The sequence below is a fragment of the Miscanthus floridulus genome, chromosome 16 (genome assembly GCF_019320115.1).
Source record: "Miscanthus floridulus cultivar M001 chromosome 16, ASM1932011v1, whole genome shotgun sequence".
In the NCBI taxonomy this organism is placed as follows: Eukaryota; Viridiplantae; Streptophyta; class Magnoliopsida; order Poales; family Poaceae; genus Miscanthus; species Miscanthus floridulus.
The window spans coordinates 120518654-120590742 of NC_089595.1; the positions used below are offsets into that span (position 1 = coordinate 120518654).

At 45.7% G+C, this 72089-nt stretch overlaps 1 protein-coding gene and 1 pseudogene across 3 annotated transcripts; one reads left to right on the forward strand and one right to left on the reverse strand.

Moving 5' to 3' along the window:
* The first annotated feature begins 2525 nt into the window (after positions 1 to 2525).
* LOC136514432 (cleavage stimulation factor subunit 77) lies at positions 2526 to 25974 on the forward strand. Of its 3 annotated transcripts, XM_066508391.1 has the most exons (23): positions 2526 to 2880; positions 2984 to 3067; positions 3144 to 3206; positions 3286 to 3395; positions 3534 to 3634; positions 3724 to 3785; positions 3888 to 4028; positions 5086 to 5214; positions 6066 to 6112; positions 6673 to 6736; positions 7581 to 7701; positions 20599 to 20657; positions 20743 to 20811; positions 20894 to 21034; positions 21935 to 21999; positions 22532 to 22628; positions 22941 to 23000; positions 23570 to 23716; positions 24609 to 24675; positions 24759 to 24848; positions 25092 to 25202; positions 25326 to 25502; positions 25596 to 25974. In XM_066508391.1, the coding sequence occupies exons 1-23, from the start codon at positions 2869 to 2871 to the stop codon at positions 25802 to 25804; spliced, it is 2226 nt and encodes a 741-aa protein (XP_066364488.1). In that variant the 5' UTR covers positions 2526 to 2868; the 3' UTR covers positions 25805 to 25974. The 3 variants fall into 3 exon arrangements, with proteins under 3 accessions (XP_066364488.1, XP_066364489.1, XP_066364490.1); XM_066508392.1 differs by lacking the exon at positions 5086 to 5214; XM_066508393.1 differs by lacking the exon at positions 2526 to 2880 and having other exon boundaries at positions 3009 to 3067; positions 3129 to 3206.
* Positions 25975 to 27001: 1027 nt separating this feature from the next.
* LOC136514462 (histone deacetylase HDT2-like) lies at positions 27002 to 28446 on the reverse strand (annotated as a pseudogene).
* Between the last annotated feature and the right edge of the window lie 43643 nt (positions 28447 to 72089).

The following is a 72089-nucleotide window of genomic DNA, read 5'->3' on the forward strand; positions in this document are numbered from 1 at the left end:
GGCCGTCTCCGTCTCGCAGGAGGCACGCGGTGGCGGTGGCCTGGCCACGTCATCATCGGCTGCGGTCGAGAGGTTACAGGACGTCAAGCCATTCGCTCGGTTCGTTTGGGTTTGTTTGGCTTATAAATCGTATTTTTTCAGTCAACAAATAGTACTTTTCGCTCACACTAAATTATTCGTTCGGTTTGTTTGGGCTTATTTGGCTTATAAATCGTATTTTTTCAGTCAACAAATAGTACTTTTCGCTCACACTAAATTAGCCAACAGTACTTTCAGTCATGGCTTATCAGCCAAATAAGCCCAAACGAACAGAGCGATTGTTGCCCGGGGTCAGCGACGTGCAGCATCCAGATCGAGAAGAGGGATATGCAGATCAAGAGGGCGATCGTCCAGATCAAGAGGGCATCTCCGGAGCATCGGATACCGTTACATTTCCCAACCGTGATGATGGATCCCATTTCTGAATGCGCAGCGTAGGCTTATAAGCTGTACTTTTTTAACCAACGAATAATATTTTTCTCTCACAACAAATCAGCTAACAGTATTTTCAGCCATGTCTTATCAGCCAAGCGAACATAACAGTAATTCATTTACTGATATCATTACCACTGGTTGAACCAAACACTATCCTAATTCTACCTTATTTATATCTAAGCAACTATAGTAGGGGATATTAATTAGGAAAATTTTGCTGGAGGACACCGCAAAACATGTAATTGGCCGGCACACACCGCAACGACGAGAATTTGCTCAGTACCATTATAAATTTGTGGTTATTTGCCGTAACACACCGCGTCTATTATTTTATTCATTTCTCAGGTTCCAAGAGAGAGAAGATGAGCGAAATGACTTCTTTGCTCTTGTCTTCAATCTTTGGCTTGCTGTTCACTGAGTTGCGATTCCGGCGAGAGGAGGCCATGTCGGCGGACCTTTGGCTTGCTGTTCACTGAGTTGCGATTCTGGCGAGAGGAGGCCATGCCGGCGGACGGGGTGTTGCGGTGGAGCATCCCCATCACCGGGCGCACCCTCTTGTGCCCGCGGCCTGCGCTGGTGTGGTCGGAGGTGGTGGGGCCACGAGCGCCGGTGGTGTGGAGTCGAGCGGCCCGACGACAGCGGCGTTCCGGCGGCTGTTTTGGCCGGGAAAGGGGCGGCGGAGGCACAACATGAGCCGAGGGAGGAGGTGGCGCGGTCAGCTTGGGCGGAGGAGGCACGGCGCAAGGCACGAAAGGAGCTAGGGCGACGGTGCTCGGCCTGCTGGCGGCCATGGCGAGCAGAGAGGAAGGAGCTGGGGGTGTCGCAGCCACCCAAGCCGGCACGACTTCTCTGGCCAGCGTGGCTGGGGGCGGTGGGCGGTGGCCACCCAGGCCGGCGCAGCCAGCCAGTGCACCAGCGTGGGTGAGCCAGCCACTTTTGCACAGTGGTGTGTTACGACCAAACGAACGGCGAGGTTGAAGACAAGGGTAAAGAAGTCATTTCCCCTACCTTCTCTCTCTTCAAACCTGAGAAATGAATAAAATAATAGGCACGGTGTGTTACAGCAAACAACCACAAATTTGTAATGGTACTGGACAAATTCTCGTCGTTGCAGTGTGTGCCGGACAATTACATGTTTTTACGTTGTCCTCCAGCAAAATTCCCCTATTAATTAACATCAAACGTCACATCGTGGTTCTCCTCTCAATGCATGCTGAAAAGGCCACCAGAGATAAAGAGAGCAGACCCAGTGCAGGAGGCTCCCACATGAGTAGGATCTAATAAAGGGATAAACCGAGACAAGCCTTTTCCTTGTAAAATCTACGGCGGACCCATGACATGGTGACTCAGTAAGACAGCTCTCACCACTGCACCGGACCTACCCTTCCCACCAGAGATAGAGAGGAGCCGACAAAATTGGTGCTAGGATTCATCTGGTGCTAACCGTAGAAAGGAGAAGAAAGAACCGTCACAATTTGCGTAGCTATTTAGGTTTATGCTTGTTAAATATAAATAATCTATAACTAAGTTATATATGATGGAATGAGTATGAATTTTTTACTACAGTTCAATCATATAATAATTAGCCCACCATAAAAATTTCATCACAATTGGACCATAGAAATTGCAGCTATAAATTATTCTAATTAATTACATAAAAGCATATATCTAAAGCCACAGCAAAAATTTTGTATTAAAGCATACCATATTATATGTTCACTGTGTAGATCTACTCATGTGGAGTCCAATAAAATTGTATTTTCTATTTTATGATTTTTCTGTGATTTATTATGATTTTTCAAAGATTCAGCCGGAATAAATAAAAAAAAAAGACAAAACCGACTTCAAAACTGTTTATAATAGGGACAGGGAAGTAAGATGAATGATTTTAAAAATTGAGGGAGGTATATTTTGCCCGATATTAGAGTTTATGGAGGAAAAATGACCTTTCGTTAAAAATTGAGGAGGCCGTGCATTTTTTCCTCGTTAAATAGTCACTCCTCCTTTTTCCGAGCCAGCACTGCAGGCCCTATCTCATGAACCGCCCCAGCAACAGCTGTGATCGGGCCGGCCCATATGGCCTCTTCGTTGTCCCTCGTCTCGTTCATCTATCTATGTCGTCTTCAACCTCCGGACTCCTCCCTCTCTCTTTCTCCGACCGCGGTTAACTGGTCTGTGGTCTCCGTCTACTGCTACTGCTAGGTGAGGGACGGAAGCAGGCGACTGAGCAGGTTAGATTTGGTTTGTGGCCGCTCGCTACCCCTTCAATCCGCCAGACCGGCGCTTCAGCATTAGCAGCCCTATTCGCTATTCCCTCCCCTCCATTCCTCTCCCTCACTCAAGCGGGAGCAGTCAAGTCAATCCCCACCGGTTCGACAGTTGCCCAATAGCGAGATGCTCGAAGAGGCAAGTACCTCAGCTTATTCCTCCCTCCCTCCCTCCCTCCTTACAGTTAGGGCCTGGCCTTCTAATCGTTCTACTGAATCTCTTTCGTGGTGGTTGGGTGCAGAATTCCGGAGGAGACGCCGGCCATGGCGATGGCGGCGACATCTACAACGTCCGGGCCGCCGAGATCCTCGCCAACGAGGCCCTCGTCAGTCCTCTGCTCTCAACTCTGCCCTACTCACGTCAACTAAATACCCAACCCAATCCAGTTCTATTGATTTCAGCTGCTCCCCATCAATGAAGCCGCCCCAATCTACGAGAAGCTGCTCGCCACTTTCCCCACGGCTGTCAGTATACTTTCCCTTGACCCCTTTCACTGTTCCTCATTGTTTATGCCAAAGTACTGACACATAATTCCATGCCCAGGCCAAATACTGGAAGCAGTATGTCGAAGCCTACATGGCCACTAACAACGACGAAGCCACCAAGCAGATTTTCAGCAGATGCCTGCTCAACTGCCTTCACATTAGTCTATGGTCCATCCTGAACTCACTCGCACCATATCGACCTTGCACACGCACGCACACGCTTTAGCTGAGTTGGCGTGCACGAATTTCCGCTCTTCTACATGCACATTGAATCATTGATTCGGGTTGGGTGCTTGTAACTTGCAGGCGCTGTTACATAAACTTTATCAGGAGAATAAACGATAAAAGAGGCTCTGAGGGTCTTGATGAGACAAAAAAGGCTTTTGATTTCATGCTCAACTATGTTGGTAAGCAGAGGATTCTCATTCCAAGCATTGTCTGATGATGAAGCCACTTTCGGTGTAGAGTGTACTAATAATAAGCTTTAAATCTCGAGGGAATGATGCTGCTTCTGGCCCTGTTTGGATGGAGTATATTAATCTCCTCAAGTCCATGCCGGTCTGTTGTGCTCCTTATTTCCTGTTCTGTTCCCCATTTTAACATTATGGCCTTACATGTGTGGTTGCATTCTGGGTCATTGCTGACTTGCAAACTCTTTAGGCTGTGACGCCCCATGAAGAGTCGCATCGCATGACTACTGTTCGTAAAGTGTACCAGAAGGCAATTTTAATCCCAACTAATCATGTAGAGCAGCTTTGGAAGGATTATGAGAACTTCGAGAATTCTGTTAGCCGCACCTTGGTAATTGGAATTTCTCTTTGGATTTTTATTTTTTCTGCAAAGAAGCATGCGAATAAGTCTATAAGTTGTGTTGGAAAAAATGGTTCTTATATGCTTTCTGGTTGTTTTACATACAAGGGGATATCCCTTGGTGTATGTTGTTCGCTGATGATGTAGTGTTAGTGGACGAAAGCCAGGCGGGAGTAAATAGGAAACTAGAGTTATGGCGGCAGACCCTTGAATCTAAAAGTTTTAGATTGAGTAGAACTAAATCGAATACATGAGATGCGACTTTGACGGAACTGCACAGGAGGAGGGAGATGTGAGTTTGGATGGTCAAGTAGTGCGTAATAAGGATACCTTTCGGTATCTGGGATCAATGCTACAGAGGGATGGAGATATTGATGCGGACGTTAGCCATAGAATTAAAGCAGGGTGGATCAAGTGGCGACAAGCTTCTGGCATTCTCAGTGATAAGAGGGTACCACAAAAGCTAAAAGGCAAGTTTTATAGAACGATGATTAGACCGGCTATGTTGTATGGAGCAGAATGTTGGCCTACAAAGATTCGACATGTTCAACAACTGAATGTTGCAGAAATACATATGTTGCGATGGATTTGTGGTCACACAAGAATGGACTGAGTTCGGAACGATGATATACGTGATCGCCTAGAGGTAGCACCAATTGAAGAAAAACTTGTTCAACATCGGTTGAGGTGGTTTGGCCATGTCCAAAGAAGACCTCCAGAGGCACCAGTGCATTGTGGAGTCCTAAGCCAAGCTAATAATATGAGGAGAGGTAGAGGAAGACCGAAATTGATATGGGGGGAGGCAATAAAAAGAGATTTGAAAGCTTGGGATATACCTAGAGATCTATGTTTGAATAGGAGTGCTTGGAAAGCAGCTATTGAAGTGCCTGAATCGTGACTTGGTGCTCTTGGTGGGTTTCAACTCTAGCCTACCCTAATTTGCTTGGGACTGAAAGGCTATGTTGTTGTTGTTGTTAAATTTGACCTGCCTTTGTTTCATAGTTCGTACAATCATACTCAAGCTGATGATTAACTATGCACGTTCTAGGCGAAAGGTTTGTTATCTGAATATCAACCAAAGTTTAACAGTGCTAAAGCTGTATATAGAGAGCGAAAAAAGTTCATTGATGATATCGATTGGAATGTGCTGGCCACTCCCCCTACAGGCTCTTACAAGGTAAACCATTTCTTAGGTCCTAATGTTGCCCCCCTACAGTCTCTTACAAGGTAAGCCATTTCTTAGGTCCTAATGTTGATTCATACGACTTGACTAGGTATGGTGCAAATCCATAAATATTGTCTTCAAGAATGGCTTTTTTATGGATAATTATTTGTAGCCTACCCTACTTGGGACTAAGGGCTTTGTTTTTGTTGTATGGATGATTTATTGCCATGTCTCAGTTTGAAATATGTTTTACCATATTCCTAATATATATTTTTTACTTTTATATGCTCCCATGTTGGTGGCTCTTGTTGTGTTTAATCTCTAGCGGTCTAGCCTACCCCAATCTACTTCATTGTATTGTGCTGCTGTTTCTATTGTTTCATCTCGAAGGTTTTCGCCCCTAAAAAGATAACTTAAATTGTATGCATTCCAGAATTTGGTAACTGCTTAGAAGTTGCAACCTGTATAGCTACCTAGTTGAAGTCCATTCAGAATCCATCTGTTTAATCTGGAAGCAGAGGTTTTTTTTTTTGGGCCAGTTTGATATGCATCTAATGGATTGCTTTTTGTGTTTTTTCTTGCCTTGAGTTTTGGCTAATACCTCTCATTAAGTTTAGGCATTTGTGTTTTGCCTGCATTAGGTTTAGGCCATTGCTGTCATATTGAACTTAATAGGGATACAAATGCGCTTCCTTATAAAGTGCAATTTCTTATTCATTTACTGATCTTGCTTTGGATTATTAACTTTTCCTGACTTTTTTTCAATATTGGAAAAATATGTTCATTTTCTTTTCAGTGTGTTAGGTCAAACGTCAAAGTGACTAGTATTTGACTGGCTGGTAACTTGTTAATTTATTTCACAGGAAGAGCAACAGTGTATGGCATGGAAAAGACTCTTGGTATTTGAAAAGTAAGTAAACATCTGTGCTACACATGCTATGTTGCCATGAGTGAAAAAGCACACATGATTTTTTTTTCTGCACTTAATTTCATTTTATAAAGGGCCATAACAGCTTAATTCTTCATATTCTTTGTTTTGTGTTTTGAGTCTTCTTAGACTCCTTTTCTTCTTAATATAATGATACGCAACTCTCCTGTGTGTTCGAGAAAAAAAATTCTTCATATTCTTTTACCTTCGCTTGACACAAATAATTCCCTAGTTTATTTTTTTATGTGGATCTTTTGGGAGCTGTTTTATGTGGAATTTAAATAGTATGACTTCAAGTACAATTGATGATCCCTTCTGAACTTAGGCGTAGAATTTCTGTTTTTTATGTTTTACTGTAAGTGGTAACTTGTCTTTATGCTTTGCGATCTGTATATACCTTTTTTCTGTTTATGGTCATTATGTGAGGGCAAATTATGTATTAAACCGTTAATTTAAACTTGCCCAGTTTTCACTTGTCGTCACCTCCATATAAGATTAGTCCTTACATTTCTGATAACTGCAAGAGTTCTGTTTCTCTATAGGGGGAACCCTCAAAGGATTGATGCTACAACAGCTAATAGGCGTGTCACCTTTACTTACGAGCAAGTAAGCCCATTTCTATCTGTATACTTAGATGCTAGAGGCGCCTGAATGAGATGACGTTCCTTATCATTCTTTTATTTATCTCTAGTCAGACAGTCTTATACATAGTGATCTTATTTTGAGATGTGTAAATACCATGTGTTCATATTCTGCTCATATACTGTTATGACTAAATATTATAGGTGAGAGTTTGTATTTTCATCCCAACTCGTCTCTTTCTTTTCTTGTACAAACGCTCAGTACTCCTTTGTTTTATTTAACGAAACAGCTTACACTGTGAGTCTGAGAGGAACTCCTAGACGATTTATGGTCAAAAAGGGGAAAAAACATCTTGTATGTGCTATTACTTTATGGAATTCAGATTTGCTATGCTGTTCGTGCTTTTATTGTTGTTTATCCAAGACAATGAAAAACACTGAAATTGCTATCTGGGCTATTTTACCTTGTACATTTCTCTTACCTTAAATGTTTGGGAAAATGGTGTTCTTGCCCCTTACACAGATGTGCAATTGTGATTTTGCCCTCGTTTTTCTGACTTTGTGATTTTGCCCTTAACTGTTCACAAGTCAACGTGATTTTGCCCCTGGTTTTTCTGTTGACCAGGGGCAAAATCGCGTTGACTTGTGAACAGTTAAGGGCAAAATCACAAAGTTAGAAAAACGAGGGCAAAATCACAATTGCACATCAAAGTAGGGGCAAGAACCCCCTTTGCCCCTAAATGTTTTAACCCCGAGTCCTGAATTGACCAGTTTTTTTTTTTTCCATTGCACAGTGAAACATATAGAGTTTGTAAATGATCAATGGACCATATGCATTTGCTGTAATTTTCACATTTCTTGTTTTCCAGTGCCTGATGTATCTATATCATCATCCTGATATATGGTACGATTATGCTATGTGGCATGCGAAGAATGGTTCTATGGATTCTGCATCAAAAATATTTCAGCGAGCTCTAAAAGCAATCCCTGGTAATCTTTTAGAATTCTTTTGATCAATTCATTTATGGATATTTGTTCCACTAGTCAATGTACTAGTTTGGAAGTGTATATAGTATTCTGATTGGTCTACCAAAAAAACTCAGAACATGCTCTGAGGATGTGGATATATGTTGTTGGAATAAAAAGCAAAAACATACTTTTAATAAGGTTTCTCTGCTCTCAAGAGGGTTGTTTTGCACCTTTACCTGGTATAATTAAATGACTGCTTTAAGTAAATTTCGTAGACAAATTGGAATCCCTGAGATACATGTCCAGAGGTAGATGTGTGTATGTAGGGGGGGGGGGGGGGGGGGCTGCCACTGGGATATGATATCTTTGGGAAGGTTATTTAAGTGCTGCATATTTTCTAGGAGGTTATTTAACTCCACTAGTCTATGTACCAAAGATGTGAGGGTCATGCCCTGAGGATACATGTTCCAAGGCAGCTACCATTTCATTCTCTACCCTAAAGAGCAGTGAGCCAGTGATTGTGGGTCCTCCAGATCAAATGTGGTTGCGACTTGAGAGGTCTACATGTAAGAACTTGGTCACAGGTCAAGTTACATTCTTGAATCCTTGATCAAGATGATACATGAACATTGTTTTACATTCGACTAATTGACCATATGGATGAACTCAAAAGCCGGTGCAGTCGATGTGACTATTTGACCTGTTTACTCCGAATTTTGAGTCAAAGAGTCTTTGCTCTCACAGGATTTTGGGTTCCCGATCCCCTACAAATCCCCATATGAATCCTGCAGTCTGAATAGTTCACCTTTGTCTAGCCTTTATGCATTCAACAAAGAACACTGGCATATGAGTTCTTTGCATGAGTGCCAGTATATTGAAATATAATATATTTCTATTTCTATTATTTTGATAGGAAATTGGGAATCCATGTGTACTGGACCATGATCTTATATTAAACGTTGCTACTGGTTTACTCTCTTTTTTCATCTCTAGCTACGACAACTTGGCTTGGAACAAAAGGCTTTGTTATTTTTGTAGCAAATGTATTTTTGCATGAGAGGTTTATTAATCCATTTCATGGTTAAAGTTGTTAAGACTTGAGTAAGAATTTGCTCAGATTGCTATGCATTTCTTGACAACTACTAAGTAATAACCTGTTGAAGTAGTTGTCTTGTTCACTCTCAACTTGTGGGGGGTATAACCCCAGGTACCCACGGCAATGGACATGGGCCGCACCGCCAGGGGAGGCTCAGCCCATAAGATCAAGGCCTACGGTGCCCAGTTCTAGTCGGCGTGCACCGCAAGACAATCAGAAGACATATTGGCGATGAAAGAAGATCTTTTCGGATATGATAGATATCGTATTCCTTGTAAATACTTACCATATAACCGAATAGATCTAGGCCTAGACCGATTTGTAACCCTACCCCCAGACTATATAAGGTGGGTAGGGACCCCCTCGAATTCATCTCATATTCAATACAATCCAACAAAGACACAAGACGTAGGGTATTACGTCGATCAGACGGCCCGAACCTATCTAAATCGCTGTCCCTGCGCCTTGTGTCACCATCCGGTTCCTATTACGCGCACCTCCACTGATCATCTACTACCGTGGGTATACCTCTCGGTAGACTGTCGACCAGATTTCGTCGACAGTGGCGCGCCAGGTAGGGGGTATGCTTGTTGATTCTATGGCCAACCGAATGGTTACTTTCCCGAGCTCCATGGCCTTTCCCGAGCCGGGCCAGATCTTCACGGTCGGATCCATGACTTGGGTCATCGGCCCTGACGGCTGCGGGGAAATCATGGAGGCGGTGCAGGATCACCCTGCGCCGATCGTGCCAACATCTACTACGACATCTCTGATCCCGACGTCTCGCCGTTGGGTTAGGAGATCCATCAACAATAACGATCTGATCGAAGCTATCGATCGGGTCACGGACCGCTTAGCGGAATGTAAGCTCCTCGTGGATTCGGTCTTTAGATCGATCTAGAGCGAGCGACGAACCTCTTGCACTCCAAGGTCACCATGCCACTAACGCCGAGCGCCCCGCTCGTGCACGCCGTCCGAAATGGCAAGATGAAGATTTGATGATCACAGCAACTCCGGAAGGGCGTACCGTTCAACGCCGACCACTCCCCGCTCCAACAGAGAGCATGCCGAGGCCCTATACTTTTGGGCTAGTGGGTGCAGATCCGATCTGTCAGGACGCCGTGCACCATCTTTTCGCCGACCATGTTGAGTGGAGCCACGTCAACAACCTCTATCAGATCGACTTCCTTGAGGCCGACCAACCTGCGCCAATGATAAACATGGTGTAAATCCGAACAGATCTTTCGGATGACACGCTCCATACAATCCTGGAGGAAAAGCCCCGAGCCATACTCCGAGGTCTCTACCAGCGCCTACCCACCTTTCCCTCCAGGCTTTGGGAGAGAGCTCTTCCTGGTTAGCCACGATAGCGTCGCTATCGATGGAGAGACCAGTGTCCAGCGCCGTGAACGTGAAACCAGGAACGCCGATCGCCAGCGGCGTCGCAATGAAGAAGACGCCGTCCAAGCTACCGGAGGTGACCCGTCGCATCTCGCTCGTGATCTCCAACAGGAGTTCCTCATGGTGGACAACCAGCAAGTGGAGCAGACGCCGAGCGCCAATCTGGCTGTGGCCACCCACGAGTTGGCTCGACTCCCGCCAATGCCGGAGGTACTCAAGATTCAAGCACTGCTTAAAGCAGCTCAGGTCCAAGTCAACGACATCCGGAACCCAGCTCCGTCTTATTCGACAGCAACCGCACGTAGTCGTAACCCCCGTAGTTTTCGCCGTGATGGGGGGAGTCGTTACCATAGCGGCCAGATCGTCCAAGGGGGGGCCAGGGGCAATGTCGCCATTAATCCCGGATCACAAGGACCACGAAATCAGCGACCAGCTTGTAACGCCAACCAGGAGGTTAATCAACCTGTGCGCGGTGACGCCCGCGACCGCATCAACGCCAATCTCGATGCCCGCTATCGCATCGAGAACAGTCGTGCCCAGCGACATCGGGCAGAACTCCAACGCCGACAGGAGTACGACGACCAACACGGCGACCCCATCGGCCTCCGACCACTCCCCGCTATCGAGCCGACGGGACCTCGCCCCTTCACAGCAAAGCTGCGAGCTGTACAGTGGCCCGCAGGCTTCAAGATCTTCGGGTCGATCTCTACGACGGCAAGGCTAATCCCGAGCAGTGGATGCAGCTCTACGAGATCGCTGTACGTGCCGCCGGGGGAAACAACGACGTAATGGCAAATTATTTGCCTGTCATGCTCTCCCAGACAGCCAACAATTGGCTTATAGGCCTAAGGGAGGATTCCATCGAATCTTGGGATGATCTCAAGAAAGTCTTCGTCGAGAATTACATGGCAACGTGCCAGCAGCCTGGCACGAAATATGATATGGAGAAACTCCATCAGACCTCTGGGGAACCTCTGCGAAGCTACATTAGGCGCTTCTCCGAAACAAGGAACACCATCCCCAACATTGGGGACAGCAAGGCCATCTCTGCTTTCACCAGAGGACTCCATCACCATCAGGAGCTGCGCTCCAAACTTTACCGCAAGAGGCCCCAGACCATCGGCGAACTCCTCAAGGTTGCAAACTCATACGCAGATCCGAGGAAGTTGATCGGCAGTTCAAGGACGACGTTGCTCATGCTTACCGCTCGCATCGCCACCCACATCGTGATGATGATCGCCGCGAAGAACGACGTTATGAAGATCGCAACAGGTGTTACGACGATCGCGAACGCCAGCATAATGATCGGCCAGAGGGATCGAGGACTGCACAACCACGTCGCCGCCGACCGGAAAACTTCATCAACAACGTAGAGCAGCCACGCGTTAAGCGCAATTTTAATGCTGCCTACGAAAAGCTCCTTGACGGTCTGTGCCCAATTCACAAGAACAGCAAGCACACCATGCGGCAATGCTATGGCATGGCCAAAGCTTTCCGCGATGAACAGCAGAAACGGCAGACGCGCAAGGACGACGAGTCCGATGACGGCAAGGAGGAGGAGCGTCCTAAGGATGCACGACTTGCTTTCCAAGATGCCAACAAGACGGTCGCCACAATCTTCAGAGGATGCGCCGCCTCCAAGAGCAAACGCCAGCAGAAGCTCACCGCTCGGCAGGTCATGTCGATCACCAAGTACGACATGGTCAACAACAACAACAACAAAGCCTTTAAGTCCCAAACAAGTTGGGGCGATCCCAAATATTTGGACTGGTCGGAGCATCCTATCACATTCAGTAGGGCCGACCAGTGGGCAGATATCCCATACCCTGGGCGTTTTCCACTCGTGCTGGATCCAACCATCCGCAACGTGCGGTTCAAGAAGGTCCTCATTGACGGTGGGAGTGCCCTCAATATCCTCTTCGCTGGAGCCCTAACTGAGTTAGGCCTCACAAAGGACGATCTCGTCCATGTTGATTCTCCATTTTTGGGTATTGTACCTGGCAAAGCGTCCCAACCTTTGGGGCAGATCACCTTGCCAGTCCAGTTTGGCAGCGCCAACCACTTCCGTACTGAGTACGTGAATTTCTTTGTGGCAGATTTCGACACCACCACGTCATCCTTGGCCGACCAGCTGTTGCTAAGTTCATGGCCGTGCCCCATTATGTATATCTGGTGTTGAAGATTCCAACGGAGCAGGGCGTCCTCACCCTGCGCGCCAACGTCTCCACCGCCTACGAATGCGAAAGAGGACTCGCCATTGCCGAAGCGATGGACTTCTCGGCCAGAATGGAGGCTTGCATCGCCGATTCTAAGGTCCATACATATAAAAGCTATGACCCGACCAGTGTCATATAGGCTCTGCGATCAAGATGGCGTCGACACCCCTAAATCATGGCGCATTGAACACCTTAGGCGTTTCTATTCTTGAGACATTCTACTAAAGATATGTACCTTTTTTTACGTATTTCAATAGTAATTATATCTGTGACGTTTTCTCCATTTGTTTTCCATAATTTTTCTCAAGTTACTTATTTCTCCATACTAAACATTTTTAAGATGACATATACTATCACCCTTCGATTCGCCGACCAGCCACGTTCTCCTTAGCGTTATCCAGAAGAAGTCCTGTTCTCGGTCTAGCACCTAAACGTGCAAGGGCAATAGTGCTCTGCGTCATTGGCAGTCGGTAGTGGCTCCTCGGCGATAGCTATATTCCTAAGCGCGCACAGGAGCTAAGCTCTTAACGCCATGGGGTGTGGAATAGCTGGGCAGATAACAAGATAAAGGACTAACAATGTGTCGGTGTTTTCGGACCACCGACGAGTAAATTTGTATTTGTGCGTCTGGTTCGGATGGTGTGCTCGGAGGACACAAGGGTTTATACTGGTTCGGGCGGAACGTCTCTACGTCCAGTTTGTTGCTGCTCGTGTTACTGACACTTGGTTTGCAGTAGGGGTTACAAACAGGCGAGAGAGAGAAATGATCCCAAGTCTCTGGTGAAAGGAATGAACGGGTGCTGAGAGCTCAATCGCTGCTCAGCCGTGTGCTGGTGTCGTGCTCTTGTGTTTTTATCTCGTGGTTCGGTCTTGTGCCGATCTGAATCCCCCTTTTCATGGGGTGCCAAGCTTTCCCTTTTATAGGCGAAGGGAGAGCACGGGTTACAACGGAGGAAAAGGAGAAGAACCAGAGAGAGAAGAAGGCTTCCAGGATCGCCGGGTCCTTCCTCTTCATGCGGGTCCTGATGACCCTGTAGACGTCAACAGGGATGGCTCCACGTCGCGGCCCTATTTGTCACTGACGCCATGCGCAGGCGTCGTCTGACGGTCATGACGTTCCATCTCATCCCGGCGGACGTCGTGGTGAACTGATGCGCCTGTCAGCGTTCGTACGAGTGTTAGGCAGCGGTACGCCAGACGCTGTTCTTGATGTGAATCCTCAGGTATGGCCCGTCATGGCCTCGGGTTACATCGAGTCGTGCCCGTCTCTTCCCTGGTGTCAGAGTTTTGACCCAGGCCCATACGCCTGGACCTGGAGTGGTTGGCGGCGATATGGGTCCCCGTCAGGCGAGACGGAGCCCGCGACCCTTCGAGGTCGGGCGAGATGGAGCCTGCGACCTTTGGGGGGCGGACGAGACGGAGCCCGCGGCCTCGGGGTCGGGCGAGACGGAAAGTGCGTCCTGGGGGTTGGGCGAGACAGAGCCCGCGGCCTCGGGGTCGGGCGAGACAGAGCCCGTGGCCTTGGACGAGACCCCCGCGGCCTCGGGGTCGGGCGAGACGGAGCCCGCGACCCTTGGGGGTCGGACGAGATGGAGCACGCACCCAAGGGTCGGGCGAGACGGAGCCCGCGGCCTTGGGCGAGACCCTCGCAGCCTCAGGGTCGGGCGAGACAGAAACTGCGTCCTTGGGGTCAGGCGAGACATGTTAATACGTCTTGCTCTGTCCGGGGGAGTCAGTGTGGGCGCTAACTCTCTTGCTTTGGGTTTCCTTAATATCGATACCCGACACAATGCATTGTTAATATTAAATATTAACATTTCGCACATCTTAAACATAATGTTTCATACATAGCCGTTCGGCATAACGCAGATAAATTTGTTACATGTCATCATGGTTGAGGATCAGCATCGCCGAACAGATCCAAGTCGTCTGCCAGCTTGCCGAATCAGACACCTCCTCCAGCGCGGTGATTTGCTCGTCGCTTAGATTTCGGGCAAAGCCATCATCGATTCATTTGAGCTTCACCGAGGGGTAGAATGACCAGACAACCGCCGGTGCATGGCCCGCAGCAGAACAAGCGACGCCACGAGCGTAATGCTTGAAGTTCTCCAGTGCCGACCTGCACCTCTCCACGATGACATCTGACTGCGGTCGCCTGTCGAGCTCCGGCAACTGTGGGTCGATGAGGTGCAGCACGGGCTTTATCCCGTCGGTCATGGCCTTCATCGTCCTCTTTACTGGCCTCCAGCCGGAGCATGAAGTCGCGGAACTGCGCCTGACTATTGGCTCGGATCACTGCAGACAAGGAGGGCAATCGTCTTAAAAACTTTCTCGTAGCAAGATGAGTATTAACATGAAGAATAACTCACGTTGCAGTTCGTCGGCAAGTCGTTTTTCCGCCATCCGAGCTTCATCCATTTGTTTCTCCACTAGCGCTGTGGCTTCCCGCGCTAGCAGAGCTTGAGTCTCCGCCTCCGCCTAGGCGTCACGCGCCAAGCGCGTTTTGGTTTCCGCCTCCACCTTGGCAGCACGCGCCAAACCTGCTTCGGCCTCCGCCTGCCTCAGAGCTTTAACAAGCTCTACACCAATAAAAGATTTCAGTTAGCATGGGCAAACTGAAGATATGAAAGCAATACACCGAAGGGCCTGAGGCCTTACTTTTTTCTCGACTTACACCATCGCCTAGCTGATTCTTCAGCTCCCAGTTCTCTGCTTCAAGTTGAGTCTTTTCTGCTCGCAGCTTATCCTGGTCGACGTGTGCTCCAGCCAGCATCTTCTCCAGAGTCTTCACAGACTTGCGTAACCTCTGGTTTTCGGCAACCGACGGAGCCACCTGTTCTAGCTGGCGTCTGCAGCTCTCGGAGATCATTACCTCCTGCGGTGACCAGCAGTTAACAGGCATAATCTGCAATCTCAATTGGTTGCGCAGACTGACTTACTTCAATTTGGCCACACACCGACGCTAGTCCAGCCCTGAGCTTCTTCACCTGCTCGCTCGCCTCCTCGTCCTCCACCACCTCCATCGTATCTCCGCGGCATATGAAGGTCCACAAAAGCCGAGGAGGAGGATCCCAGGTATTTGGCGCTTCACGCTCAATTTCTTCAATCACCTCGGGGGACTCCCTCGCCTGTCTCGGCGCTCGGCCGGCTCGTGGTCAGACGGAGGGGATAAGTTCCATCCGTGGCGTCCGAGGCTGGGGACTGGCCCTTGGCTCTGGGTGACTGCTCGGCTCGGCAGCAACATCTTCGTTCATTCACTCCGGATGCTTGGGGACTTCGTCTTGGGGACCAACCTGGTCTGCAGGTGCCTCTCGTGTTTCTTCTGGCTGTCCCGCCTCAGCACCCTGAGCAGCGACTGTCGCGGCACTTGGCTCGGCCGCCCGCCGAGCAGCGCTGACGTCAACTGAGTGAAGCTCCTCGGCCGATGTTTCCCTGCAACATGATGTCTTATCATAAGATACTTCCACACTGGTTTTGCTTGGACTAAGTCTAGAGCAGAAACATTTACTCGTTGGACCGCCTGCGTGCAGCTCTGAATGGCCGGGGCTTTTTGGAGCTCCCCTGCCCTCCAGTTGCCGATACAAATCTTGAGAACACCGGAGGCGGCCGTTTCGCCTCCGGTGCTTCTGTCCTCGCCGTGGTGGCCCTCTCGGCCGAAGCCTCTCGTCTAGGCTCGGGGACTTCGCCCCGAGCGGATCTCTGGCCGGCGGCGCTTTGGGCTAGCCGGTCGGAGGCTTTGGCGGTCGGTGCCAGAGCGGCCATCCGCGCAGCTCGCCGCTGCAGCGTCTCGCCTGCGTCTTCATCATCGTCCGACCAGTCCACGACGACTTGTCTGCTGGCCGGAGGCTCTCTCATCGAGATTTCACCCTTGGGTGCTGGTGGATTGTTCGGTTTCTTCTTCGCCGGCTCTTCTAAGGCCGGCTCTTTCCCATGCGGCGGCTGCCGACGCCTGGGAGGTTTCTCCGCCATGTCCTCGGATGAGGACGACGAACTACGTTCCGTTGGCGGAACGGCAGGAGCCTGGGTCGGACGGGCATCTACGCCCTTCGGCCAGGTGCCATCCGGCACGTCGGAGACATACACAGCACGATCCTGCCCACAAGTTTTCAAGAAGACATTTTAACATCGTCAAGATTTGACATTATAAGAACTTCAAATAGTACACTCTTACCCGTGGTGGTGGATTCGTGATGTTGTATGCCCTCTGCTGCCCCAAATTGTTTAGTTGGGTGTTAGTTGAAAAAGCTCCAGGGGCCGAGCATAGGCGACGTCCGAACTTATCCTCTCAGGGGCTTCCCGCGCGGTATCTTCATCATCTGTGTATTCATACGCAGGGTGAACTCTCTCCTTGCTCGGCTGAATCCGGCGGCAAACGAAGTTGATGGCTACACCAACTTCGTTAAGATTGTTTCGCATCTGACCCAGAATCTGCAGAAGCTCAGCGACCTGGGTCATCTCACCATTCGGTCTTGCCGACCAGTTTGCGCTTGGCAGTGCTAAGTGGTCTATTTCGGCAGACAGGCTTGTTTCAACATTTCTAATATAAAACCACTTAGCATTTCATCATTTCAACGACGTGTTAAGAGGCACTTGTATGTATTCTCTAACCATTCCATCCCTCAGCTGCAGATAAACACCGCCGACCACTTTGGGGGACCCAGATCCAGAAAAGGGTTTGAGATAGTAGAAATAGCGAAAAAGATTGAAGTGCGGAGCGATTTCGATGAACGCTTCGCACAGGTTAATGAAGAGGGAGATATGAAAGATACTGTTGGGATGGAGATGGCACAGGCTAATGCCGTAGTAACCAAGAAGTTTTCGTAGGAAAGGATGCGCAGGGATCCCAAATCCGTGAACAAAATAAGCCGCGAATACGACGAGCTCGCTGGTATCGGGGGTCGGGAACGGTTCACCTGCAGCGGGCGCCATCTGGTGGTTGCTTGATCGTGCAGGACGCCTTCGAACACCATTCCTTCCAGGATCTTCTGGGTGGTCGTAGATTTGACCCACTCCTGGTCACGGTGGACCTCGCCGGTACTCTCCGCCACCTCCCTCCTTGGCTTCTTCGGGCTCGAGCGGCCGCGTTTCTTCCCGCCCTTCGCCATGGATCGGATTTGATTCGATTTGGCTGTGATTTCGATTGCGGAGATGCTGCGGTTGCGGCTATAGCAGTGTGCGAGAAGGCGAAGCACCGAGTACTCTGCGGTTGCGAGGAAGGTGTGCTAATACGGAATGAGGAGAGTGCGCCGCCGCGGGTGGATTGAAACAGTTCGACCCCGACCCTTTATCTTCAGGGTTTTTGGGAAACCGCGCTGACCCCGCCGCGTTGTTCGCCCCCCTCTGCAATATTTGCGCCACCTCCTTCGCGCCCCTCCAACTTCTCCGTCAATTGTTATCTGGGCCGGTATAATGGGCCCCAAGGTATACTGAACGTTTAAGCCTGCTTCGTCGGTTTACATCTCCATATTTCGCCATGGTCTCCAAATTTCTCCACGGTTTCCAAATTTCGCCAGTCTCCATATTTCGCCACGGTCTCCTAATTTCTCCACGGTCTGCAATTTTCGCCACGATCTCCAAATTTCGCCACGGTCTCCAAATTTCTCCACGGTCTCCAATTTTCTCCACGGTCTCCATATTTCGCCATGATCTTCATATTTTTCCATGGTCTCCAAATTTCTCCACGGTCTCCATATTTCGCCACGATCTTCATATTTCGCCACGGTCTCCAATTTCTGCCACGATCTCCATATTTCGTCACGGTCTTCAAATTTCTCCACGGTCTCCATATTTCGCCACAGTCTCTAAATTTCGCCACGGTCTCCAAATTTCTCCACGGTCTCTAATTTTCGCCACAATCTCTATATTTCGCCACGGTCTCTAAATTTCTCCACGGCATAGTGCTAAGCACTCTCCATGTTCTCCAAATCTCTCCATGTCCTCCAATTTCGCCATGGTATAGTGCTAAGCACTCTCCAAAATCCGCCATGGTTAATTTCTAAGTATTCTCTCCATTTTTAAGTGCTCAGTACTCTCCAAATTTTACTTCTATGTCCAGTGCTAACCACGGGATTTTGTTCTTTATACAAATATGAATAAACTCCAAATAAACATAAACTGCTCTGCAGGATATAAAATTCATCGATACATTGCTCCTGATAAACTCCGCTCTGTTTTCTTCATCATCGACTTCATATATTTTATTTTTAAATCACGTACTACCCGTCCTACATATTTATATTGCAGGATCATCGTCTGGGTGGTCGCACCATCTGGCCTTCGGATTTCTCTGCCGATCAACTGGTCGGACCACTAGGTTCATGACTTCGTCGCCGACCAGTTGGTTGGACCGTTCGGCATTCACTTCTACTCAGTGCTCACTTCGCCGCCGATCAGTTGTTTGGGCTGCTCGGTACTTGATTCTTCACCAACCAACTGGTCGGATTGTTTGTCGCTTCATAGTCAGTTACGCTGGGGGCTCGCCAGCTAAGCTAGGGTCTTCGTCTGCCAATTCGCTTGTTGGCTTACTACGTTTTGCCAACGTTGCATGTTATGTGTGATATCAAGGTTTTTCATGTTGTCTAGATCAGGGTGCTGATCTTGAGCGGCACGTCAGGGGCTTTGATAAGTATATCTATCGCAGCAATCCTGTGCTAAGCACTTTCCGTTTTCTCCATGTTTTACTGCTCGATATTATCGAGTTTTACTCCACACGCCCGGTGCTAAGCACGGGGACTTCGTCCTCTACACTTAATTCTTTGATCCTGCTACAAGATGCAACTCTATCTTACAGCAGGCTCGGGAACTAAGTGTGTACACTTCACCTAGCGCTGAGTGTAATTTTCACAGCTAAGCTGAGAATATATTATTTGATCTCAATATTAATAATGTTTTTGATCCTGCTATAAGATGTTTCTCTATCTTACAGTAGGCTCGGGGACTAAGTGTGTACACTTCACCCTGCGGTGAGTGTACTGTTTTTTCTCCTTACTGGTTTTCAGCTAAGCCGGGGACTAGTTGTGTGCTCGGCTAAGCTAGGAGTTGGTTATTCTAACTAAGTGATCGTTGATATTCTTTGATCCTGACACCAGGTGTCTTCTTCACCTACTGTCAGATTCGGGGACTACAATGTATACATTGCACCTAGCGGTGCATGTATCGATACTAACATTCTCTTTGACTAAGTCAAGGATGATGATCATCTGACTTCGCCAACGAAGCCTAAGTGTGTACACTTCACCAAAGGTAGAGATTTTTTTAAATTTTAAACTTGAGCTCGTTACATCCTTCTGGCAAGCCTTACTTGGCTAAGTCCGAGATCTGCGTACCAGTTAAACTGGTTGGCTTCGACTGGTCGGATTACCAGTTAAACTGGTCGGCACTACATTTTGTTGTTTGGATTACCAGTTAAACTGGTCGGATTACCAGATTAACTGTCTGACTCCAAGTTAAACTGCTCGGACTTGCTCAAGACGACGTTGCTCAACGGATACAAGGCGCTCGGGGATTAGCTGTGGGGGTTATAACCCTAGGTACCCACGGCAATGGACATGGGCCGCACCGCCAGGGGAGGCACAACCCATAAGATCAAGGCCTACGGTGCCCAGTTCTGGTCGGCGTGCACTGCAAGGTAATCAGAAGACATCTTGGTGATGAAGATCTTTTCGGATATGATAGATATCGTATTCCTTGTAAATACTTATCATATAACTGAATAGATCTAGGCTGAGACCGATTTGTAACCCTACCCCCCAGACTATATAAGGCGGGTAGAGACCCCTCGAATTCATCTCATATTAAATACAATCCAACAAAGACACACGACGTAGGGTATTACATCAATCAGACGGCCCGAACCTGTCTAAATCGCTGTCCCTGCGCCTTGTGTCACCATCCGGTTCCTATTACGCGCACCTCCACCGATTATCTACTACCGTGGGTATACCCCTCGGTAGACTGCTGACCAGATTTCGTCGACACAACTGTACTACTGGAGTACTGGTGGCATCATTAGTTCTTTAGTCTTTATCATGTTGAGTATGGTACAGATATCTAACTAAGAATGTAGAATAGTCCTTAGTTCTTAATTCTAATCATGTTGCATGCTTGCGTTGAGGAGACCTGTGATTTTTTTATTCATTTCGAGTTACATTGTTATGTCTAGAGCAGCATTCCTGGCTTAATTTGACCCATGAAATTCTCTTTTAGATTCTGAAGTACTTAAGTATGCCTTTGCTGAAATGGAAGAGTCCAGAGGGGCAATACAGGTCCATGAGCTTCCCTTGAACACTGACAAACTATAATATCCCTTACACCGCCAATCCTATTTTCTCATATACGCTTTCTGTGCAGACTGCTAAGACAATATACGAATCTCTTCTCGGTGAAAATGCTAGTGTGACCTCACTTGCAAATATTCAGGTGAGCTGCCATTACTTTTGATGTACCTATATTTTTTTGTTGAGCGCTTTGTGACAAATTTCACTGTGGTTTCCTACTGTAGTTTATTCGGTTTCTAAGGAGAACTGAAGGCATTGAAGCAGCTCGTAAGTACTTTTTGGATGCTCGGAAGTCACCAAGCTGCACTTATCATTTGTATGTTGCTTATGCTACAATGGCATTCTGCGTTGACAAGGATGCAAAGGTTGTGAAAGTGATGACATCTATGCGTTTTTTCTCCTTCTATTTTTCACAGGTCCCAATGTTTTGGTAGTGAAGACAATTAGAAATAAATAAAATGTCTAAGTTTCATAGGGTCTATGATGTAGCATTAAGCTCAAGTTTCAAATATCATCACAAAATCAGATCATATACCACCTATAGATTCACATTGTAGCATCTTTCACTATTAGTATTCATGTTTGGAACCTTGAATCAGGTAATCTGACATGTCAGCTACAAAGCTTTCATGTCCTTTCTGTGTGGTTACATAAAGTGCAACGTTTTTTTAATCTGGACAGTCGTGTGTGTTATGGGTCATGCAAAGAAGATTAGATCGCATCCTATGCTAGTATTTTTTGGTCTATTCAGTTCCATGCAATCCATTTTAAGCTTCATGAATTTGACAAAGATCATCAGTGAATTGAAACCTGCCTAGAGCGGTGAAGTTTGGTTTTAATAAACCAATGCTGGTGCACTGACATTTTCCACTGGCATTACATCCGGTTTTTATTTACTTTTTTCTTGAAGCAAATAGGCCCGAGTGTTTTTCATAAAGTTGCAAGTGTTGCAAAGAAAATTAATCAATATTTTTTTCCTCGATGACACAGGAGACCTGCGTATCATTTCATTAAGAAAAAGATTCAAATGGGAGAGGCTAGAGTCGTCCCACCCAAGCAGAACCCACACACAGCAAAAAGATTACAGACATGCCACAAAAAAATTAATACTAGTTTAATTAACATTTTTATACTGAGTCCCAGTTCTGAAGACTGAACATTTGTACTATAGTCTATATACATATTGCACCTTGCTTTCATTTCTTCCTTCGGTTCTAAAGTTAAGTCTTTGTATTTTGTAACATATTCTAAGTATTCTCTTATAGGTGGCACAAAGTGTTTTTGAAGCAGGTTTAAAGAGATTTATGCATGAGCCAGGATACATCCTTGAGTAAGTTTAATTGGCTCATTGATAATTTTCCTGCCTAAAATATTCTTGTTGCTTCTCTCAAGCGATAGACGAAGTCTATGATAAATTTGTGAAAGTCATCTCACTCCTTCCCTATGGCTCGCACTTCATGATACGTGGAGGAAGAAAACATCTTTCCCAATTTCTTTGTTCAATTCTGAACAAAAAAGAAAAGGAAGAAAGGGATTTATGGGGACTGTACTGCCTTTATATCTCTTAGTATATATTGTAGGAATAATTAAACGATTCCTTACAACAGTCTGGCACATTTACGTCCTCACAAATAATGATCCTTGTAGTCATAACCGTAGAATAGATCCTAATCGAAATGCATACATTTGGTTCATACGCTATTGGTATGGTAAGAAGAGATGAATTGTGTTTTAAACTGCTTGTTCCACTTATGAATATTCGTGCCATCTTATATTTGTATATTGGCTATTGAGAAGGGTTCACACTTGCTGTCACATTATAGTCAATTCGGTGGATTATTGAAACTGATGCTATTATTCAGATACGCGGACTTCCTGTGTCGTTTAAATGACGACAGAAATGTACGTGCTTTGTTTGAGAGGGCACTGAGCTTACTTCCTCCTGAGGAATCCACAGAGGTAAGACTTTTATTTTACTTCCTTCTTTCAGCATTACTTTGCATTTTCCGTGATCTTAATCAGCACTGAAGTCTGCTTTGACAGTAGCAATAGCAACAGTAGATCATAATTTGACTATTTCCACCTTTTTTGTGGAATCCTTAGTTGATTTGGGAACTATGTAGCCATGTTCTTGGATATTTGTTAGAGGTGCAAAATGCAAATAGATAGGTATGGTACCGTACAAGGTAGTTAACATCTGTCTGTAATTATCGAATGCATTCATCTACCTCTTTGTTATCTGAACTAATGGATGTCTCTATTCTCATGTAGGTATGGAGACGATTTGCTCAATTTGAGCAGATCTACGGGGATTTATCAAGCATGCTTAAGGTACAAGGCTCTAAATTAGTTTTGTAATCGTGCAGAGTGCATGTTAAGCTTGTCATGCCAATGAATGATGCTATTTTTTTTGGAGTACACGCTCGTGGTTTAAATTGATTTGTTCTCTGTATCTGTGATTTGGATGTACCATCAGTGGTGTACCTTATTCACATTGTAAGTGTCCCCCAAATGAATTGCATTAGGACCATAGTAACCATTTGTAGTTTACGAAAAAGTGTTGGACAGGTACAGTAGAGAACTTTTTTTGTTTGAAACGGCGGTACAGTAGAGAACATTAATTTGTATTGTATGGTTCAATTAGCCTTTTGCTCTTTACTTTTCCAAACTGTTACAGGATCAGTTGCACTTTTGTTGCTAAGTATGTGTTTGTGTGTTTCATACTGCTTTCTCAATAACATTTCCACTTCCTTCTCATCTCTCAGTGTTCCCTTCTGACTCCTGATCTCTTTTTTACAGTTTTTTTCTTCATGTTTGTGACTCTTATAAATATTTTCATATTTTCCCTGGAGAACTACAAATTTTACATGTATTATACGTAAAATTTGTGTTTTCCTCAGGTTGAACAAAGAAGGAAATCTTCTAGGACATCAGAAGATGTCCTATCTGCATCGGAAAACACTCTTCATGACATAGTTTCTCGATACAGTTATATGGATCTCTGGCCATGCTCATCAAAAGAATTGGATTATCTAGCGAGACAAGAGGTCTGCACTATCCAACTTTATACATTAAGCTTGTGTGATCTATTCATATGTGATTGTGTTTGAGTTCCTGTGTGACAGTGAAGTTAGCGTGCTAAATGACCTAATTAAGCTATCTGCTTTCAAGTCTGAGCTCCGGGTTAAATTTACACCACAAGCTAAACTATCTAAGTAAATATTTTACTGATCTTTCCAAGTCAGATGTGCAATCTTTAAAAGATGTGAGCACTGAGTGAAATCTGTCTGTTTGGATTAAGTTCTTGATAAAAACTTGAATATAAAAGTTTGCCTGTATGTGTGGCCTCAGCAGTGATTCTGCAAGCTGCTTGCAACAATCAGATGGTACAGACTAGTAAATCCAGGTGATAGATTTCATGTGCTTCCATAAATAAAAAAATATTAGTGTATATTTCATATACCAATAATATGATACAACATGGATGTGACCCTTAAATTTTCTGTTAATTTGGTTAAGAAAGGTAGTATGTTTTCCTGCGTGATATTTTTGGTGCAGTTTTTGTACAGAGTTACTGAAAAGCCTCACGCTTTCTTAACATGGTCTATTTGGAACCACCGTAACAGATGTGTGTCTGATGGGATTCAACCTAGTCTTAATAGGGTTTTAGCTGTAGTTAAGGATGAACTACACCTCTGGAGTCTGGCCAGAGCTCGAGGAGTTTCCCATCTCCTTGCTCTAGAGCCAGCCAATGGGTGAGTTCTCCTGCTAGTGGTCAAGGGTCAGGTCTTTGTCTAGAAAGAGACGGATTGTGCCTTTTGAAGTGTGTTGGGGGTGTGTATGGTGTTGTAAGGGGTTTCTAAACCCCCCCGTATTTCTTCTTAACATTATGATGCACAGCTGTCCTGCATGTTTGAGAAAAAAAAATTACTATTGCAGTGGCTAGCGAAAAACATTGTTAAGAAGGTTGACAAATCAGCTATGCTAAATAGCGGTAGCATGCTAGGTAAGCCGCTTACTTATGGTGGATGTCTTAATAAACATGATATATGGGAAAGTTGCTGAGTGTGTTTACTATCTCTGGCTCAGACAAAGGTGCTGCAGGATTTAGTGCGAGTGCCAAAGTTGTTCGTCCTGAGACTTCTCAAATGATCATTTATGATCCAAGACAGATGAAAGGTATTCGTATGGAAGAATTTTACAGTATTTCAAAAATTTCACGTTTGAGCTCATTTCTTGACCGATAAGCAGGACCCCATTCATTTTTGTGTTTTAGATATATTTAGCCATTTTATTTGCAGTCTAGGAAGGGGAAGGGGAAGGGGAATTCAGTTTGTGGTGTAATTGGTCATGGGACATTGCTGTTTAGTTTCCCCCTTGGCTGGCAAGCAGAGTGGAAAATCACTGTGGATTCTTGGACAGGCCCAGAGTTTGCAGCAACTAGCAGTGGGTACACGAAGGAGGTTGAAGACATGCTCAAAGTGCTATCGCCGTCGGTGGTGTCCTTTATTAAGAATTTGCCTGCTATTGAAGGTATTCACCCCTCTCACTTCGGGCACGTAATTGATATGGGCCGTTGAGGGCTTCTATTTGCAAGACACGAACGACCGAATGGTCAGTTTTGAGTTGATGCTGAAAATATGAGCATCTTGGCAGGACCATCGCCGGATATTGATGTGGTGCTCAGCGTGCTGCTGCAGAGCACATTGCCAGTTGCACAGAGTGCTGGGAAAGCAGGTGGTGTGAGTGAGCTCTCAGGCGTTGGAAAAGCGGGACTAAACCAGAATGGATCTGTTCATAGACCTCCAAGGGAGAGAAGGAAGGACGTGGAAAGTAAGTAATACAATATCTCTGTTGCTGTTTCTGTCGGTGTGATAAAATGGAACATGAGGTAATCTATATGATATGCAACGGAATGGAACACAGGGCAAGGGGTGCAGGAGGAAGAGGATGCGTCAACGGTGCAGAGCAGGGCAGCTGTGCCACGAGACATCTTCAGGCTTCGGCAGATTCAGAGGAGCCGTGGCCTGGGGGTTGGTGGTGCTGCCGCCGCTTCGCAGTCTGGGTCCTCGGCATTTTCCTTCTCCGGCGGTGGAAGCGCCTTCTCTGGGGATCACTCAGCCAGCACAGATTAGTAATTTATTTATGGTGGAATATATCAGCTGTATCATTATTTAGCATCTGCATTTCAGAATTTACATTATTGTAGGGTGATGTAAGAAGCAAACGAAACTGTTGGTGCTAAGCTTTGTGATAGAATGGGCACCTGTGACTAGACCATAAAAGTCTGATGTGTTGTTTCTTCTATCGTTGATATCGTTTCTGCTAACAGCTAACTGTTGGTCCTCGGGCGGTGCTGAGGATGCCGAGGACGATGAATGAAAGCACAATCAAAGAGAACTTGTCCAGTTGCTTTTCGTTTGAAGGTCTGGCTCGCCAGAGAAAGATTTATGGGTTTTTGGGTAGCCTGCGTAAGCAAGGCGTTTGATTTGTTTTGCTCCTAGTGCTAGATAGGTTAAGCATCATCAGGCTTTAACTTAATGGATGGATGGATTGGGACTTGGGAGGGAGACAAGTGGAATCTAAGCCGGAGGAAATTCATACATTAGTTGGCTGGAGCTAGTGGATATGGCTGTATGTGTTAAAAAACTAACCCATGCCGTGGAGTCGGCTTGTAATCCGATTGTTCTATCTTACGCACAGCTGTCCTGCGTGTTCGAGAAAAAAAAGGAAAGTCGACCAAGCAAGCGCTCGCTGACATGAATGACATCTAGATCCCAGTGTTTTCCTTTGTTTGTTTGGTTGTGGTCCATCATCAAAGCCTCCATCCAGCCCCAGCCGCCGGTCTGTTGTAGTAAAAGCTTGCAGAGAGCCATGTCGCAGCTTCATCAGTGTAGCCTCTGATGAAAGGGAAAAGCCAGTCAGTTAGTCTAGTTAACAGATGATGAGCTAGCTAGGTTCTATTTCTTGGGCTTGGTGGTTCTGGACCTCTCCACCTCGGCGTCCTCCTCCAGCGGACGAGGACGACCCCAGACCATGCCCGGGTGGCGTCGAGAGAACGAAGCAGTGGGAATTGGTAGGAGGGGCGGGGCTTTGGCGTCGAGGGAACAAAGCAGTGGGAATTGGTGGCGTCAGCCGGTTTAGAAGGACAGGAGCTAACCAAACCACCAACCACGGGTTCAGACGAAAGCAGAAAAGCACGACAGTTTTCAAGAAATAGAATGCGACAGGAGCCAGTGCGACAATGAACCGTGCTTCTACTACCGTATAAGAATCTGTAGGAGATCTCACCATATATATAGCTAAAAAACCACCAATTCGCAGCACAACAATCGAATGCACATTGAACAAATCCAAATACTACCAGCTGGACAGCCCAAAATATTAAAGTTCACACACCAGTCTTGTTTTGCTGAATCAGTCAAATAGCAACTAGTCTCAAATCTCTAAACAAAATAAGGCCAGGACTTCCACCGACATTCTTTCCAGACTCACTTGGACGTCCCATGTTTCGCCTTCGAGGGCTCGATTGGACCTGCGACTCACTTGGTCCGATGCTTCGCCTTTGAGTGAGCCTGCAGAGCCATCTCACTGTTGAATGTCCTGGACAGAACAACGAACAGAGACCAAGGATCAATACATTGTTTTCTCACCAAATAACCAAATAGGCTCACCAAAAAAAACTGTGCCTACTTACTTGCTGCACGATTTGCAAGGGACCGACCCACCAGATCTTGGAGACTTCTCCTTTCACTTGTCATTGTTTGCAGGGGTCTTGCCCGCCTGCTTGGCTGGGTATGGAGTTGCCACATGGGTGGTGCCCTTCTTGCCACCTGCAAGAGGAATACATGTTACAAATTACAAATTCATAGCAAGAGTTCCATGGCAAAAAGACTACTTGACGCCCTAGCACAAGCTACTTGAGTACACACCTGTCTTCTGGGCTGACAGCGTGGCAACCTTTGCTTTCTTATCAGAAAGCAGAGTTTTCAGAGCATTTTCAGCAGCTCTCTTCTTGCCTGCCTCTGGCTGAAAAAGGCAGGAAAAACATCGCATCGATATCATAGCGATATCTAATAACAGATTACTGAAATTAACACAGGAGTAAAATCCATAAGGGCACATTGATATCATAGTGATATGTAATAACAATAGATTACTGAAATTAACACAGGAGTAAAATCCATAAGTGCACCTTCTTAGGTGTTGGAGTTTCCTCCTCATCCTCACTGGTATCATCCTCATCACTTGAATCCTACAACGATGGAACTTATCAACATGGAACAACCATGACATGTACACAAACCATTTGTCCATCTTTCAACTCACATCATCGTCGCCTTCTTCAGGAATCCCTCACCCTCATCAAAATCATCCGTCTCATCCTCATCCGAATAATCAGTCTCATCCTCATCCGAATCATCATCATCCTTGCTTTTCTTTTCAACAAGCCTAGAAGCAAGACTAGATTTTGAAGCTGCAGCAACTGCCTTCTCTTGACTTTTCTGCTCCTTCTTCCCATCAGCTTTTCCTTGAGACATCAAGTAGATGTGTTCATAATCCACCTCATCAAGCAAAAGCTAAAGCTAAGAAAGATGGGAACACATTCCACGCAACAGAGATTATAGATACCGTTTTCCTTGATAACAGGAATGTTCAGCTCCTCCTCCTCTTCATCTTCAGAATCAAGATCCATTGTGGAAGAAGGCAAAAAGAAGGTCAAGGAAGCAAATACTCCATACAAAAAATTGTTTTGATCACTCCTACTAAAAATAGAACTAATCGGTACGTTCATATCAGTCTTGATCATCCGTTTATGCAGGATGAAACTGCAACAGGCAACGCCCCTGCCCCCAAGTCAACCAGGGGATGTTTCGTGCTACCCTAAATTCATCAAATGGTCATCTATACTCTTAACAAAAAATTCCCGCGGCAACACATATGGAATTCAACTAGTTTGGTATTGAGATCCATGGCATGTGCCGAGATGTAAAAAAGAAACAAAAACAGGAGTCACGATCAATCGAGACGAGCTGGATCAACGAACAAAAAAAAAATCTACGAGGAATGTTAATTAGCAGAATTTAAACCCTTCATACATTTTGTTTCCTATCTGAGCATGGGCCACCCATGATTATACAGTAATTTTGGGGAGCAGGCATCCGTCCGCCCAGATGGACGAGACGTGCGGACACCTGCACCTACAGCCGTTTCCTTGTTGTTTCGCACGCTCACATGGGCCCCGCGCCACCCTGAACGTCACTAGCATTGAGAAGAGAGGGAGGGGGGCGCAGGTGGCGTCGGGAGGAGGAGGCACCGAGGCGAGGCAACATAAAGCGAGGATGGAGATGTAACATCCGATCTATTTTTGAAACATCTAGATGCAACATTTGCAGCATATATTTAAAGACAAATGAAACACTTGAAACATGCATCTGCAAACTTGCAAAAACACTTGAAAAACATACGCAACATCCAGATAAAACACTTGTAACATATGTGTAAAACATATGCAACATCCAAATAAACACACTTGCAACATACGTCTGGAAAAATAGATGAAACATTGGGAATAGAAGCTTGCAACATACGTGTACAACCATTACAACATATGCACATCACCAACGAGCTCCCGCACCGGCGACCTCTGCGTACTCTATGGCATTGAGCTCCGCGCCTGCGTCGAGCTCCACAACGATGAGCTCCATTCGTCCAAGCAGCAAGGTGACATTAGCTGAAAGCGCATGCTGCAAGCGTATATTTTAGTGTTTCAGTTGTTTCAGACGTATGTTGCAAGGGTTTCGTACGGATGTTATAAAAGTAGATCGAGATGTTGCAATGTTGCAATGGTTATACACGTATGTTGCAAGCTTATATTCCCAATGTTTCATCTATTTTTTCCAGACATATGTCGCAAGTGTGTTTATTTGGATGTTGCATATGTTTCACACAAATGTTACAAGTGTTTTATCTGGATGTTGCGTATGTTTTTCAAGTGTTTTTGCAAATGTTTTAGATGCATGTTTCAATTGTTTTATCTGCCTTTAGATGTATGTTATAAATGTTGCATCTGGATATTTTAAAAGTAGATCGGGTGTTGCATCTCTATATCCTCGCTTTCTGTTGCCTCGCCTCGGTGTCTCTTCCTCCTGATGCTAGCTGGCATCCGCCACCCCTCCTCCCTCTTCTCGATGCTGGTGACATTCAGGGGCGGCGTGGGCCTGTGTGTGCGCGTGTAAGTGCATCTAGCCCTTTAGTGGGTTTTGATGAATTGAATGACAACACCATTAAAGGACTAACAAATTTGTTAAGTGTTAAACAGGAAATTGAGTTATTGCATACACTTGTGGATTGTGGAATAAGAAGTGTATATAGGTTCAATAAGAAGACAAACTTGATGATATTGCACATAATATTCAAATCAAGGCCAAAATTGTATATTGTTGTGTTGGAAGATCACAAAAACAATATAGTTCAAGAGAAAGACAACAATGCAAATAGAGTTGATGAAATGACTTATATGTTGAGGAATATCATAGTATCATAAGAAAGCAAGCATATTTGGCAAATGGCAAAAGAGATATGAGTTGATGATTTGGATTGGTTTCAAAAATGGCTTGCTTTGCATGAACAAGAAGAGTTTGATAATGGATTATCTTTGATCAAGGATTGAAGAACGAGTCAAGAATGCATAAGTGAAGAAATACCAAGCAAAGGTTTAAATGACAAAGGACACAACTCATATTGGATATAAGTTGGTCTCTATGTTGGTTTGCTTGTATGGATAAAGATTTAGAAAATCACTTTGTATTGATTTGATCAAGTTAGAAGTATGAAGATAGATATTGAAGTGAGTGTTAAGAGTGTCAAGCCAAATGAATAGGATATAAGAAATCATGAATTGGCTTGACCATATTGATGTTGATACATATATCTCAATATATGTGAATCCAACTGAAGCTTGATTGATCTCAACATTCATATCTAGAAGATATTCAAGCAAGGATTACAATAATAAAGAAATGGTTTTTCAATGGATGCTTAATATGATATGACTTGAGTATGGCTTGATAAGGTGAAGATAGCAAAGAAAGGGCTTTGAGGGACTAAGCGGAGGTGAAGGGCAAGCAATGGCTTGAGGACCGAGGTATCATGGCTAAGGTGAAGAAGAGAGTACTTGCATTGAGTCAAAGAACTAATCAAGCTATGAGGAGTCATATTGTGTTAAGGATCAAATCATTAGTGGAGGTGACTTGAAGCCATGGATTGAACTCACATGTGTTGAAATGGTTCAAGTCACATGCTCAAGGTATGTTTGCTCAAAGAGAGGAGACAAAGTTGATTGCAACCCCTTATGAAGCGATTTGAGAAGAAATGACATATGAAGACATTGGATACTCAAGTGGTTGAAATGGTTATATTCAATTGAGTATAGGTATGCCATACTATCAAGGGGGATGCAATACGAATCATAGACACATCTCAAGTGCTTAAACTAACCAAACCCAAGTGCTAACATGAGAGAAAACACTTATCACAGCACCTGCACTTTCTGATCTTGAGGCTTGTTGTTGGCTGGGCTCGATAGCCCTCGAAACAAGTTTTTCGGAAAGTCCAAGATCGCTAAAAATGGAGTCCGGAGTAAAAAGTTATGGTGTTTTCTGTGAAGTGACCTGTGCTGTTTTTCATAGCTGCGAAAATGCCACGAATTTTCATAGCACCTGTACAGGTCATAATGGCTAGTTTTTATACTACAACGGCTAGTTTGTTTGGACTGGGTATAAATACCCATCCCATGCCTCCTGGTGTTGATGCTGATGCTCCAACTATTCCAAACCCTTCCCAAGCTATGTGAGAGCTCTCTCTAACCCTCTCTTTGTGAGAGTGAGTGATTAGTGATTGATTAAGTGTTATAGAGCAATTAAGAGCAAGCCAATCCTTGAGCACTTATTGGGCTTCATCGATCTTCATTGCGCATTTGTTACTCTTGGAGGTAAAGCCTCCTAGACGGCTAGGCGTCGCCCGACGAGCTCCCATGCTTGTGGTGAGCTATGGGAAAGTTTGTATTACCCATTGATCTAGTGAAAACCCCTCATCTTAAGAGTTCACTCGCTTGACTTGAGAACGAGGATAAGGGTTGCAAAGCCCAAGCCTTAGTGGCTGCCTCAACAACGTGGACATAGGCAAGCCTTGGTGGCGAGCTCAACCACGGGATAAATCGTGTCTTCTCTCTTGTGCTTTGAATTGTATTATTTGTGTTCCACTCGATCTACTTGGCTGTGCGTGTTTGTGAGTGCAGGTATTTAGTGGACTTGCCACTGGACATCTCCACGCACATCTCTGAGTTTTGGTTCTAGGCGCAGCTATTGCAGAACTCTCTACGCAGGCGTGGCAGTGCTGCATATTTAGTGCGGTAGTGCTACAGTGCGTTAAGTGTTGCATTTTCGGTGAGGCAGCGCCACACTTAGAATCTAACTTCCATTGCGAGTTTGTTTTAAACAGGCCTATTCACCCCCTCTAGGTGACATCATGGTCCTTTCAATTAGTGTCGGAGCAAGGCTGTCAATTTTGGGCTTAACTGCCTTGAGTGATGATGTCGAAAAGTGAGGAGGTATCTCTAGAACTTTTACTTTTAGATGGCTTGAATTATGCATCTTGGTTTGCTAGTGTGCTTGCTATTTTTAGGGGCATGGGTCCTCATATCAAGCGGATTGTAGATGTGAGCATTTCACCTCCTAGTGATGATTTGGCTATCTTATCTAAAGAGGAAGTGAAATGCTTACAACACAATGCTCAAGCTACTATTGTCTTATTTAGTGCTTTGAGTGAAAATGTTTTTGATGCCGTCATATTTGGAGATGGTGAACCACTTGATGATGCTCATCTCATTTGTACCACACTCAAAGAAAAATATGACAAGTCCAAATGTGATGAGAAGTTGCTCTCATTGGAGAAACCACTTGAGGAGTGCTCAACGTCACTGACAAATGAAGAGCCTCAAGTGATTCTCTCAAAAGATCTCAGGGATCATGCCACATCCACTACCTCATCAACATATGACTTAGTGAAAGGTAATGAAATGGTTGGTGAGGACAATGCTTTTACATGTGGTACTTCTACTTCCTCTAGTTCTTGTGAGACTAACATTTTGAAGGAAGAAGAAGCTTATGATCAGTGGGGGCCAAATGATGAATCCACCTCACCAAGAAGCTCAACTCTCTATGTCACTTCTCATGTGGGTCTCATGGCAAAGAAAGAGAAGAGTGTGGCAAGTGAGAGTGAGAGTGAGAGTGAAAGTGAAAGTGAAAGTGAGAGTGAGAGTGAGAGTGAAGATGAAAGTGATGATGATGATGAGTTCAATCAACACTTGGCACGTCTAAGCAAGAAAAACAAGTTGATGGTGCTCAAGCTCATAGAGAAAATTCAAGAGCAAGAAGAAACACTTCACGACCAAGAAGAGTTTCTCATCAACAAGATCAAATGCTTGGAGAAGTTGACCAAAAAGCATGAAAAGCTTAAGTGCTCTCATGCTAGTTTGGTCAAAACGTATGAAAACTTATCAATTGAGCAAACCCGTACTATTAACTCTCTATCTTATGTTGCTAAATTAGAAGATGAGAATTATATGCTCAAGGACAAGGTGGAAAGTCTCACTAGCAAGAATGAGATCTTACAAGAAGATCATGATGAGCTCTTGTGCTCTCATGAGAAGCTTATTGGTTCTCATCTCATGCTAGAAATAGCTCATAAGGTTGTGATAACATCGGTAAAATCATACCAACCTCACACTCACAAGTGCACATGTACACAAGTTCCATATATTTTATCATGTGCTAACAATTGTTGCTCTGAAGTAAACCAACCTTCTGTTGAGCATGTACTTGTAAAAACTTGTGATGATTCCATTACAAAAGAAAATAAAGAGCTTAAGGAAGAGGTTGAGAGGCTAAAAATGGACTTGATTCAAAGTGCAATGCTCAACCTTCTCAAGATAACCATGAATACATGGTGAAGAAGCTTGTGAAGGTGTAGGATCTCTAGTTAGCCTAGAGGGGGGGGGGGTGAATAGGCCTGTCAAAACAAAACTTGAACTTCTACCAAATTTAACCCACAGCACTACCACTCTGAGTAAGTGGCACTGCTGCTCTACAGCACTACTAGGCCAGAACAACAGCACTGACGCACCTGCAGACAACCTCGAGGCACAATTCAAAATCTGCCAATGGAAACTTAGATCAAAGAAATTACTGAGCTTTCTGTAGGTGTATGGATCATAGATCAACAGCTAGAAGTGGTAGGAACACCACACACAAGTAGATCAACCTTAAACCCTAGGAACCACCTCAACAATAATATAAAATGCAAGTAAAATAAATAGAGCACAAGGTGACATAAGGATTTATCCTGTGGTTCAGCTTACCACCAAGGATTGTCTAAGTCCACATTGTTGAGGTTAGCCACTAAGGCTTAGGGCTTTACAACCCTTCCTTGTTCTCAAGTCAAGAGACTTAACTCTTGAGATGAGGGGTGAGTTTACTAGCTTCAAGAGATGGTTACAAACCTCCTAGTGCTACTATATGAGTTGGCAAGCTCCACGGGCGATGCTCTAGCTGGCTTGGAGCCAAGCTCCAAGAGTAACAAACACAACCGCTGGCCAAAACATGAACCAAGTGCTCTTTAGAGTTGGGGAATCAAATGATCTGCTTTCTAATCGAGTTTGGGACCTTTTTCTCTCAAGGATTGATGGGGAAATCAATGGAGAAGTTTGGGAGTTCAAGGTCACCAATGGAGGAGAGAGAGAAGAGCACTTTTCTGTTCTTTCATGAACTGAACGGTTGGGAAGAAGGGGAGAGTCATTGGAAGAGAAGGAGAAAGGTATAAATATCCCCTAGGCCCAACGGCCAGTTAAGTCACGACAGTGCCGCGGCTCAACTGTGGCAGTGCCGCTCAGTGATAGTGCCTCTCTCTAGGTGCGACACTACAGCACTAGGCAAGACAGTAAGGGTAAGAGTGAAGTGCTGGCTGTCTTGGCTGAGTAACTGAGGATGTATGTATAAGATTGAGTACTTGGTAGCACATGTTACCTTAAGCATTGTGTCCCCCTTTATAGTATGGCTTTTCTATACTCAAATTTGAAATATAAAGAAAATTAAACCCCCTTTGAGTTTGAAGCCATCAATAATTATAATTGGGGGCTCCTTCGTTTCATATAACATCATCGATTGTAGATTCCTTGCTTGTCATCTCGATAAATCTCATTAGTTCTCTAATTGCGTGGTTATTATCACCAAAACCCACAATTAGGGCTTGATTGGACTTTTAATCTCCCCTTTTTGGTGATTGATGATAATCCAATTAGATCTTATAAAAGATATAAAACATAGCTAAGATTTTTGAGCCATGGGTGTAGAGCCTCCCGCTAAGTGTGTGAATAGAGAATTGAATTCTCATATTGGTATAAGAGGCCAAAATTCACATCTTAGTGAAAGTAAAGGGGCTCCCCCTACATCCATGCTCCTGTGGTGTGCTGCACATTGTGTTAGATATATAATCATAATGTAAATGATAGTTCATACACAACAAAGATTGCTGTCATAGCTGGGTGCGGCATTGTCACTCCTTAGCCTCAGCACTACCGTAGAGTGGCACTGCCGGGCCTAGGTGCGGCACTGCCACTCTTGCTATAACAGTACAGGTAAAATCAGGCACCACACATCATATAATACTCATATAAAAGGACATTCTAGCATAGCTATATGACAAGCTACATCATAGATCAATATTGAAAGTGCATCTAGCCCTTTAGTGGGTTTTGGATGATTCAATGACAACGTGATTAAAGGTCTAACCCATTTGCTAAGTGTGGACAGGTAATAGATTATCTCACAGGTATTTAATGAAAGCCAAAATGATGTGTTGTTGTATAAACAATCTAGTTTAAGCACAAGACAACAATACAAATGCAATTCATACAAAGGCTTATTTGTTGTGGGATTTCATATACTATATGAAAGCAAGCTCGTAAGAATTAATTAATGAGATATGATGGATTGCATAAGGAATGGTTTCATATTTAAAGCTTGCTAAATTGAAATGAAAAAGATAAACAATACAAATGAATGGATGATTCAACATAAGATGTGACTTGATGGCTTGAGATGGTGAAGATAGCAAGAAAAGTCTTCGAGGTACTAAGCAAGGGTGAAGGGCAAGCAATGGCTTGGCGGCCGAAGAACCTAGCTAGGGTGAAGAAGGAAGTACTTGCATTTAGTTGAGGTACTAATCAAGCTATAATGGTTATGTTAATGTGGAGGATCAAATCACTATTGGAGTGTTTGATGAAAGTGACTTGATACATTTGGGATTATTCAAATTTGATGAATGGAATCAAGTCACATGCTCAAGATGGCTATGCTCAAGTGAAAAAGATCAAAGTTGACATGTTGGCACCCTCATTTGATGAAGATTGGAATACATGGCTTCGGTTGAAAAAGATCAACTCAAAAGGTTTAAATTTGTTATACTCTTTAACTTTGAGTTAATAGGAATGCCGTACTATTAAGAGGGATGCATCATGTTGATAGATAATGTTTCATAAGTGCTCAAGCCAACCCATGTGAGTTTTGAGTGTTTGAGAGACAAATGAGCTAACCTGTGTGTCGACGAAATATGGTCGGCAGTCTACCTAGGGGTATGCCCAAGGTAGTAGATTATCGGCAGACAGATGCGCAAGCCCCAAACAAGACGGTGACGCAAGATAAACACAAGGTTTTATCCAGGTTCGGCCGCCAAGACGGCGTAATACCTACGTCCTGCGTCTGATTTGTATTGCTGTATGTCAATGAGAGATATTTTTTAGAGGGGTCCCCTGCCCGCCTTATATAGTCCGGGGGCAGGGTTACAGATCTGGAAACTAATCCTAGTCAGTTACAATTGCCATATGTGGCCGGATAAGGATTCCTATTTTAACCGACCAGGATCCTGCTTGGTCGCCAAATCCGTCTTGATTCCTTGTGTAGGACTCCGATCAGGTTAACTGGGCCGCACGTCATCTTTCGGGTGGACTGAAACCATCGATCTAGGCCAGCCCAAGCTTAGCCGTAAGGGTATAGGGGTTAATACCCCCACAGCTAGTCCCCGAGCATCATGTATTATGCTGCGACACGCCATTTTAACCTTCTCCGACAAGCGAGGCTTGAATTCTTGACGCCTCCGACCACCGTCATCACCGGAGAAGTAGGTTGTCCGAAGAATGTATGGTGCTCTTAAGAAAAAAGAAAAAGATTTCTGTCCTGAGAAGTGTGCCCACTTGTATTTCTGAAAAGAAATGTAAGTGGTCTTGAAGCATAGCATCCTTGAACATCAGAAGCGTAGGGGTCGAAAAACAAACACATTCACCGCAAGGTGAAGTGTGCCCACTTAGTCCCCGAGCTTGCTGGAAGGCAAAGTATGAGCCTTGTAGCAAGGTCTAAAAGAAAAGTCTCTTAACTGTATGTGAGTACAAATCACATATAGTCAAGAAGAACCATTATTCAAGCAGTGGTCGGGGCAGTCCCCGAGCATACTAATAATCCTCATAATCATTCAAAACACAGGGGTCGATTTAAACAAACACATTCACCGCAAGGTGAATTGTGCCCACTTAGTCCCCGAGCCTAGTAGTAGGTGACGCAGGCACGTGGTGCCAGGGTCTAAAAAAGAAATTCCGCTGAGTTTAAGAATCCAATTGCCGTACAGGCAAAACAAGATACATCGGCAGGTGCATCGTATCGACGTAGTCCCCGAGCTTGCTGGAAGGCGAAGTATGAGCCTTGTAGCGAGGTCTAAAGAAAAGTCTCTTAACTGTATGTGAGTACAGATCACATGTAGCCAAGGAGAACCATTATTCAAGCAGTGGTCGGGGCAGCCCCCGAGCACGGCCGTGGTCAGAGCGATCCCCGAGCACAAAAGTGGTCTGGGCAGTATCCAAGCACAGTAGTGGTCTGTGCAGTCCCTGAGCACATTAGTGGTCTGGGCAGTATCCAAGCACAGTAGTGGTCAAGGCAAATCCACGATCACTTGCGCTGCTTGTACTATTATTTTGTGTACTTTTCTCTATTCTCTGCCAAGGCCAGTCTGACACGTCTGGTCAAAAAAGTAAATAGGTATAGTACGTCATTCTGTCTTCTTTTTTTTTTTTTTTTGCAAATAGTCGGTTGACACCTGTATTGAGGTGTGTCAGTGTGGGCCCCCTTACACCATCAACGAAGAGGCGCGTACACTGTTAACGAAGGGGCGCGTTTATTGGCGTAGATTTCGAGGTTGTGTGAACAACCGTCTGCGGCGCGTGCGCATGACTCCCAATATTCTCGGGCGGACGAAACGATGGTGCTCTTTGTTTTATATAATGCAGATCTGGTAAGTTACCCATACCATTCCCCATTGTCATCCGCCGCCACAACCTTCTTCTTCCTCCTGCCGAACCCTATTCCCCCAAAAAATCATCACCAATCCCCTCGGTCTCCCGCATCCACCCACTTAGTAAGGACGAACTAATGGCGAAGAGAGACGCCCAGAAGAAAGGCGGGGTCATGGCGAAGGAATGGTGGAAGTCGCGGAGCAACGAGCAGACCATCGAGGACCTCGTCGCCATGGGAGTGCTCCACAACAAGGCACTTGCGGGATGGCGTGCACCGGAAGGAGAAAGCTTCCCCGATCCACAACCAGGTGAGATTGTGGTCTTTGAAGATTTCTTCAAACGGGGTTTTGGGATTCCAGTGCACCCTTTCCTTCAGGGTCTCTGCTTGTACTACGAGATTGGGATTTGCAATCTGCATCCCAACTCGATTCTTCTTGTCTCCACCTTCATCCATCTCTGCGAGGCTTATGGTGGCTTCCAACCCCATTTCGACCTCTTTCGCCACCTATTCTATCTTCGGAAGAAAGGGAGCGGTGGCTCGAAGATCGCCGGAGGCGTTTACCTGAACCTGCATGACGGCATGAAGGCTCAATACCTGCACTGCCCCTGGAACACCTCATTGGACGAGTGGTACAAGAAGTGGTTCTACATCCGTGAAGAGCCGAACACCATCACTCTGTGCGATGTGGGACTGATTCCAGAGAAGAAAAGCAGCTGGTCGGAGAGGCCCGAAAACTTGGAGCAGATCGCCGAACTGCTCGGGATGATCCCGTGGGGAAGGCTTGATGGCCCAAGCGTTGTCGGCAACTTCATCAGCCGAAGAATTCAGCCCTGCCAGAAAAGGATTCACCCCGGCTTCGAGTACCAAGGAGGCGCTGATCCGATGAGGACCAGGAAGGAGCCGCTCGACAAGATGGAAATCAAGGCCAGGATTGGAGAGCTGTTCAACCTGGCCGATCCCAATTATGTTGCACTGAACGCCATCAAACACGCCTTCAAGCTGGCTCGCCCTCCCCCAAAGGTAAATGACGCCTCCTTTTAACTGTAGAGTCATGTTGCATCAAGAAAATAACTGTCTTTTCCGTCATTTTGTGTCTCAGTGTAATGGCCGTGACCGGGCAGGAGTGTTTGTGTCGCCTCCCCCCGGTGTAGAATGGCCGCAAGCTACTGGGCCAGCCGCCCAGACCAGCGCCAGGACCGACGATGTTCACTGGGCGGTACTCGAGACCGTAGAGGATGCCTCGACCTGAGCCGCTGGCAAGCGTCCGGCTGCCAGCAAATGACGTCAAGCCATCTTCCCCCTGTCGGACAACGAAGTAGAGGATGCGGACATCTTCCGACTCGTCCCCCGAAAGAGGAGAAGGCAGGTGGGACCATCGGAGCAGGGTGGCTCCTCTGTGCCAGCAGTGGTCACAGCACCGACCACTGCAACACAGAGCACTGACGAAGGGAACATGCCGCATCATTCTCCGACGCCCGTACCGGAGGTTGAACAAGTTTCGGTGGAAACTGCCGAGCAAGCGGAGCAGGGGCGGTCGAGGAGACGTTCCTTCGCCACATCCTTCCGCAAGTCAAAACTGTAAGTATCTATATTTTTGATGTAAGCTTTGCATTTTGCATTGGATGCTATTATCTTCTGAATTTGTCTCTGAATGTATTAGATCGGCGTCCACCGAAAGCCCCGACCAGCTAGCTGGGTGCGGAACGTCCTTACCAACAACGGAGGGACAAACTGCTCAGCAACCAGCCGTGGAGGAGCCCATGGCAGGGACTCCGCCTGGGCCTTAGTAGGCGGACGACCAGACGCCAGTCCCCAAGTAGAATACAAGTGCTCCAAGCACAAACCCTGATGAGGCGGATACCACGGCGCCAAGGGAGCTGGATCTAGCCGAGGGGCAGCAGCCAGAAGTTGCCTAGAACATGGTTGCCGACGCGACGGCTCATGGGAAAGCCCTGGTGGTCGTGGAGTCTGCGAACTCCGGACCAGTGCCGCCTCCCAAACAGGAGGCTAAAGAGGATGAAGTGGAAGAAGTCCTGGGCCATCCCCAAGATAGGCGACAACATGTATATGTGTCGCGCTATCGGAACGACGAATGGGTCATGCACGAGGAAATCCCAGAGGTCAAAGAGACCTTAAGAGTCGAACGGGCGACCAAGCGTCTGGTGACTGAAGTCCAGGTATATTTGGCTTTAGTCCTTGACCCTGTTGTGTAGTCAAACTGTCTGACGTAGCTTGTCTGTGTGCAGGACTTGATGAAAACTGCAAGATACCGAAAAAGGTGCTTTGACCAGATAGAAGGAATCATGAAGACCAATAAGGAGCTGACGGCTGAAGTGGAACGCCTACGGTGCCAACTTGAAGCCACCGACCAGGAGAGGACAGACCAAGAAGCACAGAACCAAAACCTGGTCGGCCAGCTCGAAAACAAAGAGCAAGAGAAAACAGGTAAGTGTTCACCGTATCATAGCAAGTGCGGGACTTGTGTTATTTTGTTCTTGACAGTAATAGCTGTAATGCAGGTTTAGAAGCTGAAGTGACCCGCCTCTAGGGGGAGAACAGCCGTGCGCTTGCAGAATGTGGTCGCCTGAAGGAGGACAACGAGAAACTGGCACGCCGCCAGTCGGAACTCCAAGACCACACTAACAGAATGAAGGACGACCTGAAAAGTAAGCACTCCAGACCACCTTTCTCATTCAATTGCCCACATTGCCTTGTCGTGTCATCACATTTGATGTCTTGTACTGTTTTCAGTTTTGAAAGTCAATGCCAAGAGGCACCTTGAGGCCGTGATCAAGGATCGTGATGACTGGAAAACACAATGCCTTAAGGCCACCGAGGAGCGGGACACGTGGAGCAAGCGGTGCCAAGAAATGGCAACTGGCATTGTGCCCGTCCTCGACCTTATCGACCCGGCGCTCACAGAGGAAGAGCTAAGGACGCCTCAGCTCGGACTGGTCGAGAGATGCAAGCAAGCATGGGGATGGTTCCGAGACTTCGTGAAGGAGGCGGGTGAGTACACGGGTGCCCATGTGCTAAGCATGGTGCGTGCTCACTACCCCCTGATCGATCTCAAACGCTTGGAGGCTGGGTACCCAAAGGAGATAGACCCAGACAAGGCCGAAGAGCTTCGGACGGCCCAGCTGGACTTGTCGTCAAAGATAATTGGCGATATTAACCTGTGCGGAGGTGGGACAGCACCTGTGCAGGGTATGCCATCGACAAGCCAGCTGGAAATGTCATCAGCTGCAAGCCAACCAACGAAGCCTGCGGTGTCGACCAGCCAGGCACCGGCGGGGCCATCCCCTTCAGCTTGACTAGCTCTAGAGTCCCCGAGACTCGAGTAGGGTATCAGAGGCGGCGAGCAGTAAATGCCATGTGCCCCGACCAGCTAGTGTAATAGGCTTAGAGCTGTAGAAGGAGGACATAGTTGTGTTATTGTAAACTTGAGCCTTTTCAGGCAAGCTTGTAATAACGTAACTGTATATCATTATAAGCTTGTTTGTTTTATACAAAACGCACTTTAAGCTTGAAATTTTTTGTTGGTGTAACTAAGTGGGAACGTGTTAACGTTCTCTTTAGTTGTACCATTTTGCTCGACACGTCATCCTAAAAAGTTTGTGCGGCCCTAGTCTGGCATGTGGTCGGAGTATGAGGTACTATGACCTATGCACACGTGGACGCAGACAAGTCAAACCAGGGGGGACCTGCCGATCACTCGCAACATAGAGAGCGGATCCCGTGCACGTGTTGGGAGGAACCGGAGACAGGGCCTGCTCCGAAAACCGTAGAAGGAGTGGTGGTCGGCTTGTACTGGCTTAAGTTAGAATAACCATAAAATTCAGAGTGACACATTAGAGTGGTCGGAGAAATCATAGTTGCTTTAGTAAAGTAAATCGAAAATACAAGTAGAGTACATATCTTAGTAGTTAAGCATAGAAGCATCTAAGCTTGTCGATGTGCCATGAGTTCGGTACGTCCGTGCCGTCTAGATGAGCTAACCTGTAAGACGTTGGACGTGTGACTTCCTTGATCATGAAGGGTCCCTCCCATGGGGTTGCGAGTTTGTGGACACCAGCCTGGTTCGTCTTCCACTTCAGGACTAAGTCCCCGACCACGAAGAAACGCTCTTTAACGTTCTTGTTGTAGTACCTACGCAAAACAGCAAGGTATTTGGCCGTGCGTACGCAAGAATCAAGCCTTTTCTCTTCTGCGCTGTTGACTTCTAGCTCCCGTACTTCGTTGACCTTGCCTTCGTCGAAGTTCTCTACCCATGCTGATCTGAAAGCTATATCTGGTGGGAGGACTGCCTCAGCGCCGTAAACCATAAAGTATGGTGAGACACCGGTGTTACGACTGGGCTGAGTTCGGAGGCCCCAGACAACGGCTGGTAACTCCTTGAGCCATCTTCCAGGAGCTTTATCATTTTCTCTGTACATCCTCTTCTTCAATGCGTCCAAGATCATGCCATTTGCCCGCTCGACTTGTCCATTAGCTCTAGGATGCGCCACCGAGATGTATTTTACAACTATGCTCCTTTCATCGTAGAAGTCCCAAAAAGCGTTCCCGGTGAACTGAGTACCCAGATCAGTAATGATGCTATTGGGCACGCCAAAACGGTGGATGACCTGGTCGAGGAATGTGACAGCTTTCTCTGAGGATGCCTGTACCAGAGGCATGTATTCTATCCACTTAGAAAACTTATCAATTAGCACGAAGACGCATGTAAATTTCCCAGGAGCTGGTTTGAAAGGCCCGATCATGTCCAGTCCCCAGCATGCGAAGGGCCAGGAGGCTGGAATCATCTGGATCTCATGTGCTAGTACGTGGATTCTCTTGGAGAAGAACTGACAACCTTCACTGTGGCGGACTAGCTTCTCTGCGTCGGCCACTGCTGACGGCCAATAGAACCCTGCTCGGAAAGCCTTACCGACTAGTGTTCTTGAGGCCGCATGGTTGCCGCAGGAGCCAGAGTGGATTTGGTCTAGGAGATGCTTGCCTGCCTCCTGGGTTATACACTTCATCAAGATTTCCTCCTTAGCGTTTTTGCGCCATAACTTGCCATCGACGAGCAGATACTGCTTACTACGACGCATCAGGCATTCATTTTCTGTTCGATCGATATAACCGCTACCGTCTGTTAAGTACTTGATGAAAGGTGTTCTCCAGTCCAGCTCATGAGTGGTCGGAAGTGGCTCGGTTGTGCTCGGCGCTGGAACCATAGCCACTAATTGCTGGTCTGAAACTTTGTCGGTCGTTGAATCTTCGTCTTCAATGGAAGGCGTGAGCAGGTCTTGGACGAATACGCCATGTGGGATTTTGGCTCGGGATGATCCTAACTTTGACAACGCATCCGCTGCTTGGTTCTTGTCCCGGACCACGTGTATGTACTCGATGCCATAGAACCTGCCTTCCAGCTTTCTTATCGATTTGCAATATGCGTCCATCTTTTCGCTGGTCGTGTCCCAGTCCTTGTTGAGTTGGTTGATGACCAGAGCCGAATCTCCGTAGACATAGAGACATTTAACTCCAAGCTCAACCGCAATGCGTAGACCATGCAGGCATGCTTCATACTCGGCGGCATTATTAGATGCTGGGAAATAAATCCTGAGAACATACCGGAGCTGCTCCTTGGATGGTGACACGAAAAGAGCTCCTGCTCCTGCACCGTCAATGTTGAGAGAACCGTCGAAGTACATCATCCAATATTCGTCGGTTCCCGGAGAGGCAGGCGTGCTTAAGTCTGTCCACTCGACGATGAAATCGACGAGTGCCTGAGACTTGATTGTAGTACGGCTTGCAAATTCCAAGGAAAGGGGGCATAGCTCCATTGCCCATTTGACGATGCGCCCGTTCGCATCCTTATTGCGAATGATGTCCCCCAAAGGATACTCGGTCATGACCACCACATGATATCCGTCGAAGTAATGTCTCAACTTTCGGAATGTTTTCAGTATGGCGTAGAGCAGTTTCTGAATCTGTGGGTACCTGGTCTTGGATTCGTTGAGTACCTCACTAATGAAATAAATTGGCCGCTGTACCTTGTAGGCGTGGCCTGGCTCGTTGCGCTCGACCACCAGTGTAGTGGAAACCACCCGATCGGTTGCCGCAATGTAAAGTAGGAGAGTTTCGTCTTCTCTGGGAGCAGTAAGTACCGGAGGTGACATGAGGTATTGTTTCAGCTGCGTGAAGGCAGCGTCTGCTTCCTCCGACCACTCAAACTTCTCGGACGCTTTGAGCAGTTTGAAGAACGGTAGTCCTTTTTCTCCTAATCTTGATATGAAATGGCTTAGAGCAGCCATGCAGCCGGTGAGCTTCTGGACATCCTTCACCTTTTTTGGGGGCTTCATGTCTAAGACAGCTTTGACTTTCTTCGGGTTAGGGCGTATGCCGTCGTAACTGACGACATTGCCGAGCAATATGCCAGAAGGGACACCAAAGATGCACTTCTTTGGGTTTAATTTCCATTGGAACGTATTAAGGGCTGCGAAGGTGCGTTCCAGATTGTCAACAAGGGTATGTGCTTCCTTGGTTTTGACAACTACATCATCGACGTAAGCCTCGACGAGGCCGTCTTTTATCTCGTCGTTGAGGCAGGCCTGTATAGCGCGTTGGTAGGTAGCACCGGTGTTTTTGAGCCCGAACGACATAGTCGTGTAGCAGTAGGCGCCGAAAGGCGTGATGAAAGATGTCTTGATCTGGTCATCCTTTTTGAGAGCGATCTGGTGATAACCAGAGTAGCAATCGAGAAAGGAAAGCAGCTCGCAACCGGCGGTTGAATCTACGACCTCGTCTATGCGAGGTAAGCCAAAGGGGTCCTTAGGGCAGTGTTTGTTGAGATCAGTGTAATCAACGCACATTCTCCATTCATTATTCTTTTTGCGTACAAGAACCGGGTTGGCTAACCATTCCGGATGATACACTTCTTTGATAAATCCGGCTGCCAAAAGCCGTGTAACTTCTACCCTAATCGCCTCCTTTTTGTCGCGAGCGAAGCGTCGTAGCTTCTGCTTGATTGGTTTGGCTTTGCTGTTGACATTTAAGGAGTGCTCAATCAAGTCCCGAGGTACACCGGGCATGTCGGAAGGTTTCCATGCAAACACATCCACGTTGCCCCTCAAGAACCTGACGAGCGCGTCTTCCTATTTGGGATCCAGGTCGGCCCCGATGAGGGCCGTTTTGCTGGGATCGCCCTCGACCAGCTGGATCATCTTGTGCTCCTTGGATCTGATGTTCTTGCGCGGAGCCTCGAGCTCTGGGATCTCCAGGTGGTCGGCCGGGGTCTTCTTAGCGTCGAGCATGGTCTCGGCCATGCGAATAGAGAGGTCGTGGGCCTCTGCTATTTTGAAGCTGTCATCCTCACAGGTATAAGCTACGTATACGTTGCCCCTAAGGGTTAAAACTCCTTTCTCAGTAGGCATCTTGAGCACCAGATACCTGTAATGAGGTATGGCCATGAACTTGGTGAGCGACGGTCGACCAAGAATAGCATGGTAGGTGCCGTCGAAATCAGCGACCACGAAGTTGACGTAGTCAGTGCGGAAGTGGTCCGGAGTCCCAAACTGCACAGGTAGCGTGATCTGCCCGAGAGGTGTGGAGCTCTATCCGGGGAGAACGCCCCAGAACTGTGCCTCGTACGGCTTCAGGTCCGCTTGGGCTATTTTTAGAGCGGGCAGGCTGTTCTTGAACAGTATATCAATGGAGCTGCCGCCGTCGATCAGTACCCTGTCGAATTGAACCTTGTTGATACAGGGATCGAGGACCAGGGGAAAACGCCCTGGCTCGGGTATGGCGGCCCATTGATCCTTCCTGCTGAAGAAGATTTCGCGGTGAGACCACGGAGGAAGCCGTGGATCGGTGAGAAGGTTGTCGGTGTTTGCCACGTTCAAGCAAGCGCGAGCGAGCAGCTTGCATTCTCGTTTGGTCTCAATGGACACCTTGCCGCCGATGATGGTGTGCACGCGATCAGTCGGCTTGACGTATTTATGACGAGGATCTACATCGTCGTCGTCGTTGTCCTCGTTGCGCTGTTCCCCCGCGTCGTTAGGCTTGTCGGACGTATCCAGAGCCTGTTGACACGTGTAGATAGTCTTGAGGACGCGGCAATTCTCCATGGTGTGGTTCGACTTAGGATGGAGCTGGCAGGGTCCCTTCAATGCTTTGGCGTAGTCGTCCTCGTAGTTTCGACGTCCGCTGCCCTTTTTCACAGTATTGACCTCGCCGTCGTCTTCCTGAGCGCGCTTGCTCCTGTAATCGTCACGGCGGTTGCGCCGCTGATTACGTTGATCACGGTGGTCGCGGGAATCGTTGCGCTGGTTGCGGCGGTCAAAATTGTCATTCCGACCACGATTGCCACGGTAATCGTCGCGGTGTGGGGGGTGGTCGGAGCGTGGAACCCTTGCTGCTTCTTCAACGATTATCTTTTTAGCGTCGTCAGCGTCCGCATATTTCTTAGCGGTGGCCAAAAGCGCTGTGACCGATTCAGGTCTCTTCCGGAGGAGCTTGTCTCTTAGGGCGTCGTGGAAGCGGAGGCCGGTGACGAAAGCCTCGATTGCTTCGTTGTCGGATATTGATGGGACCTTGATGCGCATCTCTGAGAAACGCCGAACGTACTCGCGTAGTGGTTCATCCTTTCGATCTCGGATCCGTTGCAGATCGTACTTGTTGCCGGGTTGTTCACAAGTAGCGATGAAGTTGTCGATGAAGGCCTGCCTGAGCTCCTGCCAAGAGTCAAAATAGTTCGCTGGCAAGCTAACCAGCCATTGGTGACCTGCATGACCAACAGCGACTGGGAAGTAGTTAGACATGATGTGCTCGTCAGCCATGGCTGAGCGGCACGCGGTTTCGTAGAGCATGACCCATAATTCGGGGTTTTCCTTGCCGTTGTACTTCTGAAGCTTCTCGAGCTTGAAATTCTTGGGCCATATGACTTGGCGCAGGTGTGGAGTGAACTGCTTCAGACCCGGTGGGCCGTGGGCGGTGTCATACTCCATATGGCGATAGCTTTCATGGGATGCACGATCGTCGGCTCTCTGGTTGATGCGAGCATGCAGATCACGTCCACCGAGGTAATGGCGGAGATCGTTATTGCCATCGCGGCGATCTCGATTGCCATCTGGATTAGCCCTGCGACCGTGGTTATCACGGCGATTGTCGCGGTTATCTCGGCGGTTGTCGCCTCGAACGTCGTGGCGGTTATCCTCCCGGCGGCGGTTGTCGTCCCGACCATCACCGTTTCCGCCTTGACGGTTGTCTGATGGGTCGTTATTGCGCGAGCCACGTTGGTTGAGTGGCTGTGAGCGACTTGAGTATTGGCGGCTGTGGCTTGATTCGACAAAAACGGATGGAGCCCGGGCTTGGTTCATCTCTGTGGTCTGAGCCATAGCAGCCGTCAGATAAGCTTGTATGTCATCATGGATTACTTGAGTCTCGGGAGTGTTTGGCAGCCGCTGCATTGTCGCCATGGCGACAGCTACATTGGCGCTTGGGGTCTTGAAGACTTGTTTATCCCCCACCCTGTCGAAAGCATTGTTGAGGTCACACGGTTGGACCCTTATGCGTCGTGCCTCCTGGTCTGCTTCAGCTTCGGTTTGCTGGCGATTAAACCGGTCGATATTGCGTGCTTCGCGTGCAGTCTTTTCTTGTTCTGTTTCGCCAACTGCTGGCGGCTCGTCATTGCTGACAACATGGATCAAATCCCCTCGTCTTGGCGGGAAAGACGGAAATTGGGGGAAACCCGGGGCGTGGTCTGGTAGATCCAGATCGTATTTGACGCCTTCATCTTCGTGACGCTAAAGCTCGGTGTGGACAGATGCGTTGGACGCGATGCCGGATGAGGAGCTGGAGTCACCCTCTCGGACTGTGTGGACAGATCCTTCCTGATAATCTTCAATCCGGACCATGTTGACGATGTTGCATGGCTTCGGCCGAGATCGGTGTACAGGACACAGATCCGAGCGGCGTCGCAGGTTGTACGCGTAGCTGGAGGCAGCGTTTTGTAGGCCGTAGGGCTGGACCTGGTGGTTCTCCGTCGGGGCTTCGTACTCGCAGAGTCAGAGACCCGTCGCGATGTCTGGCCGGCGATGAGCGAAACGCCCCTCAGGAGTTGATACGACCACAAGATCTGTTCCAAGTCGCACAGGATGACTGGTCCGAGCTGGTCGGATAGATCTATTGTGGAGAGCTGTTACCTGCTCGTTAGGTTGGATTTGAATCGTACTTACTAGAGCCAGGGTTTCAGCGAGTTGGATGCCGACCCGATCAACGGAGTCGAGCAGGTCGATGTTGTCGATCTGCTTCCCTCTGTAGCGGGGAAGCGGATGATGGGTTGTTGGCGTGGCTGTAGGCGTGGTCGGGGCCAGATGTCCCGTGGTCGGAGCCAGGTCCATCGTGGTCGGAGCCGTGTTCACCGTGGTCGGAGCCGTGTTCACCGTGGTCGGAGCCGTGTTCACCGTGGTCGGAGCCGTGTTCACCGTGGTCGGAGCCGTAGCCGATGCAGGTGAAGTAGTCGTCGGCGCAGGCTGAATCCATGCCTCCTCCACGGTCATGGCGATGGAGTCGTTGGAGCTGGTGGTCTAGGTGATCTGGCCGACGGTGAACGTGAGGCCGTTGGGCGTAGCCATGGAGCCGGAGATGATGACCATCTTGTTCGCTTGGAGAGCAGTACGCACACCCCCTACTTGGCGCACCACTGTCGACGAAATATGGTCGGCAGTCTACCTAGGGGTATGCCCAAGGTAGTAGATTATCGGCAGACAGATGCGCAAGCCCCAAACAAGACGGTGACGCAAGACAAACACAGGGTTTTATCCAGGTTCGGCCGCCAAGACGGCGTAATACCTACGTCCTGCGTCTGATTTGTATTGCTGTATGTCAATGAGAGATATTTTTTAGAGGGGTCCCCTGCCCACCTTATATAGTCCAGGGGGTAGGGTTATAGATCTGGAAACTAATCCTAGTCAGTTACAATTGCCATATGTGGTCGGATAAGGATTCCTATTTTAACCGACCAGGATCCTGCTTGGTCGCCAAATCCGTCTTGATTCCTTGTGTAGGACTCCGATCAGGTTAACTGGGCCGCATGTCATCTTTCGGGTGGACTGAAACCATCGATCTGGGCCAGCCCAAGCTTAGCCGTAAGGGTATAGGGGTTAATACCCCCACACTGTGTTTTGCTGATCTGGCAATACCGTGTCTGGTACGTGCCCAAATAAATTTCTTGTTGTTCTCGGGTTGGTTCGTCGGGAGTTCTGACGTGAGTCGGAAGTTCTGATGGTCAGGAGTTTTGGCATTGGTCGGGAGTTCCAACGTCTTGCGCTTAACTGACTTCGAGAGTTCACTGTGGTGGTCATACCAGATGTGTTAGGTATGGACGACCAGAGGCCAACGGCTAGTTTTCAAATGCCTTGAGGGTTGGGAGTTCTGACGGTCGGAAGTTTCGGCATACGTTGGGAGTTTCGACACCTCACAAACTTCAACTTAGTTACTTAGTTTTCAAATATGCTGAGGGTCGGGAGTTTCGACATGTGTCGGGAGTTCCGACAGTCGGGAGCTCCGACATTCATTAGGAGTTCCGACGCCTCATATTGTCACTGTAACTTAGTTACCGTTGGGACAATGTAAGTCATACCGGACATGTCCGGTATGCGTCTAGTATGGCAATGGCTATAAAACAACTAGTTTTTCCAAGGGGGATATAAATACCCCCAAGCCTCCACCTTTGGAGGCTGCTGATTCTATAGATACACACACACACGTTTTTGAGCCTTGCCAACTCTCTCAACCCTCTCTTAGTGAGTGATTGATCAAATTTGCCAAATCAAATTGTGGGTTGAGTGAAATTCAAAAAGAGAGCAATCCAACCACTTGAGCACTTGTGCATATTGTCAATCTCGTGATTTTCATTTGTTACTCTTGGACTCTTCGTTCCTAGACAGCTAGGCATTGCCAAAGAGCACCCGACAGATTGTGGTGTGCCTTGAAAAGTTTGTAACGGTCGATTCCACCGCCTTGGAATCAACTAGTGGAAGGAGGAAAAGGAGTTGGAAAAGACTTTGGCTAGAGTGACCTTTATGGTAACCTCTAGGGCTGACCTTCGCTGGGTTGCCCGCAGCCCCCTCAATGGAGAGTAGGACTCGAACGAGTCCAAACTTCAGTAAAACAAATATCGTGTCTCAATTCACATTTCATTTGATATTTGTGTCGCTCCAGCTCTTGTGTAGGTTCTCTATGTATATTGTCATCTCTAGTAGGTACCTACAGTTTGGCTTGAAAATAGAAATCGAAAGGAGCAAGTTTGGGGCTGCTGTGCAGGAATCATATATACCGGACACGTCCGGTATTTCGTACTTATGCTAAAAAATTTTATTCTCTGTTCTAACTTTGTGTTGCAGGGTTGTAGCTTCTAGATATATTCTTTATACCTTGCTTATTCTATGGTTAACTTGTGAGGGTGGTATTACTCTTAATTTGGAGTTTCCATTTTGGAAACTCCCTTTTCTAATTGTTTCTGCATTTAAAGGTGTTAATTTTTAGAAACGCCTATTCACCCCTCCTCTAGGCGGCATCTTAGGTCCTTTCAATTGGTATCAGAGCAAGGTTCTCACCTAAAGCTTCACCACCATGAGAAAAGGATGTCGACGCCTATCGAGTTGGAGCCGGTGCTTCTCCAAAATGATGGTTCAAACTTTCTACCTTGGTCAATATATATACTCAATGCTTTTAGAGATATTAGTCCTCTTGTTGAGTATATTGTGAATGCAAGCATACCTCTTTCTATAGTTGATTGGAGCAACTACAAAAAATTGTCAAAAGAGGAAGAGATATGTGTGCAACTCAATGCTCAAGCTATTAATATTATTTTGAGTACATTAAGTGCAGAGGTTCAAGATGAGGCAATCTTCAATGGACAACCACCTCTGGAGAGTGCTCATCTCATTTGGACTAGACTTTTTGATTTATATAGAAAATCCAAATGTGATGATGCACTTGAGTTCAAGTCAATGGAAAGTATGTCCATTATGTCCTCATGCAGCGAAGAAGCCTCACAAGACCTCAAGAGCGCCGAGCCAGAGCAAGATGTGCAAGCAGCGCATGACACTACACATACCGGACGTGTCCGGTATGGCCGAGGCAGCAGAGCAGCAAGTAGCTGTTTGCAATGATGCTCAAGCCCGATGGCGACCAAGTGATGAGTCAACCTCAGTATCTCATGATGCTCATCACTTGTGTCTCATGGCCAAGAAAAGCAAGAAAAAGAGTAATAAGAAAGATCAAGAAAAGGAGAAAGCACAAGTAGATGAGAGTGATGTTGAAGTTGAAAACAACTACGACCTTGATCATCTCAACCGCAAAGACAAGTTCATCATTATGAAGATAGTTGAAAAGAATAATGAGCTTGAAGAAGAGATTGAGAAGCAAGAGCAATCACTTCAAAAGCAAGAATTGTTTCTCATCTCCAAGATGGAAGAACTAAAGGCTCTAAGTGAAAGGTATGAAAAATTGTCAATTGAGCATGCTTTAGTTACTAACTCCTCTTCTAGTGTTTCACAACTAGAGAAGGAAAACTTTGAGCTCAAGGCAAGGCTAGATGAACTATCAAGCAAGTATAATGTGCTACAAGCAAACTATGTTCATGTAAAGTGCTCTCATGAGGAAGTAGTAGAATCAAGCATCATGCTTGAGGTAGCTCATGAGGTTGTGATCACATTGGTAAAATTTTCTCAACCTCTCACACATTCACTCACTAGTACATCATCTCAATTAAATATTTCTTGTACTAATGAGTGTGCTCCTCAAGTAAGCCAATCTTCAATTGAGCTAAATCTCATAGAAAACATAGAGCTCAAAGAAGAGGTGGAAAGATTAAAGAAAGATGTGATTTGGTTGAAGGGTAAGGAGAAAGCATAACCTTCTCAAGATAACCGTGATAACATGGTGAAGAAGCTTGAGAAGGGTTCAAACTTTGCTTCCTCCAAAGCCCAACAAAAGAATCACATTTCAAGCAAGGCCAACACAACCAAGAGCAAGAAACATGGAAAAAGGATGTGCTATGGTTGTGGATTGTATGGACATGAGTGGGCTATGTGTCCACATAAGAGTTGGGCCAACAAGTGTGAAGCGGCCGAACAAAAGGCCTCAAACAAGTTGGCCAACCAAAAGAAAAGTGATGGACAAAGCGCTTGTCTCATGAGCAAGAAATTGGGGCAACCTACCAAGAAATGCCCAATGTACCAAGAGGCAAGAAAGGAAGCCCAAGTTGCAACAAGAAGATGCTATGGATGCAATGAGATGGGCCACAAGGTTGATAGATGTCCATACAAGCAAAACAAGCATAAAGCAAACAAAGGCTGCATATGCTATGCTTGTAAGAGAAAGGGGCATTTAAGCTATGAATGCCCAAATGGTAACACTCCTAAGCTAAACACATTTGTTTATAATGATATGCTTAGGAAGACCACAAATGGAGTTAACACTAGCAAGGTGATGTGTTCACCACAAACTAGTGCTAAAGCCATTTGGGTGCCTAAGCACTTGTTGACTAACTCAAAAGGACCCAACAAGAGTTGGGTACCAAAGTGTGCTTAGGTTAATGATGTAGGTACTTGGTGATGAGATGAAGGCTTCGGGGTGGTTGAGCAAGCAAATTGATAATATTCACTCAATCTATCAACCTATTCTTATCATAATCTCTTATATGGTTGACCCAAAGATAATTCAATGAATATATCACCTATTTCATCCTCACCATTAGTAACAAGTACCTAAACCTTATAGGATAGCCACTTTATTTGTTTTGTGCTCAATGACTCACAAATAGGCATATTTGTGAAATATTGAAAGTGGCTAATTTGATTCAATTGAGAAGTATTTTATTTTGCCATATGATGCTTTTAATAGCTCTCTAGTAGAGCAATTTATTTGTTGAGATGCAGGGCATAAAATAAATAAAATGAGGAATCACAAGCAACGAATTAATTGTGTTTGTCCTACACCTACCGGACGTGTCCGATATTACTACCAGACGTGTCCGGTATTGCAAGAACCAGAACACTAATAGGATTACAACTGAGTCTTTGATCCATATATTTTCATATATCCTCATTTTACTCAAAAGCTTGTGGTTTACCAAATCCAAGTGAATTGTGAGCATCTCTTGAACTCAAATTTAAATATGGCAAATTATTTGGTTGGGGTTCAAAATAGAAAATTGACTTCCAAATTCTTAATAGAATAAAGTGCTAGATAAAAGTCATTCAAATTACTTAAAGCACTTATTTAGGGGGAGCTCAGTTTCTATATTGCACCTTTGTGGACTAACAAATTTATCTAGCATTCTTTGTAGTCCTTTGGATGAAAATGTATCTAGCATGATTATTTGGCAATTAAGGTCAACATAAAGATTATCATGCTATGTATCTTCTTTGTGGTATTCTTGTGGACTCAAGGCAAAGGTATGTATTTACATACATGCATTGTAAGTGCATCTAAGGCCCTTTATATGTTAGAATGTACATTTGTGTGACATAGGAGAGGTGTTTTTCAAAACCCATAACTAGCATGCATAGGAAGTGTGATTTTGGAAAATCTATTTGGATCTTGGTCTCTATGACCTAGCCTTGTCATGTGATGATTATAGCTCTCATTGATTGTTTGATTGGCTAATCACACATGACATGGCTTTCTTAAGTCCACATTCTACTATGTCTCACTATATCTCTCTCGAGCAAGCGAAATCATGTTTATGCCAAATATTTGGAAAAGAGAAAATCAATTTAAGGCATTGGATAAGAAAAGTGATGATACTCAGTTTGGATCAAGATTATATACCTTTTTGGACTGAGAAATAACAGAGAAGGGGATTGGAAGAGAGAAAACACCTTTTGGAATAATTTGGGCCAGCCCACGTATACCGGACGTGTCCGGTATGAGCGGGGCTATAAGACAGAACATACCCTTTTGGCCAAGATAGTTTTGTCTCTTTCCAACCAACCTAGCCGATGCCCTCCTCCTCTCCTAGGGCGACCGAGGATTTCACCAAGAAAAGGGAGAGAGGGAAATTGCATTGGAGAAGGCTTGCATCAAGGTTGAAGGCCTAGGGATTTGGATTTCACATCACTTTCTCATCTCTTCTCTCAAGGTACCCTAATCCCGGACCTTGTCCGATCTACGTGGTTAGAGCATGGTTTTGAAATTCCTTTGGTCAATATGCTGCATTGGTGATCTAGAAGCAATGCCCAAAGTTTGGAATTGAACCATGATGGCTTGAATCCAGGGACCCTGGTTAGGGTTGCTAAGCGCACATACCGAACGTGTCCGGTATGCCTACCGGATGCGTCCGATATGAGCCAGCAGAGCAAGCCACTGCTTCCCTTTGACTAAATCCAATTCAATAGTTGTATATTAGGCTTAGTTTCTTTTGTATCTACGTTTTGCAAACCTAGTGATAGTGGTATGTTGAGGTGATTGTAAAACCATGGATAAACGATTCTACGTCTAATTGCAATTCAAGATTAAGTCTTGGGCATGTATCTAAAATTTCTTGCAAATCTTTGGATACAGGACAACAGCCATGAGTGAAAGATAGGAGCCTAGGTCTAAGCATAGGCATGATCCAGCACTAGAGAAATACAAGAAGGCAAGACAGGAAATGCATCCTAGATTTGAGCCGACTAGCAGGAGGTCTACCAGAGCTGCCTCTAGTGCAGCACCTCAGTATGCAGAGGGGTCAGGGAGCTCTTCTTCTGACACTGATACTGATGAGTTCAGAGTGGAGCCTAGAGAGGATAGAAAGAGGAAGAGCACTGACAGAGGCTCAGATGGTGACAGCTCAGATGAGGAGTAGGAGATTGAGGAGGAGGAGCCAGTTCCTCCATTTCAGTACCGGCCTGGTCAGGGTATGCATTATGGTCTTCTTGAGACATGTCTGCCTAATGTGCCCTCTTATGTTTCCAGAGTTGACTACAGAGGAAAGGGCATGACTAGGAAAGCCAGAGATGAGAGAAGAGTAGATCTGAGAGGCTTACCTAAGGTTTAGTATGATCACCGCTTCCAAACAGCCTTTCACATGGACTTCTACTCCAGTGTGATTCTCACCAGGAACCCTGTGGTAGCCAAATCTTAGTGGATAGACTAGCAGTATGTCAGAGAGTTGCAGAAGGCCCCAGTTGATCATGCTATTGCCATTTGTCAGTGCATAGGAGTTTATGAGATCATGGAGTTCTAGCATGACTAGAACACAGAGGTGGTAGCTCAGTTTTATGCTACTCTGTTCATTGAGGTTTATGAGAGGCGGATGCACTAGATGCTTGAGGGCCAGTGGTACAGTGTTGATTATGATGTATTCGCCACCTAGCTTGGCTTCTCAGAGGATGATCTCCAGAGGGATAAGATTCACACAGAACATGTACTTCCTCTAGAGCAGCTGGCCTACATGTACCCACCAGAAGGTGAGAGAAGAGCAGTGGGCAAGGTTCTAGGTCTTCACCCTACTTATAGATACCTGGACAGGATGTTCAAGAAGACCATTGATTGTAAGGGTGGAGATAAGGGAAACATCATAGATTACTCTAGGGACCTACTCCATAGGATGGCACCTGATGCTCGGCCCTTCATCGTTTTTGACTTTATCTGGTGTGAGATTCGGAGTGTAGGTGAGAGGCCCCTCAAGGGTTGTGGATTTGCTCCTTATCATGTATATGATTGAGTAGGTCATAGGGTACACATTTGAGTATGACAAGATTCACAAGGCCCTGAAGATTGTTGCAGACTTGCCTAAGACAGGGATACCTCCAGTAGGTCTAGGGGAAGCAACAGCTGTAGCTATGGTAGATGCACCTACCGGTGGTGCACCAGCAGGAGGAGCTTCCCTTCCACCACGTGGTTCTCACTCACGTTCTTCCTCAGGCCATGGCAGTCCTCCCTCGCCTATCCGTAAGTTCTTTAGTTCCATCTTTGGGATGTGCCGAGACATTTAGGTTAGGTAGCGGGCATTGAGTCTAGGCAGAGGAAGGAGAGGGAGGCTAGAAGGAAGGACACCAGGACTCTAAAGTAGTTAGCTACCAGACTTGAGCTTGATCCTCCTAGGTCTCCACTATCGGATGGCACAATCTTAGCAGCTAGTAAGCTAGAGACTGAGGAGCAGCAGCAGGCTAGATATGACAGACAGTTTGCTGAGTTCTTTCAGTAGCAGCAATCTTAGTAGGAGCAGCCTCAGGAGCAGGCACAACAGCCATGCCCTAGTGTGGGAGAGGAGATGGGTTCTGCTTTCTGGTAGGACATCTTCAGCAGTGACCCCTGGTACTCTACTAGTGACTACGGCTTGGGTGGCTAGGGTCTCTACGGGGGTATTGGTGCTCCAGGATAGAGTTCTTCTCACCCACTCGGTGCTTCACGCTCAGACGATGAGGGAGATGCTGATGGCGATGAGTGATGTCAGAGATCAGATATAGCTTGCAGCCCCTTTGACCTTTATGGTGATAGATGACAAAGGGGGAGAGAGACTGATTAAAGCTTCAGGATTTTTGTTTCATTTGCTTATCTTTGTACCTGAAGATATGTACTGCAGGCTATAGTTTTTGAGCTTCATTGATGTATCTTGAGTTTGAGATAGATTGTATCATGTGAGAGATGAGATTTATACTTATGCTTTATCTATGTATCTCTTGAGACATGATCTTTTTTAATATATTAGTGGCTTGTGGACTTGAGAAAATGTGTAATGAGTGCTATGGTTGACATGCATGTGTTATATTTATTTTCATAAAGACTATGCATGCTAGAATGAAAATATTTGTTGAGATGCCTTTATATTTATCTTGTGTGATATATCTTGTCATATGCATCATGGTTTTACTTTGTCACACACACATGCACCCCACAGATGCAATGATTTAGGGGGAGTCTCCTATATATTTTAGTATGTGCAATTGACATTTGAAGTCATTTTGTGAATTCTAATCAAAAGCACATATTAAGGGGGAGCCTCTCATAAATCATTGAACCCAAAAGCTTAAATGTTTATATTCTTTTGTAAGCTTTAATCAAGTTGTCATCAATCACCAAAAAGTGGGAGATTGAAAGTGCATCTAGCCCTTTAGTGGGTTTTGGATAATTCAATGACAACATGATTAAAGGTCTAACCCATTTGCTAAGTATGGGCAGGTAATAGGTTATCTCACAGGTACTTAATAAAAGCCAAAATGATGTGTTGTTGTATAAACAATCTAGTTCAAGCACAAGACAACAATGTAAATGTAATTCATACAAAGGCTTATTTGTTGTGAGATTTCATATACTATATGAAAGCAAGCTCGTAAGAATTAATTAATGAGATATGAGGGATTGCATAAGGAATGGTCTCATATTTAAAGCTTGCTAAATTGAAATAAAAAAGATAAACAATACAAATGAATGGATGATTCAACATAAGATGTGACTTGATGGCTTGAGAAGGTGAAGATAGCAAGGAAATGCTTCGAGGTACTAAGCAAGGGTGAAGGGCAAGCGACGGCTTGGCGGCCGAAGAACCTAGCTATGGTGAAGAAGGAAGTACTTGCATTTAGTTGAGGTACTAATTAAGCTATAATGGTCATGTCAATGTGGAGGATCAAATCACTATTGGAGTGTTTGATGGAAGTGACTTGATACATTTGGGATTATTCAAATTTGATGAATGGAATCAAGTCACGTGCTCAAGATGGCTATGCTCAAGTGAAAAAGATCAAAGTTGACATGTTGGCACCCTCATTTGATGAAGATTAGAATACACGGCTTTGGTTGAAAAAGATCAACTCAAAAGGTTTAAATTTGTTATACTCTTTAACTTTGAGTTAATAAGAATGCCATAGTATTAAGGGGGATGCATCATATTGATAGATAATGTTTCATAAGTGCTCAAGCCAACCCATGTGAGTTTTGAGTGTTTGAGAGACAAATGAGCTAACCTGTGTTTTGCTGATCTGGCAATACCGGATGTGTCTGGTATTGATACCGGACGTGTCTGGTATGTGCCCAGCCCTGATAAATTTCTTGTTGTTCTTGGGTTGGTTCGTTGGGAGTTCTAGCATTGGTCGGGAGTTCCGATGTCTCGTGCTTAACTGACTTGGAGAGTTCACTATGGTGGTTGACCAGAGGCCAACAGCTAGTTTTCAAATTCCTTGAGGGTCGGGAGTTCCAACGGTCGGAAGTTCCGGCATACGTCGGAAGTTTCAACACCTCACAAACTTCAACTCAGTTACTTAGTTTTCAAATATGCTGAGGGTTGGGATTTCTGACATGTGTCAGGAGTTCCGACGGTCGGGAGCTCCGACATTCATTGGGAGTTCCGACGCCTCACATTGTCACTGTAACTTAGTTACCGTGTCCAGTATGGCAACGACTATAAAACGACTAGTTTTTCCAAGGGGGCTATAAATACCCCCAAGCCTCCACCTTTGGAGGCTACTGATTCTGCAGATACACACACATGTTTTTGAGCCTTGCCAACTCTCCCAACCCTTTCTTAGTGAGTGATTGATCAAATTTGACAAATCAAATTGTGGGTTGAGTGAAATTCAAAAAGAGAGCAATCCAACCACTTGAGCACTTGTGCATATTGTCAATCTCGTGATTTGCATTTGTTACTCTTGGACTCTTTGGTCCTAGACGGCTAGGCATTGCCAAAGAGCACCCAAGAGATTGTGGTGTGTCTCAGAAAGTTTGTAACGGTCGATTCCGCCGCCTTGGAATCAACTAGTGGAAGGAGGAAAAGGAGTTGGAAAAGACTCCAACTAGAGTGACCTTCGTGGTAACCTCTAGGGCTGACCTTTGCTAGGTCACCCACAGCCCCCTCAATGGAGAGTAGGACTCGAACAAGTCTGAACTTCGGTAAAACAAATATCATGTCTCAATTCACATTTCATTTGATATTTATGTTGCTCCAGCTCTTGTATAGGTTCTCTGTGTATATTGTCATCTCTAGTAGGTACCTGTAGTTTGGCTTGAAGATAGAAATCGAAAAGAGCAAGTTTAGGGCTACTGTGCAGAAATCGTGTATACCGGACACGTCCGGTATTTCGTACTTGTGCTAAAATTTTTTATTCTCTGTTCTAACTTTGTGTTGTAGGGTTGTAGCTTCTAGATATATTCTTTATACCTTGCTTATTCTGTGGTTAACTTATGAGGGTAGTATTACTCTTAATTTGGAGTTTCCATTTTGGAAACTCCCTTTTCTAATTGTTTCCGCATTTAAAGGTGTTAATTTTCAAAAATGGCTATTCACCCCCTCTAGGCGGCATCCTAGGTCCTTTCAAATACATGTCCATATCCCATACATAAAGAGTACTTAGGTAGCATTGTTACACAAATAGAGTTTTGAGCGACTCTCAAACTCTCACTTAATGAAGACTACTCTCATAGGATAGAACATGAAGCTCCTGCTACAGCAACCTCTCCATGGCGTCAAAAAGTTGTTGACCCTTCTAATTTTCTCCCCCTTTGGCATAATGCACCAAAAAGAGACAAAAAGAAGAAAGAATAACTAGCTCACTCCTCATCTTCTTGGATGTCCTCCCAATCAACATCCTCACCACCGGTAGTCCTACTACCATCAGCAGCAAGACCATCTCTGCCACCATCATCATCATCGTCGTTCGAGGACACCACCACCCTCCCTTGGCGATAGGTGGTCGAAGTGTGGCGAGTACATCTAGTGGTCCTCAAAGACTCCAAGGTCGATCCCAAAGTCGTCTGATAATCAAACTCATGCTCTTCCTCCTCCTCCTCATCCTCTAGATCTGTGTCGAAGAGGCTAGGGAGGTTATCAAACCTCGGTGGTGACTTAGCTGGAGGAAGAGGTGGTAGCCCTACACACTCTCTAGCCTCCTAGTTGGCCTCACGATTCTCCAACTGGTCCTCATATGCGGTCTTCGCTACATAGGTGCAAGTCATGAAAATGGCCTTGATCCATTTCCCAAACTTCTCCATCTGCTTACCCTTGCGAGACCTAGAGCGAGAGGACTTGGGCATGTCCTCAACTAAAGGAGAGCGTCTCACTGCCTTGCTAGCACATGAGGCTTGGATCTTCTCAATCTTGTAGATGGTGTGGAGACTATCTTTATCAAACTTGTAGCTAGTGACCCTCTCAATCATGAACATAAGATAGGGGGCATAGGGCAGCCCCTTTCTCCCATCATCTATGGTAATCCTTAGCTCATGCCACTTGACACATGGGACATTGAACCTATCACCTCTAGGAGCAAACCTAGCAAGCACATTCCTCACATAGCCATTAAGATCTAAAGCTGCTCCATCCTTGGGATTTATGGTGTGCCTAATTTGGTTGTTCAAGATATAGTAGTAGCTTTGTAGGCCACTAACTCAACCATTAGCTTCTCTCCTGTTAATCCACATGTATGCAATGTCATAGATCTCTGCCCTAGGCTCATCATGGATCTAAGTGAAGTCCCGCTCCTCCTCACCAAAACCAAGGATCCTACTGAAGGTCACAAAGTCAATGCGATAGTGCCTTCCTTCAGTCATCCAGTGGATCTCATCTACATATTTGTCATAGTAGAAGGTAGCATGGAACTGGGCTAGCACTTCCTCATTCCAATTGTACTGGAAAACTCATGATATCAGTGAGGCCAAAGTGCTCACAAGTCTTGATCACCTTATTGAATTCAGGGTCATCCTTCTCCTTGATCTCCTCCTAGTCAATATATTACATCTTAACAATCTTGGACTTCCTTGAGTTGAAGATCACTGAGGCATAGAAGTTGGAATGAAACTCATTCTAGAATCTCTAGTCAACCCCCAAATCCTTTGACTGCTCATAAGGATTGTTCTCCCATGCTTCTTCTACCATCTTCTGCTTTCTCGCATAATTGAGCACAGGATGAGCGGGGTTATCAACTAGATGCCTCATGAGCACCTCCTCAAAGTACTCGATGATATAGGCTCTGTCAAACTCCTCAAGGTGAGGAGGAATAGCTGAGCAAGCATCAAGAGAGATGATGCGGCCATCCCTCTCCAAGTTCTCCTCCTAGATCATCTGATCCCTCCTCCCCCTATCTCTGGCATCTCCTCTAGCTACTACACTACTGCTGCCAGCTGCTGTCCTCCCATGGCCATGGCGGGAAGTTGTCCTGTCTCGTGGCTCTATCATCTTCCTATACCCCTCCGATCATCTTCACCTCTGGAGGCCATCTATGCATAAGAAAATAGATCCAAAATAAGAAATTGTACACATGGGAGGTAGAAGAACACTTGTAGACTGATTTGAATAATCAAGAGGTTGCAAAGCATAAGCCTGGAAAGCACACTGATCACAACTGTGTCAGATGGTGTGGCACTGTCACACCCTAGGGGTGGCACTGCTGCTCCTAGTACTTCTCCCAACTCATGATCAACCTCTTCTTGCTTACTCAAACCACTCTACAAATGCCCTACTGGACCACCATACAATTCCAGAAAGTGTAGATCTAACAAGAACATGGAGTTGAGCACTAGATAGGTAAAGTAACTTCATGTTTAAGAGAGTAATAGATTTGGTGCACTAATACAATCAAAATAGAGTCATCAATGGAATGTTAGTTTGAATTAGCATGCAGCACTACCGCATGCTCAAGTGACACTCAACCCATAAATCTATATTTCAATTCAATTTGTCCATCAAACCTACTTCTATCCCAATCATGGAATCACTAGAAACCGTAATCCAATAGAAATTGAACATTGCATAGATCAGGAAGGTTATAGGGTTATCACCTTGGAACTCATGGATTGAAGGGAAGCGAGGAGAAACTGCTCTGCCCATGAGCTTCAGCGGCCACCAGCGATGAGGGAGAAGGCCGGCGGTCGGCGCTGCACTGCTAGAGAGTAGCGGTGCGGCTAGATGACAGTGCGGCGATGCGAGGAAGAGAGAGCACGTGCGCACGGCAGCGTCTGGGCGAGAATGAGGGAGAGAGAGTTACCACGGGCCAGATGGGGAAAAGAGTAAAGGAGATGGGCCCCATGGTAACTACCATTATGGGCTGAATTCCGATTTGAATTCAAAGTGCGGCACTACCGCTTGCCACACGCGGCACTGCTATGGGGCATCTGTGGCACAACCACACCCCTAGAACAGTGGAAATTAGCCACTAACTATATATATATATATATATATATATATATATATATATAGGATATGGACATAGATCTTAGGTACACTATGATCAACAGTAGATAATCAATACAAACAATGATCATAATACACTTGTTTCTTTTGATAAATCATTTTGGAGCATAATATTTAAACTTTTGGCAAATCTTGTCCTATGCATGCTAGTTTATCAATCAAAGGTATGCTATAGTTCAAACCATGTTACGAGAATTAAGTATATTTTGCTCACTACGCAAAGCACAAAACCTTGACTCATCAAGAGGCTTAGTGAAGATATCGGCTAGTTGCTTTTCGGTGCTCACATGACAAATTTCGATATCTCCTTTGGTTTCGTGGTCTCTCAAGAAATGATGTTGGATGTCTATGTGCTTAGTTCTTGAGTGGTTTATGGGATTGTTTGCAAGTTTTATGGCACTTTCATTGTCACACAAGAGTGGAATTTTGGTAAAGCGACATCTGAAATATTGAAGGGTTTGCCTCATCTAAAGTAGTTGAGCACAACATGCACCGGCTGCAACATACTCAGCCTTAGCGGTGGAAAGGGCTACACAATTTTACTTCTTAGAACTCCAAGACGCTAGGGACCATCTAAGGAATTGACATGTCCCCAGTGTTTTTGATCTACTTTGCAACCGGCGTGATCAGAATCCGAATACCCAAGTAGATCGAACTTAGAGCCCTTAGGATACCACAAGCTAAGGTTAGGAGTGTGTACTAAATATCTCAAGATTCTTTTAATAGCCACTACTTGACACTCTTTTGGGTTAGCTTGAAATCTAGCACACATGCACACACTAAGCATAATATCGAGCCTAGATGCGCACAAATAAAGTAGAGAGTCAATCATGGAGCGATATACCTTGGTATCCATGACTTTTCCTTCATCATTGAGATCAAGATGTCCATTGGTTGGCATGGGAGTTTTGATAGGCTTGGCGTTCACCATGTCAAACTTCTTGAGCAAATCATGGGTGTACTTCATTTGGCTAATAAAAGTTCCATCCTTCATTTGCTTGATTTGAAATCTGAGGAAAAACTTCAATTCACCCATCATAGATATCTCAAATCTCTTGGTCATGATCCTACTAAATTCTTCACAAAAAGAGTGATTAGTACTACCAAATATTATGTCATCGACATATATTTGGCACATAAATATATCTTTGCCAACTTTGTGAGTGAAAAGGGTAGGATCAGCTTTGCCTATTTTAAAGCCTTGTTTAAGCAAGAATTCCTTAAGGCATTCATACCATGCTCTTGGTGCTTGCTTAAGCCCATATAGCGCCTTTTGGAGTTTTTAGACATGGTTGGGAAACTTGGAATCTTCAAAGCCCGGTTTTTGCTCAACATAGACAAGTTCTTAAATAGGGCCATTGAGGAATGCACTCTTCACATCCATTTGATATAGCTTGATGTTGTGATGAGCGACATAAGCTAGAAGCATTCAGATTGCTTTAAGCCTTGCCACCAGTGCATATGTTTCTTCAAAGTCCAAGCCCTTTACTTGAGTGAAACCTTGAGCAACCAATCTTGCCTTGTTCGTTGTCACCACGCCATTCTCATCTTGCTTGTTGTGCAAGACCCATTTGGTGCCAATGACATTGGTATTGGGTCTCTCCACTAAGGTCCACACTTGATTTGTTTTGAAGTTGTTGTGCTCTTCTTGCATGGCCATCACCCAATCCGGGTGTCCAAGTGCTTGTTCTACCTTAAGAGGCTCCAAAGAGGAAACAAACGAGTAAAATTAGCAAAAGTTTGCTAAACACAAACGAGTTGTTACCCCCTTTCAAAGACTCCTAAGGATATTATCAATGAGATAATCTCGTTGTATTGTTTGCCTTAACCTTGGATGCTCAATGGCCTCTTGTTCATCTTCTGAACCTTCATCTTCTTCTTGCTCAAAGATGGGTTGTAGGTTTTGTCCATGGACTGGAGTCGAATTAGCTACTGCTAACTAGATATGCATGGCTGAAAGGTCCTTGTGTGGTTTTGGTAATTGAGTGACAACCTAGGTGGACTAATTATGTTTATGTGAGATACATAGGTGATTAGTCCACATGTACATATGTGTGAGCAACATATGCCATGAAGGTGAAAATGGCTTGGAGATGTTGCAAAGCTCACACATGTGATGATGAAGGATCTCATTACACATGGGACATGACATTGAGTCATGTGATCAAGGTGGAGAAGATCAAGACAATACTTGGCTTGATGGATTGGTTGCAAGCGTGAAGGGCAAGTCAAAGGCTTTGGAGCGATGGACCGCGTAGCGGTAAAGCTTGAGCAAGACTTGGCGCCAATGGACAAAGGCAACGGTGAAAAGCAAGTGATGTCAAGATCGATGAACTAATATGATCACGTGATGATATGAAGTGGATCATATCATTGTTGATCATGTTGGTGCATGTGTTGCATCAACATTGGAGGAGATGGAATGGAATGCGCAAGGCAAATGTATAACCTAGGGCATTTCATTTCACCGGTCATAGGTGTGTAGAGAAGTTTATGACCCGATTTAGGATAGATGGCCGTACTATCAAGAGGGGCAAACTTGTTTGCATATCGGTCATCTAGTGCCACTCGAGTGATCTAACTTTGCATCGTCGCTAGGATTGAGTGGCGTGGCAAGTTGAGTGGCTAATTCTTTGAAAAAATGATTGTGAAAATGCTAACACACGTACACATGGTGGTGTACACTTGGTGGTGTTGGCACATTTCCAAAGGAGATGAAGTTGGAGTTGATGTGGATCAACTCGATGATGGAACGGAGGTGAGAAGGGTTTGAAACTCCACTGGCGGAGTGTCCGTCCGTAGAGTGTGGACAGTCCGACAGTGCCACCGGCGCCCTGTTCCGAAAAGATAGGGTCTCATAGAGTGGACTAGACACTGGTCACATAGTTGTAACACCCCAGGTGTTTAGCTTCCACATTTGCACTGCATTTCATGAACACAAGCATCATGCATCCATTCATGAACTTATATCACATGAAACATGATTTCGAAACATTGCAACATGTTGTATATTTCACGTGTGTTGTTCTTTTATGAAATGTAAAGTGTGCAACACTTAAGTGCAACATGTGACACTCACTTAGTGAAACCAGATTAGTTAATACTATGCAACAAGATCATGAAACATGTGAAACATGACTATGAAACATTTGCAACATTTCTTGTGTTTTTCATTGTTTCAGTACATACCTTGATTGATTCTTGTGTGACCAATGTATGGTATGGCTTGAAATGCTTGTAAGTAACTTAGTTACACATAGAATGTCTTTTGGAACTTTGGTCATGTTGGTCACTTTGACTAATTAGTTTTCCAAGTCATGGTTTGACCAAATTTGACCCCTAAACCTTTTTGTTTGACTGTTTAAAAAGTGTGGCTTAGGATATTTGCATGTCTGAGCAACCTAAAGCAAAGATGTAGAGAAGTTTATAAGGAACAAACTTTGTTTAGAAGTCAAGTCTTGAAAATGTGCACAACATGTTCAAAAAGGTCCCACAAGTCAGATTTGAAGGCTGATTCCACACTTGAAAATTTTCTAAGTCTTATAACTGGATTTCAGTTTCATGTACCCAACTTATGCACCTTGTAGATTCCAAACAAAGCCCTAACAGCTCGAGCTCCAATTGTAAAGATTGTAGTTCGCATATAGATGAACAACTTTGTTAATTATACCACGAGCTAAATCAACACGGTTTAGGAGATAATCATCGTTGAAGTTCGCCTGTCAGTCGGTATTGTCGAAACTGAAACGAAAGTTCAGACACCTACAGTGACCCGACCGATTCAGAACTCGACGGCCGCGTGGTGCCGCGCGTCACCGCCGGCCTGAGCGGCCAGGCCACGTCGGGCCTGAGAGCGCCAGCACAAGCCGCAGCACGCCACCGAGAGCCCCCCTGTGCCTCAGTTCATTTCTTCGCTTCCTCCCTTCTCCTCCACAGCCGTAGCAGCGGAACCACCATTCCCCATTGCCGCCGTGAGCTTCGGCAAGCTCCCGCGCACTCACCACCGCGAAAACGCGCACTACACCTTCACCGAAGCTCCGCCGTGATCCCCTCTTGCTCGTCGTCATCTCCGCGCGGTCATTCGACCTCAGGTGAGGCCGCTGTCGGCGTTCCCGCACCGTCGCGCCCTCGCCGGAGATGGCGCTCACCGTGGCCAGCGCACCACTGCACCCTTCTTCTACCCCTATCCCTCGTCTCGTCTTCCCCAGCTCGTGTAGTCGCTCCAGTGAAGATGCTACCTTCCAGGCCGGTCCAGTCCGGCCAGAACGCGGCCGCGCACCGCCGTGCGCCACGGCAGAGCCGCCGTGCGCCATGGCCGACATACCTAGAGGTCGGTAGGGTTTGCGGTTAGGGTACCAATCGACGCAGTAGGTCTAGGCGGTCACGTTGGTGCCGTTCTCGTCGCCGGTGAGGTCACCGTCGGCGAGCTACGCCGTCTTCCGCGCATCGCAGCCGCCTCCTCTGTTCTGTATCGCTGACGGGTGGGGTCGGCTGTCAGCCGGGTCCCACACGTCAGTGGCTAGGGATTCTTAAGGATAGTTCAAAAATACAGTTTTGATTGCTTATTTGATATTTTTATATCTCCTGTTATGTAGATCCAAATTGGATGGTTCCAATTTTGTTAGACTCACTGTGAGGTCTAGTATTTAATAAAAATATATCTGGAGCACAGTAGGTAGAAATTTTGGGTGAATTAAATAGGAACTTGAAAAGTGTTTTTGTATGCATGCAAACTTGTTTAAATCATATCTTGAGTTTCTGTGATCCAAAAATTATGAAATTTTGTAGGTAAGCTAGTCTTGTATGGTAGAAGCTCTGGTTAAAATTTAAGAGTCATTGCATGTGTAGTTTTTGAGTTATAGATTTTCCTTTTATCATTGGTAGATACTTGGGTAAATTTTAGTAAATTAATTATGAGTCCTATGGCCATGAAACTTGGTAGGTAGTATCTTGATACCTTATAGATGCTAGGAAAAATATGAAATCTGTTGCTTGACACTTTTCACTAAGGTTTCCTAATTATGCCATTTTAAGCCATTCTGCCTTACCATTTTTGTGTAGGTTGTTGTACTTACTAAAATGGTGTGAAATTTTTATGGTAGTCTACTTAGAGCATGTAGGGTCTACTGTAATTTTTGTAGAATTAATGGGGCAGTTTTCATATATGTTTACTATTTCCCCTAATTAATTAAATAAATTAAGAAAGGTAGTAAAAGAAATGTTTTGGTGATGAACACTTTACTTTTTGGTGTTCTTATGATATGTGTGATGAGATAGTAAAGTTGGTTTTGTCTAATTATATGTTTACATCATAAGTTGCTAATTATTTGTTTGCATTATGTCCCTCTGGACAGATCTGGGGACTTTGAAAGGTTCCCCATGATATTTTGGTTTTCTGTGAATGAGTTGAATACAAGAGTTGTAGATAAATTAGGTAGCTAGCTCCTGTCAAAATTTGAGGGCATTTGGCCCAGTAGTTTAGAAACTACAGCTGTTTAAAGTTAGGTTGCAGTTTTTGCTGATTCTCTGCCTTGTGAGGAAAGACTTCTGTTGATTGATGAATTCGACCTAGTAAAAGTTTGAATCATGCTTTGAGGTCTGAAAATGTATTGTATACAATTTTATAAGCTTTCTAGATTGTCTTGTTGCATATTATTTGGATTTATAAATCTCCAGTTATGACTAGTTTACTGCACCGCTACATAGTGTTCATTTTGCTGAAATACAAATGCTCGAGTGTATGTTGTTGCAAGGTTCTCGTTGATTGTTTAGGGGTTAGCCTAACTTGAGAATATGCTTAGGTGTAGGTGCTAGGTCATTAACGGAAGATGAGCAATTATACCTTAGGTTGTATAAACGTGGTAAGTGAAAGTGATTTGAATAGGGCTTAAGTTGGAATATGCAAACTACAGCGAACATGTGCATTCCCCGAGCATCCCCGACATTCATACATGTGCATCCATGATATTTATCTTGTGCATTCATGCAATAGGTGTGCCGGAGGGAGTGACGTTGCTGGAGTTCGAGGGAGCCAACCAGGAGGAGGAACCCGAGGTGCAGGAAGCCGACGAAGCAGTCGCCACGGAGGAATTACCCGAGTGCCCTGACCACCAGCCTTCCTCGTTCCTGAAAGGCAAGCCCCGGAGCATATTAAGCCTCCTATGTTTTCACAAATACATTGAGTATCTTTTACTGTTGATGATGCATTAAGTATAGGAATTGGTTGGAACCAATTGCTGCATTATATATCCTTCCTTGTCCAGATATCGCACTGGAATCCTATTTAAGTCCAGGACGGGTTAAATGCTTAGCCATGCTTAGTGCGGTAGAAGTCAGGTGATTTCCTGTCACCTGCGAGCTTTAGGATGAGGTGGATCACGGTTGGCTATATTTGCTATCGTGGAAAAGAACCATGTGAATAATGAATTAAGACCGGGCGGGGTCTTGTGTAGGTTTGAACATAGTGACTCCGTCTGAGTCGTTTAAGGACTGATACGCTGTACGTCCTCATGTCATGTTGAACGCAGCCTAACACTTAGCTGGCCGGATAAGTCGTTCTGACCGCGAAGCCTAGTAGCTCGACTCAGGCCGGGGACGCGAGCGGTGGCGACATTCTGGAGGTAGTAAGGATGTGCGGAGAGCCATTGGCATAAGTCCAAGGCGGGTTAAAGTCCCGAACGACCTTGGCAGAGTGGTTCTCTGAGAATGTCGATCTGTTCGGACTCGCGACTCCTGAATCGTACCAAAGGTGACTTGTTTGCGACCCTGACGGGGGAAGCAGGGTTTGTGTTTAGGAATACCCCTCCAGCTGGATAGGAATCGATTCGAATCGCCGTCTCTCCCGGATAGTGAGAACTTGACTGAGCAGCGGCAATGTAGATTCAATTAATTTAACGATATGGTTAAATGGATGATGATAAGGTTGCCATAATGAATACCTGATATGGTTATTAATGTTTGCACCATAATAAAATGATTGCTTAGTACGGGTGCTAATATAGATGACAGGTTAATGGCTAAAAAGTTACTGCTAGTTCAGGTTAAGAGTTGATCATTATTACTTATGCTTTTCTGCAAAGAGAAAATGTCAGGCAGCTCCACTACTTTAAGCTATGCATAATCCTTGGTGTCATTTGTTTGGTTTTCGATGGGTAAGTCTAGCTGAGTACATTCCCGTACTCAGGGTTTATTCCCTCTTGTTGCAGATGACCTCCTATATCAGGGATTCTGCAAGTATTGTCTCCACCCGGTGGGTGATGAGGACTAGATCATGGGCAGGATCTCCTTTCTCTTATCTGAATGCTTTTGCGGTCTGTGATCAGCAAACCAGTATGTGTATTTGAACTTGGTGTGTGAGTTAAACTATTTGCTTCCGCATGTTTTACAAGACTTGTTTTGTAATAACAATGACTCTGTGATGATGTAATCTATTTGCGAACATCTATGAAATGTTGTAATGTACGATATGTTATGTTGGATTACTGTGATCTTGGTTGTATGCAAGTTGGTTTGAAATCCTTCGAGATTTCGGTTGACTACCGAGTTTATATGGGCTCAAGTTCGAGAATTTGATCGTTCCGGCGATTGTTTTTGTACTTGTGCTCTTATAAATTGGTCGGTTCTGTGACAATAGTGACCAGACACTGGGTTCCTATGTCCGGTCAGTAGTGGCAGTCAATGGGTAGGCATTGGTCTTCGACTGGACACTGGCGCTGGAAGTGACCGGACGCTAACAGGGTGCGTCCGGTCAAGGTGATGTGTGATGACATAGGCAGAGCAGTGTTGCTGGAGGTGACCAGACACTGGTGCTATGTCCGATCATGACCGACCGGACTCGTCCGGTCATGTCTGGTACCTTACTGGAAATGATCGGATGCTGGGGTTGCTACGTCCGGTCAGTTCAAGCTGATGCGTCTGGTCATCAGATGACCATTGAGATTGGATGAATAGTGTTTGAAGAAGGGGACACGTGGTGTGTATCACACGACCGGACGCTGAGGTCTAGCATCCGGTCGATCGGACCGGAGCGTCTGGTTGTCTCGACTTTTGCCCAGTGAAGGGGTAACGGCTCTATTTGTTCGTGGGGTTATAAATAGAAGCCATGGTCGGCCTTGGGCCAGTAGTTGAGCACACTAGAGCCTTGGTGGCTTGTGTAGTAGTGCTTGGGAGCCCTCCATCTCACATATACTTGATAGTGATCATTCGATTGTGTGAGAGAGCAATTCTAGTGTGATTGCATCATGAGGTTGCATCGAGTGGCACTAGGTGATCGAGTTGCAAGCTGGTGGTGCTTGTTACTCTTGGAGGTTGCCACCTCCTAGATGGCTTGGTGGTGGTCTCCGTTGAAGCCCGCAAGAAGCTTGTGCGGTGCTCCGGAGAAGAGCTTTGTGAGGGGCATTGTGCTTGCCCCGCGGGAGCCGTGAAGAGCAACTCTAGTTGAGTGTGTCATTGAGCTACCCTCACTTTTAGGGTAGGTTCTTGCGGTGCCCGACGTGCGGGCTTGGCAGGTGATGCCAATTAGCCGCCGAACCACCAAGTGAGCGGTCGACACAACGGGGACATAGCGTGTTGGCAAACACGTGAACCTTAGGAGAAAAATCACCGTGTCAACCTTGTTCTTCCTGTTGGTTTGCATCCTCATTACATAAGCTTGTAATTACTTTTGCATATATTGTGCTTGTGTAGTTGCTCTTATAATTAGTTAGCTTGTGTAGCTTACTAGTTACCTTCTTGCTTGTGTAGCATAGAAGTAGCTCCCTTGCGTGGCTAATTTGGTTTGTGTGACCTTGTTAGTCGCATTGTTTAGTTTGTGTAGCTAATTAATTGCACTCTCTAATTTGGCATTGGTTGCCTTGTTATTGAACATTGTTAGTGAGCATTAGGTGGCTTTGTGCTTTTGCTTACTAGCATGTGTAGGAGCTCCCTTGTTGCTTAAAGTACTAGTGGCATAGGTTTATATGACCTTGCTCGTAGAATTGGTTAGGTGAGCTCTAGTTAGCCTGGCACCTTTGTTGCTTAATTAGGATCTTTGCAAGGTGCTAGAGAACATAGATAAAGGGGTGTAGTCTTGGCTAGACCGATAGTTTAATTCCGCACTTGTTTTGGTTAGCCAACATGATTAATTTTAGAAAGGACTATTCACCCCCCCCTCTAGTCTGCCATCTCGACCCTACAATGGCACTGTCGCTCTTAGGCATAGCACTATCACGTGCTGGGGTTGCAGCAGGTGTCTACTGCTGTTCAGCATCAGGTACGTTAGCGAAAATTGGTGTAGCAGCAGCTTAAGAAATCTCTACTTCAATGGCTTGATCTTCTAGTGGTCTAATATCACTAATAGCCAATTGGTTGATTGCTTCACATGTTGGGTCCTCCTTTCCTACAACACTTGAATCAACTTGCTCTACTTGAGAGCCATTAGATTCATCAAATGTCACATCCACTGTAATCTCAACTCTTCTAGAGGTTTTATTGAAAACACGGTAGGCATGCTCATTTGATCCATAACCAAGAAGAAAACCTTCATTAACTTTGGGAGCAAACTTAGAGGTTTTGGGTTTCTTGTTAAGTATGAAATATTTGCACCCAAACACTCTAAAGTAAGACACCTTTGGTTGAATGCTCAAGGGTTTATAGAAACTTTACCGAGACCAATCACATCCCCCTTTGAATTGTCTCCAAAGACAATATTCTCATTTGAGTGCGTCATTGGGAAATATGATGAGAACATACTCCTTTCTCCGGTCATATGATTTGTACATCTGCTATCAAGCACCCAACTTGATCCACCAAAAGAGTATGCCTGTAAAACAAGTTTAGTTGCTAGATTTAGGTCCCCAACTTGACTTGGGGCCTTGCATGTTAGTCACA

Bases quoted from the DNA above. Each gene is read 5' to 3' on its own strand.
- LOC136514432 (XM_066508391.1), top strand. The intron at 5,215-6,065 runs GTAAACCATTTC...TTTATTTCACAG, and splicing joins CCCCTACAGGCTCTTACAAG to GAAGAGCAACAGTGTATGGC. The intron at 6,737-7,580 runs GTAAGCCCATTT...CTTGTTTTCCAG, and splicing joins TCACCTTTACTTACGAGCAA to TGCCTGATGTATCTATATCA.